Raw genomic sequence first — 72,089 nt, 5'->3', positions numbered from 1 at the left:
GATGACATCATTGAGCAACTTCTAGCGACTTTTAGGACAGACAATAGCTACTTTCCTTGGCAACACTGTCATCATGTGTTCTTCTTCAAACTGAAACACACAGACCTAGACGTTTATTTTAACAGCCAGTCAAAATAACACTGTCTTATAATCTTCACGTGCTGCATCAGCTGATAGTTTATATTCTAACTTTGTTAGCTTAGCTCTGTTTTTAGACAGAAAACAGAACCAGTAAAACCACAAATCACCTTCTTATTTCCTTTTTTTGCCATTTTATACCAAATGTTATCAGGACGTCACAAACTGAGCCTTTAACGGTTTGGAAAATATACCTGTTGATATACTTTTGTGATTTTATGTAGTAATAATATTCCACACTGTCAACCAGAACACACTTAGCACTATCAAAACCACCAACAAATCAATGCTATATATCTACAGATTGTATCAGTCACTGAATAAAGTGTACAACTCATTGTTTTTACACATCAGTATTATCAAGTTTTCTTCTGCAAATTAAAACTCATGGACACTTATTTTAACATTTGGTCAAAATAACACTGTGTCTTATAATCTTCATTTGCTGCATCAGCTGATAGTTTATATTATAGCTCTGTTAGTTTAGCTCTGTTAGCTTAGCTCTGTTTTAGACTGAAAACAGCCACAGTAAAACCACTAATCACCTCTGTTTTCTGTTCGGGTTGTGATGTCAGTAGCTGAACTAAAGATGTGTTTGAATCCAACAAAAAAGGTCAGAACCATCACAGTTTAGTCTGAACCGTGGATCAACAAACGGCAAACTAGCAAAGATAATAACATCCCGTAATAACTTCATACCTTCATAAGCCTCAGAATCAAACCCACCCCTGTAGAGGAAACACTGACATTTGTTTCTAGACTTTATTTAACAGAAATCTGACCTAAACAAATGGCTTTTCATCTGACAAACTCCATAAACTTGTATTTGTTCGTATATAATTGCTAGGGCTGGACATGAGGGTCAATTCACTGAACCTCCTACAGTTTTCCTTTAATGTTGTTGGTTTTTTTTTTTTTTTACTCATGAACTGATATTTCATTCACTCTCTATAAGGATAAAAAGAAGACTTGTTCTTGAAAACCATCGAGGCGTGTAATCGATTTCTTTGTTGCTGTTCTTCTGTGTATGATTAATTCCTCGTTCTGCTTTCCTCAGTGTGAGGGTTTTTCTGCATTTCTTTGTCCTGATTATGAGCTGTTTTGTTGTCAAATCGCCAATTAAATCGATTTGTTGATGAAATGACAGGAATCAGCAATGGGTTTGATAATAAAAGGCTGTTTTGTTATATAGTTCCTGTTATGTGAGGCTGTTTTCATCATTTATCTTGTAAATAGAATATCGTGTGAATGTTGGATCATTAGTTGAAATGGTATTTGTGGTTGTCAATCAATATCTTCAGGTTTGTGACTGTTTTAACATGTTGATGACCACAGATAATCATTTGACAGATGAATCTCTAGGGCTGCAAATGAGAATTATTATTGTTATTGCCAGTTAACTTGTTGATTATTTTCTGTACTAATCATTGTGTTAGTCATTTGGTTTGTAAAAAGTGTCAGTGTTAATGTCCTCAAATGTCTGAAATACTCAGTTTACTGTCGAAGAGAGAAGAAATCAGACAATATTCAACTGTACAAGGTTAGAATCAGTGAATTTAGTTGAATCAGTTATCAAAAATAATGTTAATTGATTTCGTAATGGACAGTTTTGTCTGATTTATTGATTATTGTAGTTCTAGAAATAGCAGATGAATTCTTTGACAGTTTTTCACACATTTTTTCTCAAAACTATTCACATAAAACCCAAAGTTCAGACTAAATTTACGAAATCTGTCACTATTACGGCAAAAGAAAAAACAAAACAACTGCCGTCAAAACTGTTTTACCTCAAAAGCAAACGCTGCTTTTAGATCATATTCTGTAATTAAAACTGTAACTGAAAAGCAGATTACAGGAAAAAAAAACACAAACTGGAATAGTAATGTTTCGTCCTTTCTGTGTTGCGTTCAGGGACACTCTGTTCTTTTGCTCTTGAGGTTCAGCTGTAGAAGAACTGACACTGATGCATCATCTTAAACACCTCCTGCTGTTTGTTGGTATTTGCTGTACTATCATTTGGAACAACTTGTGTCAAACTGATGACGCTGGTACTTTTGCAGCTTGCGTTCACCACTTTGCTCATTTGGTTCACAGCAAAAAATGTGTTTTAGTTAGTGAGAATGCATGTTGACTTTTGCAAAAAAGTATGCTACAGATTTGCAAATGTTGTCCCAAAAGAGTGGCTGATTTGATAAATGTGTTTATGTTTCAGAATAATGAGTTCCGATAATGGCGTCTAGTGTTTTAGGGAATCAGAAAAACTGATGAGAAGGTTCAGAGTTCAATTCCCAGTTGGCTCGTATTTGTGGTGTTTGGATGTTCTCTCATGTCATGCAGGTTTCCTCCAGGTTCTTCAGTTCACTCTCGAAAACATGAAAAGTCAAGGTTTTGGTCAAGGGCACTGACAGGAGAATAAATGTAGCATTCGTGTCCCTGACCAAAGTACAGGCTTAGATCTGGAGGTGTTAGGTTAGATTAGGTTAGGTTAGGTTAAGTTAGGTTAGTTAGGTTAGGTTAGTTAGGTTAGGTTAGATTAGTTAGGTTAGGGTTAGTTAGGTTAGGTTAGTTTGGTTAGGTTAGGTTAGGTTAGGTTAGGTAGTTAGGTTAGGTTGGTTGGTTGGTTTTGGTTAAGTTAGGTTTGGTTAAGTTTGGCTAGGTTGGTTGGTTGGTTTTAGTTAGGTTTGGTGTGGTTTGGTTAGGTTTGGTTTGTTGGTTGAAAAGTCAAGGTTTTGGTCAAGGGCACTGCCAGGAGAATAAACCTAGCATACGTGTCCCTGACCAAAGTACGGGCTTAGATCTGGAGGTGGTTGGTTAGGTTAGGTTAGGTTAGGTTAGGTTGGTTAGTTGGTTTTGGTTAGGTTTGGTTAAGTTTGGTTAGGGTTGGTTGGTTGGTTGGTTATGGAAATATACCATGCATCCTTGTTGATTTTGTGAAATTTCCCTTTTTTTTTTTTTTTTAACTTTTTATTTAGATTTTTGCACAAAACAAAACAAAACATCTGGGATAAGACACACATAAAAAAAAAAAATTACACCACATAGTAGTATTATTGTTGCAGACACTACACTACATCTATAGATACATTGCCAAATATCAAAACATTCATATATTTGTATTCATTTGCACACATCTATATAAATACAAAACACCTCATGTCAGGGCTTATAAGAGCAATTTTCATTAACAACCCAAAAAGTTTAATTATACAAATAGTCTTCAACCATGTGCCATCTCCGCTTAAAAAGATCCATTTCATTTGTAGTGATGCAGTCATTCTTTCCATAGTGTACACTTGTTTCAGTCTTTGTTTCCATTCTATTACCGTTGGTGATCTGACACTCTTCCAATTTACTGTTACTATTTTTTAGCAATCAATAGTAAAATATGTAAAATATATCTCTGCTCTGCATTAAAATCATTGATCGGTATGACTCCAAGTAAATAGAACAAAACATTTGAAGGGACTTCTCTTTTTACAATTCTTTCAATTTCTTTGAAATTTCACTTTTTTGAGGTTATTCGCATAATTTTTGCTAAAGGACAGTTTGTAGACATTCCAGGTTGTTCGTATTTGTTCAGGTTATTCAAATTTTATTGTTAAAAGATAATTTGTTAATGTAATTTTTTCATTTTTCAATTTTTCATTACTTAATGTTATTTTTTGCACAAAAAAAGACAAAAATTTGGAGTTGTCATTATTTATAGCTTGTTATGCTGTTATTTCACTTGAGATGATATTGGTCTGTATGTGGAAATTTGAACTAACATCCTTGACTGTTAATATCTTCAGTGTAATTTTTGCACTTTGCAAATTCTCACAGGCCGGATGTGAATCCTTGGTGGGCCAGTTTTGGCCTCTGGGCCATATCTTTAACACCCCTACCCTAAAAGTTTATAAGTCTGCCCCCCCCCAACAAATAGAACCGATAGAATGTGTGAGATTCTGAAAACTGAGTAAAGAGACACTGATTTGGCTGTGGTTCATCAGAGGTCTGAAGGAGAAGTCAAATGTAGAGGTTGTGTTTCTTAAGGGGTTCATTGGTACGTGGCGTTTGATGAAGTGCCAGGCGTCCACATGGAGCCTCGTGCCCTCAGGTTTCCTTGGAAACGACTCGGGCCTAGCGCCGGCGTTGCGTCGATGCTCTGCCTCGGCTCGGCGTCCTTTCCGTGGACTCCTGCTGCTCGTATCGTGACGCTTCGCCCCAGCGTCTTCTTTCATCCGCCTGCCCTTCACCGATCTGCCAAAACAGGCTGGAGGTCAAAAGCAGATGTGTGTGTCTGTTGTGGGGTGTGTGTGTGTGTGTGTGTGTGTGTTTGGCCCAAACACTGTCTAAAATTAGGCAAAAAAAATACACCACAGTGACTCTGCAGCATGAAGATGAAACAGAATATTAGACTGAGGCATGAAAGGAGGCTGAATGTGATGTAAGACATGATCGACAAATGAAAGATTTACAGATCATTTGTTTTATGTCACGGATCAGGAAATGACACATGAACGCATCGCAGCCCTGCAGTTTTAACTCATGTCTTACAGCAGTGGTTTCCAACCTTTTTTGGCTCGTGACTTCATTCTAACATCACACATTTCTGGCGACCCCAGACATTCAAAATGGATTTTTTTTTTTTTTTGCTAAAATTAATTTGTTTTGATCATGTAATAGTTTGCTATGCTATGTTGAATAAACGCTAATTTTAGATGACATTTAGTCTATAATGTACAGGGTGGGGAAGCAAAATTTATACTATTTTGAGGCAGGGATTGAAAGACAGTGTATGACCAATTAGTTTATTGAAAGTCATGAGAATTTATTTGCCACAAGAAAATGGACATAATAGAAAATGTTTTTATTCTATGTGTCCTCCTTCTTTCTCAATAACTGCCTTCACACGCTTCCTGAAACTTGCGCAAGTGTTCCTCAAATATTGGGGTGACAACTTTCCCATTCTTCTTTAATAGTATCTTCCAGACTTTCTCGTAATAGTTTTGCTCATAGTCATTCTCTTCTTTCCATTATAAACAGTCTTTATGGACACTCCAACTATTTTTGAAATCTCCTTTGGTGTGACGAGTGCATTCAGCAAATCACACACTCTTTGACGTTTGCTTTCCTGATTACTCATATGGCAAAAGTTTCTGAAAAGGTATGGATAATAGTGTTAGGTATGATTATGACATCATATATGTTTGGTTTCAAAACAATTGACGTAGTGCCTGCTGAGAAAAAACAACTAAATGTTCATTGTAAATTTTGCTTCCCCACCCTGTATGTTATTATGGACGGAGGCAGGAAAGCCAGTGTAGATTACTGCACAAAGGGAGAATTTGATTTTCCTTGGTCAGGATATGTACAGTCAGTCCAGCTTGGATTTACAAGGCTGACAATTAATACTGAACAAACAAGAACTCAAACTATGAATTATGAAAGAGCTGCAGCATCTGAAACTGTCCACAATGAACATTTAACAGATAAACAGAACCACAGTGCTGCAGTTTCAGCTTCAGTTTGTCATGTCTTTATGGATTGGGATTGTCTCTGTCAACTCACCATATATTTTTTACTAGTAAGTTTGTTTTGTTTTGCTTTTTTTAAATCAATTTCTAGACATTTCAGGCAACCCCATTTGAATTCCAGGCGATCCCACATGGGGTCCAGACCCCAAAGTTGAAAAACACTGATTTAGGGTATGATGATCTCAAAGGGGTGGTAAAATAATATCCTATAAATGGGATTAAATAAGTTTTTCTTCTCACTCCTTTTCAAGTGTAAATGAATGATTTTGGAATTATTTAACCCTCTGGTATCCAGGTGCGCTTTTTAGGCACACTTTGCACTTCATTTTAAAAAAATTCATATTATTTTCACAATTTAAATAAGGTTAGTATTCAAAAGTTGTTCATTTTTGCATGATCTTTAAAATTCTGGCCACCAACTAAAATTTGCACATTGTAAACAAAAGAAAATTACCAGACTAGCATCTGTCTCCCAAGTGTGCCTAAAACGCACTGTTTCTTCCACTTGATCTGTATGATTAGGGCTGAGCTTGATTTACAAAAATAAAATCAAATTAGAGCAGAAAAATAAATCAATACATAATATTTGATAGTTTAATTTATAGGTGTGCATTTTATACACACTTGGTGACAGATGCTAGTATTTTTGAACATTTGACCTAGCACCAAAAATAACAATGCAAATTAACCAATGTTGGAGTTAATCATTGGCATATGCCAGGATGAAAAAATCATATAATATGTGATCCACTTTTTATGTAGTGTATTGAAAAAAATTTTTTTTTGGTGTTTTTTGCATCCAAAAAAATGGTTCGTTTACATTACAAACACAGCATTTAAAGGGATAAAAAACGTGACAATTATTGAGTATTTGGTATTTTTATTTACGGCCCAAGTTGATGAAATAGAAAAAAGTGTAAAAGAATTAAAAACAAACTGTATGAAAATTTTTTTTGACATTACTCCACAAGTGTGCCAAAAAGGTACACTTGGTGCTTAGTAAGGGCCTTGGTGGACGGGGTACCGGAGGGTTAATTTACATGTATTCTGTAAATGCTCCAAATAACAAATGAATGATGTTAGTATTTTACTGGTCTGACCCACTTGAAAATGAAAAATGGCTGATTGAAAATGAATTTGACACCAGTGTTTGTTAAAATTTCAGTGTAATTTTTGTATTTCGTAACTTAATCCCATGGGCCATATTTGGACCCTTTGATGGGCTGGTTTTGGTCTGCGGGCCACATGTTTAACACATTAATATCAGTTTTTTTCACTACATGCACAGAGATCAACGACCGCCATATTTGAGTTCCAGTTCTAATAGTTTTATTGTTTTTGTTCTCTTGTAAAAGCAGACCCCACCCAAAAGGACAGTCTGTATCATGCACCCACGTTGCTGCAGCTTCTTCTTCTTCTTCTTCTTCTTGTTTTTTTGTGGTTAATTCCGTTAGCAGACTGCGAGGCCTCTGCTTTGACTTTAGTCCCTGCTGAGCTGAGAGCAGGCCTTCACTCAGGCTATTAAAGCTCATTTAACCTGATTATGGCCTGTGTTGTGTGAAGGAGGCCACCGAGTCTTCAGCCCCATGACGTCGGCTCAATCAAATAAAGATGCACTGCTTCACGGGCGCCGTTTTCACCGGAACGCCGTCTGTTAGAAAGTGAAACACTCCAGGGGAAATGGTCAGCGCTGCCACGAACGTACACTGATAGAAGAAGCCTGTGGTTTACTGGTGTCAGAATATTATCAACAAATACTATCTATCTATCTATCTATCTATCTATCTATCTATCTATCTATCTATCTATCTATCTCATCTATCTATCTATCTATCTATCTATCTATATCTCTATCTATATCTATCTATCTATCTATCTATCTATCTATCTTCATTATTTTGTTCTTTTTCATTTTGTTGCTGATTGTTGTATTTTTTGTTCACTTTTTGTTGCCTATTTTCTTAAATTTTATTCATTTTTCACTAATTGTGTTGCTTATTTTGTGCTGATGCTTATGTTTGTCTGTTGTACCAGTGTGTTATCACATACTTTTTTTGTTTTTACCATTTTTAGAATAATCTATTCATGAAGTTGACATATTTTCCATTATTTTGTCCTTTTCTGTTAATTTTATTTATTATTTTGTTCTTATTGTTCATTTTGTTGCTTTTTTGTTATTTTATTTATTTATTTTATTTTTATTTATCTCCCCTGTAAGTCGCTTTGGAAAAAAGCGTCTGCCAAATGCATAAACATAAACATAAACATTTTGTTGCTTATTTGTTTTTTTGTTTATTTTGTTGCTAATTTTTGTTTCTTATTGTTTATTCTATCTATCTATCTATCTATCTATCTATCTATCTATCTATCTATCTATCTATCTATCTGTCTATCTGTCTATCTATCTATCTATCTATCTATCTATCTATCTATCTATCTATCGTGTGTCAAACCATTAAAATACATAATAACCTAGAAATAATGACAACACCAAATTCTGTTTTTGTTTGAGTGTAAAAATAAAAATAAAAAAATGTGGGAAAGTGTTTAAATTTACATACTATCCTTTGACAAAAAATGTGAATAACCTGAACAAATATAAACATCATGAAATGTTTTAAGAGAATTAGATGTGATTTTATCAATATTTTGCCTGTTATTAAATGTTTTGTGTATTTGTAGATCCACTGTGATCTGTCAGTTGTAATGTACATGTGTAAATGATAAACAGAGGCATAATTTGTTAAAATTGCACTTATTTTTCTCAGTCAATTTTAGTGTTTTCATGGTTGTTCATGTTTTTCGTGTTTTTTGTTTTTTTTTAAAGGATAGTTTGTAGATGTAAATGTCTTCATAATCTAATTTTACTTTTTTAACTCAAAAACATTAAAAACATCAAAAACTTTATTCATCTATAATGTTTCGTAACTGCTGAACCACTAATCCTATTAAAACATGTAAATAATTGGTGTAAAATACAGTTTGTCATCTTTTCATGGTCATCAGATATGACCCATCTGGACGTTCAGTGGCTCCGTAGTTACCGTGGAAACACTGTCATCTTCTACAATATTGATTCATCAGTAAAACCCATGGAGTTGAATCAATGACAGTGGATGGAGACACGGGGTTTATGTTCACTTATTGTTCTATTTTGTTGAAAAAGTCACTTTTCTTCAGTTTTCTCTGTTTTTGATAATCACCCTCAACTTTAATCTGAGCTTTTATGAACATCTGCAAGATCAGTGAATTAAATATATAAAAAAAAATAAGATTTACAGTGAAAAATGCAAAATACAGAGGACAATATTATAATAACTGGTGATAAATTACTTAAGAATCATTAAATAGACGTATTTTAAACATAAATAGAATAAATAAATGTGCGTAATAGTAGAAATCAGTCCTTAGTTTGGGCAGTTGTTGTGTCTGTCCTCCCATACAGTCACTAATGTCCTATATGATGGAATCAGGTTTCTCTGATGCCCTTCAGACTCCTGCTGCTGTGAAGAGGTCAGTGTCAGCTGAAACAGACACCTCGAACCTCCCGCAAGTCAGGAAAAGGCAAACAAAGGCATGACTAAAAAAAAAAAAAAAAAACCCTTATATCTAAAAAACTGGTCCTGAAATAGAGGTGTCACATTTCCAGGTTGATTTATATCCAGTGAAAATAAGTGGCTTTAAGTCAGGGTTCATGGAAAAAGGTCTTAAAATAGACGTGTGCAGCGAAATTCAGTCTGGAATAGAAGCCTCCTGTCTCAACACTGTGGACCCATGAGCAAAATGAGTCACTGAAGCAGCTGTAATGAACGGTTATGGTGACGCTATAAAAGCATCGTCGTGGTGACGGGGGGTGTCAAAGTCATTTTAGTTCAGGTTCTACATTCACCCAATGTGATCCCCAGTGAGTCAGACCAGCAAAATAATAACATACTAACCTATAAATAATGACAAGTCCAAATTTTTCTCTTTGTTTTATTGAAAAAAAAAAACCCATTCTGAAAATATATACATTTATAACTGATTGTTTTAACCAAAAAAATGTGAATAACCTGAAAAAATGTAATTTTTAAAAGGAAAATAAGTGCAATTTTTGTAGGTTACAGATTCATCCCATGGGCCGGATCGGACCCCTTGGTGGGCCGGTTTTGGCCCACGGGCCTCATGTTTGTCGACCCTGAGCTGAACCTGTCGGACTTTGTGTAGACTTTTACTGGTCTTTTCCCTGTTATTACATAATGGTCTGACTCAGGGTGGTCTGAAATGACTCTGATCATTCTGCATAATCGTGATAATTGCTTCCATTCACCTGCATGAAAACAACCTGATGAAACAGAAACACAAATGTCATGTCCTTCTCTAATTCCCCATGATTTTCCACCTTTTGAAGTTGAATGTCATCCTGTTTCGTGCCCTTTGTAAACCACTTTCATTTCTCATGCTGACTCATAGTGGAAATAATTGTGTGTTTATGTAATACTGTGTTTTTATTGAGTCCCATCGGGTGTAAATCAGTGACAGTGGTTCAAACTGTGACCTTCTGACTTGTTGTAATGGATCTAGTCTGTTGTTGGCGTACGGACATATGGACAAACAGACGAACAGATGACACTCCCGGTGGCGTCGTCGGAGTTCAGAGCTTATCGTCTGTCGCAGGCTTATGTCCGACCTCAGGGGGTTTCAGAGGATAACTGTTAATAAGTGAGACATGTGCAGACAGCCAGGCAGTCTGGGCCCATGACACTGATCCAAGACCCAGGTGCACTGAGCAAAAATGGATCTTAATGGGAAAACCGTCCAGGAGAGCTTTGTTTGAACATTTTACTGAACACCTGCTTCACTTACCAGGGATGTAACGATATGAAATTTCATATCATGGTTATAGTGACCAAAAATATCACGGTTATCATTATTATCACAGTATTATTGAAATTGTGCTCAAAATGTTTAAGAAGTACTAACACACACACTGAAATTCTTTAACCAAGTTGTATTTAAAAAAAAAAAAGATAGCTGGCACAATGTACCTTCTGTTGGCAGAAACATTCAAGTAAACCCTTAGTGGTCTGAGCCTATTTTGGCTGTTTTTCAGTACCTTTGATTTTGCCTTTATATACTATATAAACAAATGTTCACTATACCCATGTTTGGTATCTTTTTTTTTCAGCACAACTTCATCTATATCATCTGCTTTTTTTTTTTTTTTTTACTTTAATCTACTATATCAATGTAAATGGCCAGAAAACACACAAAAATATAAAAATCCAGTTTGAAAAATGTATATAATTTATTGCATAAATAACACACAGATGCTTAACGAACCTTTTCATAGACTTTAAAAGTGAATATTGGTTCCAAATATTAGGTATATAAAATCAAATTGTAATAAATTACAACTATACTCAAATATTTGACATAAAAGCATAGCTTTACATAGGGTTTTTTCCTCTGAAAGTGCGGCAATCAAAGACGGTTATCATGATAATTAGAATTTAAACGGTAATACTAACCGTCTGTAATTTACAGCGGTTTATCGTTACTATCGTTAATCGTTACATCCCTATTTACAAGGTTATCAGAATCAGAGTTTACTATATTATTCCCTGGAGGAAATGTTTGGTTTGTCACAGTGGCTCCATTTTAGTGCAATAAGAAGCAGCAGGAAAGAAATTATCAATACAACAACAATAAAAATAATAAATACAAATATATATGTACATTTACAGTCGCAGAAAAAATTATTAGACCGCCCTTGTTTTCTTCAATTTCTTGTTCATTTTAATGCCTGGTCCAACTAAAGGTACGTTCCTATGGACAAATATAATGATAACAACAAAATAGCTCATAGTAGTTTAATTTCAGAGCTGATATCTATCCATTTTCCATGTTTTCTTGATAATAACCTAAATCACTTCAGTTCTGACATAAATATCTATGGTAGGGGTGTCAAACTCATCTTAGTTCAGGGGCCACATTCAGCCCAATTTGATGTCAAGCGGGCCAAACCAGTAAAATAATAGGTTTAAATAATAATATAATAATAAGATAAGATAAGGTTTTCTCCAGTTGACAGCAGGAAATACAAAAATAAAGTGCAAAAAAGACAGAAAACCGAAAATATACACTTGTGAAACATAAAATATAGAGAAAAATAGCATTTATATAATTCTGTCATATAAATAAGCGTGCAAAAGTAGTTGTGTTATGTAAAATAATGTGGTTATACAGTAGAATTAAAAAGTGTGAAGGCCACAGGCAGGACTGATTTCCTGTGTTGTTCAGTTTTTATTCAGGAAAGAAATAAGCCGACGCGCTTGTCTGTGTAGATGTTGCGTAACAAGTCGGTGTTGCAGCTGGACTAAAATCATTAAAAACTGGTGTGCGGGGTACTTAGCTGAATTAGCAGCATTAAATCATCTGAAGGACCGAGACTGATCCAATACTATGAACGCAAGTAAGCAGAAATATACAGAGGCGGAGACGTGAAGCATCTGTCCTTCAGTGCACACTCAGGTTGGAAGCGTTTAATCAGCAGAGACACTAAATATCAAACTGACATGTTCGAGAGGATTTAGACTAATCCTCTAAACGCCAACAACACACACACACACACACACACACCACACACACACACACACACACACACTGCAGCGACACTCACCCTTAACTTTAACTTACTATTAGAAGTGACATTATGTACGTGTTTAGGTGAAACTTTAAAGGGCTAAATGATGTAACAGGGATCACAGTAATACAGCAGCAACAGGAAAAACTTCATAAATAATAAAACACCTTCAAATAGTATAAGAACATTTTTCTTCGCTCATCTGAAGTGACAGGAGTGAAATCTGAGTGGAAAAGTGGAAAACCTGTGACAGACCTGATTCATAGACTGTAGATAAAGATGGACACAGTGACGACTCCCCAAAAGTGAAGGCAGAACGTCTCCGTCTCCCCCTGGTGGCTGGATGAAGTACAGGTCATAGATCCCACCTAGATTAAAGTCACAGTCAAAACCAAATGTACCAAATGTCTAAGGACCTGTTTATGTAAATGTACTGTATAATTTAAAATCTATCTATGTAATAATGCACGTTCTGGGTCCGTCCAGGCGTCCGGTGTCCCCGTGTCCGATCGATGTTGCAGCCTGGGAGGGCGTTTTAGCCACGGGTACAGTGCGCTAGTAAAAAAAAACAACAAATAAAATAGAAAAACAAAAACAAATGTATGCACCCAAAACGCAACTCCTGGAAGTTTTTATTCAAATGTTTATTCAGAACAGTCTCAGTATTATAAAAACATCATTCATACAAAGTACACTGTTCTTTTTTTTTTTTTTTTTTAAGAGAAAAAAAAAGGGTGTCAATAATGCTCACTGAAAGGAAGAAAGAGAGAAAAAAAAAAGAAAAAAAAGGAGTATAAGTAAATTAAATGAGTGTATAAAAAAATGGATAGTAATAGTGATATGAACAAGCCTGCACACATAGCCAACTGCACATCTAGGAAATAAGATTAAAAACAAAAAAAAGAAAAAAAAGATGCATAAATACATAATATGTAACTACTGGAAGTTTTGTCTGTCAAATACAAGTATATTTTGTTTATTATATATAACACCTAATGGATATATACAGGTTATAGAGGACATATAGAAGTATGTTGTGTTTATATTTACAACGTACTGGGGCACCGCTAGGAGTTGTTGGCCCCATGAAAGCTAAAAATTGTGGGCCCTTTGTAAAATTCACAGTATCTTGTGGATTTGTTGGGGGGGGGGGGGGGGGGGGGCGGCAGTGGTCTAACTAATGCAACTAACGCTGGTGTGAAGCGAAAGTGAAACTTAACATACTTTCAACGACCGATTCCTGGCGTATATGCCTCTGTCATACAGTGGATCTTACACCACATTTTCACAGCTTCTAACCTGTATCCACTGGACCCCCTCCACTGCTCTATGGGCCCCCCAGAAATGTTGGGCCCCATGAATTTGTCACGTTTACCCCCCCTTTACAGTACCCCAGACAACATACAATGGATATGTACAGGTCATATAGGATATAGAGTAATATATATATCTATATTACCCCAGTATAAGGGGTTTTTTTGGTTTGGTTTGTTTGTTTGTTAACACTTTACCAAATTGGGGTTATAGATCGCCAGTGACCCAGAATAGATGTCATTACATTTTGGAAAAAATAGGTCAAAGTTCTCATTACCTCCACCTGGAGGTATTGTGACCACTTTGCTTTGTGTTTGTGTTAGCAACTTTACAGGAAAACTATTCCAACCATCTTTACCAAATTGTCCCCACAGATAGGCCTAGGCCCTGGGACCAACCCATTACCTTTTGGGACAAGTTGGCCAAAGTTCAAGGTCACAAAATCCCAAATTTTCCTCTCTCTCATCATTGAGCAATTTTTGAAAATTCATTAAAAAAATTCAAAACGCCTCCAGTTAGCCTCCAGTGTGATCCACCTGTTGCTTAGAACAATATCTTGTATCTGGCACAAAATTGTCCACATCCACTGTGGAATCTGGACTCTGTGGACATTTACATTTAACTCTGAAAATCCCATTTACCACACATTTTTCATTATAACTCAACAAATATTGATTGGAATTGAATATAATTTGACATGCACATGACTGGTACCAAGCTTCACCTTGTTCTGCTGTATGGAACAACCTGGAAACTGTTTAATTAAAAAAGAAATAGTCGATCCACACATGCACACTGTTCGGGGTGCTTGGCGGAGGTTTGCGTTCTCTGAACACTTGTTTTTCAAGAATTTTTAAGATCTTTTTTCCCATTTACTTATAATGAGCTAAATTTGTCTATGCTGTCAATGTCTATGATGACATCAACTGGATCGATGCCAAAATAAGCCACAATATGTGTGAGGGGCGGGGTTTGTTGTGCCTGGCATCACTTGTTATTATATAATGTAGGATATATACAACACATATTGGATATATACAGGTAATATAGAATATATACAAGTATACTGTGTTTATATTTACACTAAACACAACCGATGAAAACAGTTTTGTGGGCTCCATCTGTATGTTCTGTCCAAGTCCTGAACAGCCTCAGTTCATCCACACATTTGTAAGGACGTGACACCGAGCGCAGCCCTGAGCTGAAACACAGGAACATGTTTCGTATTCTTTGATCAAACCCAGGACAGGGTTGCTAGGAAACTGAAGTGAGAAGATGTTACAGCGTGAGAATGTCATTGGTGCACAAAGACTGGGAGAGACAAAAATATAATCCAGGCTCTGAAGCTCTTTACAAACAGCCTTGATAAAGCTTCTTCTGTCCAACGCAGAGTCATTGAGTGCAGGTGAAAGAGTCTGAATCCCAGGACGTTCAACCACTTGGTCTGTACTCAGATGAGTGCAACAGGTTCACACTGACCATGAGGACGGCAGCACATTTCAGTTATATAACGAGGGGGGTTTTTTTATGAGGTGCTATACCTCCAAGGCTGAAACGGATAAGTGTTATGGAGTTTATGTGAGAAAGAGATTTAATGACATGTTGTGATCTTATTTTACCTCCTGAATAAAACCAAAGCTGTAACATCAAGTATGTGGACAAAAGTATGTGGACACTTTGATTTCAGGTGTTTTTTCTAACAGGGGTCTGGGATACAAAACAATAATGACTTATGTAATAATATAGTTTTATGATGGCATAAATATCATTGCATTGGTTAGTTTGGTTTAAATTGTTATCTTTGTTTCCCAAATGCCTCACTGATAATTTTTACTTAATTTCTCTCAACATTATTATTATTTTTTTTTTTTTAACTATGACTATGATTTTAAATGTTCTACCTCTAAATTTCTAAAATATTTTCATGCTCCGACTGTAAATAATAATTTTCTTCCACAACTAACCATCTACTTTCTTCACATCTCACTGAGGAAGAGAAATCTCCCTTAAACTTTAAGAAAATGTTGATGTTTTTATCTCAAATCATCATGAACAGGACATCTTACAGCTGTAGACATATATCCATATAGTTTATACACATCAATGTCATTTTATATAATACAATATAATACACATCAAGTAAAGTTTACTTAAAGTTTTTCTACAAACTCTCCTCAAAAAAAGTGAATAAGATTGACAACCTGAAATTTCTTGATTGAAAACGTGCAATTTTAATGATATTGGGCCAGATCTATCAAAGGTCTGCGTGTATTAAAATGTGTGTCTATGACAAAACTCCTCCAACGTCACATTTCCGTGAGTCTGGATCATTCAGTCTCTGTTCCCATTAGTGCTGGTTTATCATTAGTGCTGCTATTTCCCAGAGCAGTTTTTACAGCATATTGTCTCCAGTAGCGCACGCAAAACCCTCATTTAAATAGGGCGGTCTGCAAGACTTTGCACCTGTTATAATTTACACAAGCAATCTGCATAAATCACCCTCAAACCGTGGTCACACCCCACACGCAAAATTCTAGACTGCGCAAGCAAATTGCTACACACAAACTGGGATCTTAGTAGATCCGGCCCATTATGTCTCAACTCAGAAAGGGCATTTAATATGTGATTTATCATCTATTTAGAATTTAGAGCAGGGGTGTCAAACTCATTTTAGTTCAGGTTCCACATTCAGCCCAATATGATCTCAAATGGATCAGACCTGTAAAAATATGTTTATGTTTATGTTTATGTTTATGCATTTGGCAGACGCTTTTTTCCAAAGCGACTTACAGGGGAAAACCAATGAAATCACTCAGTCAATCAAATTTTTTTATATAGAGCCAGATCACAAAAAAGTTATCTCATGACACTTTATATATAGAGTTGGTCAAAACCAGACTCTAAGCCAATTTACAGAAACCCAACAGAATCCTCCAGGAGCAAACACTTGTGACTGGTGACAGTGGAAGGAAAAACTTCCCTTTAACAGCAGAAACCTGGAGCAGACCCAGACTCCAGGAGGATGGCCGTCTGCCTTGACCAGTTGAGGTTAAAGAGAGAGCGATAGAGACGGGGGAGAAGGGGGGAGTAGGGGGAGACACATGGAGGCAGTTGAGGATAAGTGGGTGATGATGATGAGGGCAGGGGAGAGGCAGGACCACCGCAGCAGGTCCAGAGATAATCCTGGGAAAAACCTGGGAAATAATAACATAATAATTTAGAAATAATGTCAAGTCCGGCGTCATCTGTTATTATTATTGGTGCATACTGTATATGTTATATTTTCTATGCAGAGATGGAAATATAAAAGACAGTTAATGCAAACACACCCGCTTGTACTCTTTTATTCTTTCACCCAATGAGAATCAATAAGGAATTGGATCGATAAGCAAAATCGATAATAGAATCGGAATCGTTAATTCTTATCGATTCCCATCCCTGTTTATACACCTGGATTTAGGGATGTAACGATATGAAAATTTCATATCATGGTTATTGTGACCAAAATTATCACGATTATCATTATTACCGCGGTATTAGAAATTGTGCTCAAAATGTTCTAAACGTACTTATACACACACTGAAATAATTTAACCAAGTTGTTTTGAAAAAGATAAATAAATAAAATAATCGGCACAATGTACCTTCTGTTGGCAGAAACATTCAAATATTAACCCTTAGTGGTCTGAGCATATTTGGCTGTTTTTCAGCACTTTTGATTTTGCCTTTATATACTATATAAACAAATGTTTACTATACCCATGTTTTGGATGTTTGTTTTTTTTTTAGTACAACTTCATTTATATCAACTGTGTATTATTTTTTCCACTTTAACCTACTATATCAACATAAAAGGCCAGAAAACACAAAAAAATATAAAATCCGGTTTGAAAAATGTATATAATTTATTGCATAAATAACACAAAGATGTTTAACGAACCTTTTCAAAGACTTTCAAAGGGAATATTAGATCCAAATATTGGGTATAGAAAATTCAAATTGTAATAATTAAAACTATACTCAATATTTGACATAAAAGCAGATCTTTACATAGGTGTTTTCTCCGGAAAAGTGCGGTAATCAAACACGGTTATCATGATCGTTAGAATTTAAACAGTAATACTAACCATCTGCATTTTTACCACAGTTTATCGTTGTACCGGTAATCGTTACATCCCTACTGTATATGTTATATTTTCTGTGCAGAGATGGAAATATAAAAGACGTTAATGCAAACACACCCACTTGTACCCTTTTATTCCTTCACCCAATGAGAATCGATAAGGAACTGGATCGATAAGCAAAATCGATAATAGAATTGTAATCATTAAATTCTTATCGAGTCCCATCCCTATTTATACACCTGGATTAGATGTTTCAGGTGCATCGCACAAACACATAACAGACATGAACAAAATGGAGTGTGACCATAAATGCACAGTTTCTAAAAAATGTACCCTCTGGAAAAAGTTTGGAAGAGAAAATGTGAATGAGAAAAATAGAAACTAGGCAAAAGCTCCTCATTAGTGTGGACAGGGCATCAGCTGGAATCTGTAAACAGCATTAAAAACTGAACACGTCAGTAAAAAATAAGAATATTATAGCAGCTCTGTGGGATCATCTTAAGAAGTCTTAAGGAGCTCAGCATAATAAATATACGCAGAGAGACTTCAAGATGGATTCACCCATACAGACCCAGAAATACTTTTCTCACATGATATTTTCTCTCTATTTAACATTTCTTAAGTGATTTATCACCATTTATTATCATGTTATCCTCTGTATTTTGTGTTTTTCAGTGTAAACCATGTATTTTCTATATTTAATTCACTGATCATGTAGATGTTCATAAAAGCTCAGATTAAAGTTGAGGGTTATTTTACCGGAAAAAGAGAAAACTGAAGAAAAAGTGACTTTTTCAGCAAAATATACCAATAACTGAAGCTAAAAACAAGTGTCTCCACTGTTCTAGTTCACTTTATTGACCACTTTGGCTGTTTTTGTTCATTTTGTTACTTATTTTATTCTTTTTTCCTTCATTTTAGTCAACTTTTTGTTTATTTTTTTCAGGTTATGTTATTTTATAATCTTTTATACATTTTATTTAATACAAACCCAGTGTGTCCATCCACTGTCACTGATCCAGCTCCATGTTTTGTTTTGTTTTTTTGTAACTTATATTTTATTAGTTTTAAAAGAACAACAACAAAAAGAAAACACAACAACATAAATAGGTCTGGGTAGCACAGTCTTATCAATTATTTGCTTATATAATGTCCATTTTTTCCACTTTTTGCTCATTTGTGGTTCTTGTATGCTCAATCTGTGTGTTAGTTTTTCCATTAGAAATATGTCCTCAATCGTAGTTAACCATTGATCCTTTGATGGTACGTTCATCTTACCCCAATTCCTTGTTATGCATTTTTTTGCAGCTATCAACACCACCTTTACCAAATATTTATCGTATTCACGTATAGTGCCATCACCAAAGTTGCATAAATAAAGAATTTCAGGTTTCTTTGGAATTGTATATCCTAATACTTGACATAGGACATTGCAGATCATTTCCCAATATTCCGAAAGTTTTGAACATTTCCAAAAAAACATGAGAATGGTCAACATCCATCTCCCTGCATTCTCTCCAACATTGCTGATGCCTCTGGAACTGTTCACTTTTAAATTTATCAAGGCTTTATATAATGCTGAGATTATCCTGATATTATTGTCTTTATATGCTTTAGTCATGATTTGAACCCCACTGATTCACCAGTAAAACCCATGGAGTTCAAATCAACTCCATGGGTTTTACTGGTGAATCAGTGAGCCTGTTTATATGACCAGAAAAATCCGATAACTGGGAGTAATCCGATAATTGCCACAATCGGATACGATGCTTCAGAAATGCGATAATGGAAAAACCCTGGTTTACATGTTTCAGTCCGTTATTTGATTTCTTTCGGAGTATGTACGTACGTCATGACATAAAACGTACACTTCCTGTTATTTTCAAAACATCCGGTCTGGTTTCGGATATTCTAAAGCACAGGTGTCAAACATGCAGCCCGGGGGCCAAATTCGGCCCACCAAAGGGTTCAGTCCGGCCCCTGGGATGAATTTGTAAAATGTAAAAATTACACTGAAGATATGAACAATCAACAATGTTAAAATCATTTTAGGTCATTTCAGTCTGAAGTGGATCAGACCAGTAAAATACTATCATAACAACCTGTAAATAATGAAAACTGTAAATATGTCTCTTTGTTTTAGTGTAAAAAGTAAAATTACACAAAAATGTTCACATTTAAACACTAGTCTTTTACAAAAAGTCTGAATATCTGAAATGGCTTAAGAGAAGTATGTGGAATTTTAATAATATTTGTCCTGTTATTTAATGTTTTACGTATTTGTAGATCCACTGTGATCTCTAAGTTGTGATTCACTTGTATAAATAATACACTAAGGCATAATATTGTTAACATTGCACTTATTTACTAAAGAATTTTCAAGTTATTAATATTTGTTTATGTTATGTTCAAGTAAAATTCATAGATGTAAAAATTTTCATTACGGAATTTACTTTTTACACTCAAAAGTTCTTATCCTATTATTTATATTATTTTATTGGTCTGGCCCACTTTATATCAATTTAGGCTGGATGTGGCCCCTGAACTAAAATGAGTTTGACACCCCTGTTCTAAAGGACAACTTTTGGAATGTGTTGCAGTTCCTGTATTTGATGTTGACAGTTTCATTTGTTCTGGCATGAAATTTGTTTCCTCTTCACTCCAGAAGTGAGTCTTTACCGTGTTTGTTTACCTTTGTCCTTAGGCTCATGTCGCTGCATAACTTCCATTTATATTGATTTTTTTTTTTTTTTTTTCTTACACATGCGCAGATGTAAAAGAACAAAATAAATCACATTAGCCTGTATACATGCGTGAAGACATCGAAGTATTGGGAGAAATCTAGGTGTGTTAATCCGATTTCTCCTAATCAGATTACTGCCGTTATCGGATAAAGTTTATCAGATTATCCTGTTTACATGATCACTTGAATAACCTGAAAACTCCAGAAATCGGATAATGATCGAGTATTGGTGTGCATGTAAACGGGCTCACTGTTGTAGAAGATAACAGTGTTTCCATGGTAACTACGGAGCCTCTGAACGTCCAAATGGGTCATATCTGATGACCATGAAAAGATGAATAACTGTATTTTACACCAATTATTGACATGTATTAATAGGATAAATGGATCAACAGGTATTAAACAGTTTAGATCAGTAGTTGCTGTTGGTCAACACTGGATGTTTGGGTGAAAATACTGACCTTTACTTATAGAAGCCTTTTAGTTCGTGTGTGTTTTTGTTAATGTGCACATGCTTACCGTATATTAATTTTTTAACTTAATAGAACATGAAAAATGCTGAAAAATACTGCATGTGCATGTAAATGTATGGAATAATGAATATAGGCCCATGACTCTGCAAAAACAGCAGATGACTGCGACTGTGAACAGTTCTGGAAATGAGACGCTGTGGCTGCACATTAATAGAATTACAGCTGTAATTTATCACAACAATGGGAAAAAAAAGAGGCACAGCATCTGTTTTTTTGTAATATCTTAGATTTAGTGGCACTGAGCAGAGTCGTCCTGTGTAAAACAAATAGGAAAGGGACATTTTTGTTGTGTTTCATATAGTTTTATTCTGTACTAGAGCTGCTTTTCTTCATTTGTTTTGCTTTACTGTGTGTTTTAGCGTCAAAATAGGGTGGAATAACAGAAAAAGACAAAGAGAGGTACTGAAGTTTGACAGGTTTTGACTAAATAAGACAGTCAGAATGAGGAGATTTAGGATGTTGAACAAGAACTGTGAACTGGAACCAGAGGTGATTTCTCATCGACTGAAAGGGAAGCTCCCCTAAAGTTACTGAAATTAAATGGTTAAATATGTCGGTTGTGTTGACATTTTATTGACTACAAATGTTTACAACACGTTCATCTCACAGACGAGTTCGTTCAGAATCAGCTTTATCACAAATCAACAGACTGGATGTTGTTCACTTCTCCTCCATTCCCACGTCTCTGTTTTCTCATTCGATCTCTGCTCAGTGCATTTGTCCGTAGACGTCCATGCACTTCAATGGGACTGAGTGGAACAGTTTTTTTCATTGCCTCAAAACTGGACGGTAATTGGATAAATGCCACGGTTTTGTCCCGCCCCGGACGCCCGGCTTCTCTGGGGGTGAATGGAGCTGTGGGGAGCTCGGCCGGGCTGGACGCCAGGCTTCCACATGCTGATTGGAGGATCAGTCGAAAGGCTGAATCCCATTTGATTGACAGCTAGTTTGAGAACTACTCCTTCACTGACACAGTTCAGTTTAATACTGTCGCACATTCTGCTGTGAAACCAGAGAAACCACTACAGAATGACTTGTTCATTTCTTGCACTGTAAATAAAACACACTCATTGTACTTCCTTGTTTCAATTTAACATAATTTCAGCGTTTCTTGTTTCAGTTACATGATTTAATCATTTCTTGTTTGAGTTAATATCGTTTTGTAGATAGTTAAATCAATCATACTGTTGGCTAAGTCGGAGTGAACTGGCAATCTAGTAAGGTGCACACGATGGCAGACAATGCTAATGGAACGGAGGGCCGAATTTATGTTTAAATAACGAATTTAAAAAAAATCTTCAATTAAGTAAAAAAAATCTTCAATTAAGCCAAAAAAAATTCTTCAATTATGTAAAAAAAATTCTTGAATTAAGCAAAAAACAAAAAATCTTCAGTTAAATAAAAAAAATCTTGAATTAAGTAAAAAAACATCTTGAATTAAGCAAAAAAAAAAAATCTTCAATTATGTAAAGAAAAAAATCTTGAATTAAGCCAAAAAATATCTTCAATTAAGCCAAAAAGAATTTAAAAATCTTCAATTAAGCCAAAAAAATCTTCAATTAAGTAAAAATATCTTGAATTAAGCCAAAAAAGGAAAAAAAAAATCTTCAATTAAGTAAAAAAAAAATCTTGAATCAAGCCAAAAAAAAATCTCCAATTAAGCCAAAAAATCTATAATTAACAACTTTTTTTTTCTTTGTTCTAGTGCAAAAAATAACATTAAATTATGAAAATATTTACATTGACAAACTATCCCGTAACACTAAAATGTGAATAACCTGAACAAATATGAACAACCTGAAATGTCTAAAGAAAATTAAGCCCAATTTGAACTATTTTTCTGCCTGTTCTTCAGTGTTTAGTGTCTGTGTAGATCTGGTCCAGAATGCACATGGACAAATGAGAAGTTGCGGAATAATATTGTTAAAATTGCACTAAATTTTCTTGCGTTTTTTAATTTAAATTTCAGTTTTTTCAGGGTTTTTTTTTTTTTTTTTTGGATAGTTTATAAAAGTAAGTATTTAATTGGGGGGGGGGGGGGTGTTACTAAAACAAAGACAAAATTTTGGACTTGTCATTATTTATAGGTTATTCTGTTATTATTTTTCAGGTCTGGCCCACTGCAGATGAAATTTCGCTGAATATGGCCCCTGATCTAAAATGAGTCTGACAGCCCTGGGTTAAAGGGTTAAATCTAAACATGTAGACTCTGGGCTCAGCAGTCGAGGCTCATCCCTCCTGGTTTTACTCTGTCTCTGAGGTCAGATGAGCTTCGTCGGTGCCTCGGTTGAACCTCAGGGAAACAGAGCGTCCATTGTCTCCGTCTGGTCGTAAAAGCTTTGCATAGATTAACTGTGTGTGAATGAACATTAGCATCAGAAAATACAGGACGAAGCACTTTGGAAAGGGTTCATGTGGGTAAATATGTTCTATATGTTCTGACAAATGGGAAAAAAGTGACAGTAGTGGCACCGTGTTTGTTTTAAAACTCTTCTTCACTTGTTGTAACGTCTGTCAACCTGCTTTTTTTTGTACTTGTGAATCTAGTTGCGCAAAAAGGTCTTTCCATCGCTGTTTTGTGTAATGTACCAATTTCACTGCACCTGAAAAACCACCTCTTGCAAGCGCCAAAACTTTCATTGAAAAATGAGAATTGGGCAAAATTGTCGTTTTCCATCAGGCAAAGTTTTATGTCAAGTTATATTTGGACAATTGAGGTTTGTTTATTGTTTGTTTATTTATGTATTTCAAATATTGCAATAAAATCAAACAACAAAAGAATTATATGAAAAGAAAGTAAACCATTCAAAAAGGAGCGGGATGAAGTTTAATTTATAAAAATATTCTGACTATGCACACAACACAAAATGGCTGTACATATCAAGTATAGACTGTCCATTTTGCTGCAGCATTACACATGAAAATAAACTGTGTCCATTTCATAACAATATTACACATATTAAACTAAAAAAACTCTGTCCTTTTCATAACAATACACATGTTAAAAAACTAAAATAACTGTCCATTTCATAACAATAATACACATATCAGAAAAACTAAAATAAACTCTGTCCATTTCATAACAATAATACACATATCAAAAACCAAAAATAAACTCTGTCCATTTCATAACAATAATAACCACATTAAAAAACAAAAATAAACTGTCCATTTCATCACAATAATACACATATTTAAAAACTATAATAAACTCTGTCCATTTCATACAATAATACACATATCAAAAAACTAAAATAAACTCTGTCCTTTTCATAACATTAATACACATTAAAAAACTAAAATAAACTCTGTCCTTTTCATAACAATTACACATTAAAAAACTAAAATAAACTCTGTCCTTTTCATAACAATAATACACAAAAAAAACTAAAAAAACTAAAACTCTGTCCATTTCATAACAATAATCATATTAAAAAACCAAAATAAACTGTCCTTTTCATAACAATAATACACATATTAAAAAACTAAAATAAACTCTGTCCTTTTCATAACAATAATATACATATTAAAAACAAAAACAAACTCTGTCCATTTCATAACAATAATACACATATCAAAAAACTAAAATAAACTCTGTCCATTTCATAACAATAATACACATATCAAAAAACTAAAATAAACTCTGTCCATTTCATCACAAAAATACACATATTAAAAAACTAAAATAAACTTTGTCCTTTTCATAACATTAATACACATTAAAAAACTAAAATAAACTCTGTCCATTTCATAACAAAAATGTGTGGAGCATCGGCATCTCCTTCTCATCCGTCTGTCTTCCTTCCTCTGATCAAACCTCCCATCCTTGACTCGTGCAGTCGAGCGGTGACTCACTCCCCCGATGATGTCACGCCTCCTCGGTTGCTATGGCCGTCGTCATAGCGACCAGCGTCTCTCTGTTTCTGTAGCGTGTTAAGGGGCGACTGACAGGAGAAGCTGAAGGGGTTTCATATCAATAGCTGGGGCCTAATTATGTTCAGAGCGGAGGGCTCAGGTGTCTGAGAAAATACCATCAGAGGTGAAAAGATGCAACAAAACAACAAGTGTGAGCGATTTTCCCACCGGGAAACACCAGTAGAGAACGGAACTGAGCAGAAAGAGGAGAGAACACATTATGACCACAACCTGGTGGGCTTTACTCTGCAGACGCACACTTTTATTATTAGTAGTAGTAGTATAGTTAGTATTAATAATAATAATAATAATAATAATAATAATAATAATAATATTTTATTATTATTATTAGTGGTAGGGGTAGGAGTAGTTATAGTAATTATTTTTTATTTTTATTTATTTATTGCCATGGAGTCAAGTATTAATATTTAGTATGAGAATTTTCTTAATATTCCAACTAATTCCTTAATTTGTTTTGCCCATTTTGTTGATTTAATGCTTATTTCCTTCATTTTATTTTTTATTTTATGATCACTTTTGTTCATTTTTGTCTAAATGTTGTCTTGCTTGATGATATCATTATAAGTTTTTTTCATTTTGTTAATTGAATGCTTATTTCTTCATTTTATTTTTTATTTTTCTTCATTTTCTTGATTATTTTCTTCTTAATTCTCTTGATTAATTCCTTAATTTTTGCTCATTTTGTTGATTTAACACATTTTCTTCATTTTACAATGGCTGTTGTTCATAATTCTGTTTTTTTCTATCTTTCTTGATACTATCCTTTATATTTTTGGTGTTTTGTTGATTTATTGCTTATTTTCTTCTTTTTATTTCTATTTTTATTCATTTTTTGGATTGTTTTCTCTTTATTGTCTTGGTTAATTCCTTAATCTTTTGCTCATTTTGTCAATTTAATGCACATTTTCCTCATTTTATGATTACTTTTGTTATAATTGTCATTTTTTATCTTTGTTGATGAGAGCCATTATATTTTGTTTTGCTCATTTTGTTGATTAAACACACATTTTCTTCATTTTACAATGACTGTTGTTCATAATTTAGAATTTTTCATATCTTTCTTGATGCTACCCATTATATATTTTTTGCATTTTGTTGATTTATTGCTTATTTTCATTTTTCATTTCTTGGTTATTTTTTCTTAATTCTCTTGCTTAATTCCTTAATTTTTGGCTCATTTTGTCAATTTAATGCACATTTTCTTCATTTTAGATTACTTTTGTTCATAATTGTTTTAATATATAATATATATATATATATATATATCTATATATATTATATATAATATATATATTCGATGAGATCTATTATATACATATTTTTTCATTTTCTTGATTTAATGCTTATTTTCTTCATTTTATTTTCATTTTTATTCATTTTCTTGATTATTTTTTCTTAATTCTCTTGATTAATTCTTGAATTTTTTTGCACATTTTGTCGATTCAAGGCTGTTGTAGTATTTAGTGTGACCTCCCTTTGCTCTTAACACGTCTTTAACCCTTTTATTCAGACGATATTAGATTTATTGCAATAATTTTGAGGTTTTACACCAGATTTCATTCAACACAAGTAGTGTGATGGGAGATAAACCTCATTTTCAGATCAGTTTATTCTACAGCTTTACAGTTTCCTTCACCTGTCGACCTACAAACCCACATGGAGCGTCCTTTCCCATCCATGTACTTCCATAAATCAGCCCAGATGACTGCTCTCGGCCTCTGACTGCAAAAAAACAAAAAATAAAATAACAAAAAAGCTGTAGCCGAGTCTTGAGGAAAATGCGACTGACATTTTCCTTGTGTATAATAAAGCTCGTCTGTCATCTCTGACCTTCAGATGTGGGTTTGGAAGAGAACGCCTCGATTTTCTCAGAGTACAGGATCGTTTTTACTGCTGGGTTTTGTAAGAAGCCGTTCCGAACAGGGAGGAAATGTCAGAAAAGAGAGTCAGTGCTTTTGTAACACTGACCGATTTGACATGAAAGTCAGCCCAAAAGGAGTAAATCTCATCATTATCAGTACATGAAACAAACACACTTTTTTTTTTCCTACTTAATGATGGAACTGCAAATTTCCACACTTCCATTCTTATTGCTGTAAATATTAGCATCAAAAATACAGAAGGAAACACTTTGGAAGGGTTTTATGTGGGAAAATAAGGTATTATGTTTTGACAAAGGGGAAAAATTACTCGTTTTTCCATTGACCTCAAATTGCGCGAATATAACTTGCACATAAAAGTTTACCCAATGGAAAAAGGACAATTTTGTGAAAACTCTTCTCAGTTTAATGCACATTTTCTTCATTTTGATTACTTTTGTTCATAATTTAAAAAATTTTTCATTGTTGTTGACGAGATCCATTGTATATACTATATAATTTTTTTTTTTGCAAATTTTGTTGATTTAATGCTTATTTCCTTCATTTTATTTTTAATGTTATGATTACTTATAGTTTTATCTTTCATGATGATATCCATTTTTAAAAATTCATTTGTTAATTTATTTTCTTAATTTTACTTTAATTATTTTTTAATTTTCTTGATTTTTTTTTTTTTTTTTTTTAATTCTCTTGGTTAATTCCTTAATTTTTGGCTCATTTTGTCAATTTAATGCACATTTTCTTTTTTGCACTCTCGTTTTCAATTTAAAGTTTTTGCTGTGGTAAGAGGTGGTTTTTCAGGCATAGTGCAAATGGTGTATCAGGCAAAACTGCAATGAAAGGACCTTTTTCAGCAATTAGTCACATGAATTAAAAAAAACAGATGTTGACACACATCACAACAAGCAAAGAAGAAGAGTTTTAAAAGAAGCGTCACGGTATGTGTGGACACGCCAGGCAACCCAATAATTTTTTAATTTAGTAGGAGATAGAGGGGTAATATAGAATAATAATGAATAGGTCTGTAAATAAACACAATATTTATGTTGGTTGCCATGTTTATGGAATGACTTCTCATGTCATCTCACAATAATAAATAAACAAATCATCACATTATGCACTTCTGTTTTTTCAACATTTAGTAAATCAGTAAAGTTTTGCCCATATCTCCAATGGAAAAGCAACTATTGACTTTGTGTGATGTGTAATTAATATTTGTCTGTTTATGTGGAGCATTTGACAACCTGAAAATCAGCGCTTTAACATTCATTTAAAAAAGAAATATTTAGCTTCTTTGGGACAATGTCTACAAAGTTTGTTCACAGTTTTGAGAAATTTAGATTTTTGAATTTTTGACAAATTTTTGTCATATTAAAAATGTGTCTTTACTTATAATGGTCCAATTTAAGATAAGATATGCCTTTATTAGTCCCACAAGGGGAAATTCCAGAATTAATTATTATTATTATTATATTAATAATAATCCTACTATAAATGCACATGTCGGCCCCGCCCCATGTCCCATCGATATCCGCTCGATCGATGTTGCAGCACGGGAGGTGTACGGATACAGTGCCGCTGTTGCACCACAGGAAGGCGCTATCGTACAATGGCACCGCGGGTACAGTGCGGCTGGTGATATTTACATTATATTTATGCATTTGGCAGATGCTTTTTTCCAAAGTGACTTACAGGGGAAAACCAAAAATTTAAAAAAAATAAAAAATAAAATAAACACAAGAATAGATTAAAGACGTAAAGCAGCTGTACAATTAAATATATAATAATGATATATGTTTTGTCTGTACTTTTAACCTGTGTTTTTAAATTTATTTTATTTGTTGCTTCCTTGTTTGTTTGTTTTAAAATGGACTGCTGAGTCTGGAAATAATGATGATGATGATGATGATAATATATTATTAATATGTTAACCCTTTCATACATACTGGTCACTACAGTGGACAGCTATTCTACAGCTGTTCTCTTGTATATTCCTGGGTTTTTGTTTTAGTTCCATATCAGCCAACACAGCACCATCCCATACACTGCAATTCATACCATTACTGTAACTTTCCTGTTCTTGGTAAACCTGATCTGCACTAACATGTTTGAGTGTAAATCAATTGCTTATTGTTTTTAGACTGTAATTAACAGTTTTCTTAAACAAAAAGTTTGTTTGTTTTTTTTTTGCATATTATCTCCATGAACTGAGTGATAACTAGTATTAGAGTATGATAAAAGATGAGAAAACATCAGATCTGCTGCATTAAAAATGTTTTTATTCCATAGTTTTCACACAGTATATCATTTTCTGATATTACAATTTAAATATGTTTTTGCTTCAAAAATTAAACACATGGTGTCCAAATGAGTGGACTTTTTTTGTAACTCCACAAAAAATTGGTCCATATAAAAGATATTAAATCACATTCTTTTTTTCATGCCTAAAGAGGAATAAAAACACTCTGGAAAAAAATCTTGAGTAAGGTTCTCAAAATTCATGCATGAAAGGGTTAAATATTTTGATGGATTATAACATGTAAATAGTTAAAGATATCAGTATATGTCCTATTGATCACTGATAGGAAGTCGTATACTGACTTTGACTGAATCAGTTGAGTTCTCCTCCAGTGAAAGTCCCGCCCATTTTTATTGGCAGATGGATCTCCTGCATCAGGACCACAGGACTCTAATATAGAGACAGAACCGGACAATATTGCAAATTAAACTTGATATTGATTCTTGATAGAACATGACGCTAAGTTACAGGGACATTGGTTCTATTTCAGTTTTTTTTTTTTTTTTTTTTCAATAATTGCACTGGTTCCTAATTTCAGTGCACACACAATGACAACAAAGACAATTCTGATTTTCTTCTTCTGATAATGACAGAAATGATCATGAATTTAAGATGCAAACATTAACAAGTGCAGCTGAAATGTCCATTTGTTGCGAAAATGTGTCTAAAGACCCCTGAGTCGGTGCAGGTGTTTGACGTAAGTGTTGTTTGTCCGTCTGCAGGGTCTCATCTGTGTCCTCGGAGTTTAGATTGCGCCCGAGCAGGACGTCACTTCTGCCAACAGGGAAGCTCGCACTGCGGCCCCTGTCTCCGCCCACTGGTGGAAAACTCCCACGGACGCTGCGTGATCAAGAGGAGACACCTTTCCCACTCCACTCAGTCCGCTAAAGGTGGGTCACCAAGTCCGAAACACACCTAGGAGGAAATGTCTTTTTTTTTTATTCAAATTTTTATTCAGAACAGTCTCATAAGACATTGTACAGGACACCAATAGTAAAAAGTACACTGTTTTGGGTTTTTTTTTTTTTGTTTTTTTTTTTGGAAAGAAAAAAAGAATATCAATAATGCTCACTGCAAGGAAGAAAAGGAACGTGCAAAATAAATAAATAAATGAAAAGAATAAATAAAGTAAATAAGTAAAAAAATGGATAATAATGATATTAACAAGTTTGTGCACATAGCCAATCACACTTTTAGGACATAAGACAAAGAAAATTATGCATAAATAGATATATATATGTCTACGCACAAAGTATTATTTATAGTCATAGTTCAAAGAGATAGAAAGAAAGAAAAAAGTAAATGAGTAAAAAAGGAAATAATAATAATAATAATAAATAATAATAATAATAATGATATTAACAAGTTTGTACACATAGCCAACTACACATTTAGGACATAAGACAAGCAAAATTCTGCAAATATATATATATAATATATATATTATATATATATATATATATATATATATTTATGTATGCACACACACAGTATTATTTATATTTATAGTCAAATAAGTACAAAAAAATGGATATTAATAATGATATTAACAAGTTTGTACACATAGTGAATCACACTTTTAGGACATAAGACAAACCAAATTATGCATAAATAGATATGTATACGTATGGGTTTTTTTGTTGGGTTTTTTTTGTGGATCAAACCAAAAACTAATAGAGTTATAGCCGATTAATAATGACAATTCCAAACTTTTCTCTGTTCTAATGTGAAAAATGTAAAATTACACGATGTAAATGTTTACATATACAAACTATCGTTTCACAAAAAATATGAAGAATGTAAACATTCATGAACAACCTGGCATTTCTTAAGAAAAAAGTGGAATTTTAACAATATTATGATTGTTACTAAATATTTTGCACCTTTGTAAATCCACTGTGATCATGTCGAAATTGTTGATCCATAATTTTGTTAATATAGGACTAAAACAAAGGCAAAATTTGGAGGTTATTATTATAGGTACTTATGTTATTTAAGTTATATTATTTTATCGCTCCAACCTGCTTGAAATCTTTTTTTTTTTGAAGATGCAATGTCTTAAAGGCACAGGTTTGTAACTGTAATCTTCACACCTCTGAGCCTCTGTGCTTGGCCTGGATTTTTCCTTTTTTTTCTTTTTTTCAGTGCTTTTAGTACATTTATGGACATTGAGGTTGTACCTGCAGCCAATAACAGCATCACACAGTGTTTATTTATTTATTTAACCTTTATTTAACCAGGTTAATTGATAACTGATTCGCATTTACAATAACAACCTGGCCAAGAGACAATATAACTGCATACAGGTGGATATTATGTAGAGCTGAAGCCCCGCCCCTTCTTGTTACCTCCAGTGGCATGCATTACAGTCAATGATGAAAGACAAGTCCATTTTTGATCCCATTTGATTCCATTATTTACACATAGGTTTTTCAGTTTAACCCCCAAAGACCCAAACATCCACCATCGAACAAAATCATCTACTGATCTAAACTGTTTAACTCCTGTTGATCCACTAATCCTATCAATACATGGAAATAATTGCTGTAAAATACAGTTTTATCTCAATTATTCATAGGATAAAATGTACAAAAACTTGTAAAATGACAATAAAAGGAGCAAAATACTTGAAAAATACAGAAAAAATTAACCAAAAAACTTAAAATATGGTATAAAAGAGAACAAATCCTTCTAAAGTGAGGAGAAAATGAGTAGAGTTCATCGTTTTCTAACATCTTGAACCCTGTATTTATTCTGTTAACCCTCAAAAACTAAAACCATCTACTGATCTAAACTGTTTAATACCTGCTGATCCACTAATCCTGTCAATACATGGAAATAATTGGTGTAAAATACACTTCTTCATCTTTTCATGCTCATCAGATATGACTCATTTGGATGTTCAGAGGCTCGGTAGTTACCGTGGAAACACCGTCATCTTCTACAACATTGATTCACCAGTAAAACCCATGGACATCCACAGTAAAAGCACATGTGTCCAGTTGTGAGGCGTGTGTGTGTGTGTGTGTGTGTGGTGTGGTGTGTTGGTGTGCGTGGTGTGTGTGTGTGTGTGTGTGGTGTGTGGTGTGTGTTCAGAGCAGACTCCTTCAGCTTCCATTTCCCTCAGTGCAGATCAGATCAGATCCAGACTGGACTCAGCTGTCAATCACAGTCCAAACTAGTGCAGAATGGACTCAGTCTGAATCTGAAGGACTCATGGATCTAACGGGAGTCACTGATGGTCTGGACAGGGTGGACTTCATCACACTGCTCCTCCCTTCTCCTCCTTCTCCACCACCTTCTCCTCCTCCTTCCCCGCCTCGTCCTTCTTATCGCTCTTCTTCCTTCTTCCCCCTCCCTTTCATCACCCGCCTCCTCCTTCTCACTCCTCCTCCATCTCCTCCTCATTCTTCTTCTCCTCCTTCAATCCATCACCCTCACTCCTCCTCCTCCATCTCTCCTCATTCCTTCTTCTCCTCCGTCATGCAACCCTCCTCCTCCTCCTCCATCTCCTCGCTCAGTCGTCGTCCTCCTCCTTCATCTTCCTTCTCCCTCCTTGTCTGCCTCCTTCCTTGTCGTCTTCCTCCTCCTCCTCCTTCACCATCTCCTCCTCCTCTTCCTCCTCCTCCTCCTTCACCCCTCTCCTCCTCCTCCTCTTCCTCCTCTTCCTCCTCTTCCTCCTCCTCCTCCTCCTCCTCTGTCTCCTGTCCCTCCTTCCTCCTCCTCTTCCTCTTCCTCCTCATTCTTCTCCTCCTCCTTCATCACCCTCCTCCTCCTCTTCCTCCTCTTCCTCCTCCTCCTCCTCCTCCTCCTCTGTCTCCTGTCCCTCCTTCCTCCTCCTCTTCCTCTTCCTCCTCATTCTTCTCCTCCTCCTTCATCACCCTCCTCCTCCTCCTCCATTCTCCTCCTCTTCTCCTCCTCTTTTTCCTCCTCCTTCATCTACCTCTCCTCCTCGTCTTCCTCCTTCCTCATCCTCCTCCTTCATCACCCTTCTTGTCTTCCTCCTTCCTTGTCGTCTTCCTCCTCCTCCCCTTCCTCCTCCTCTTCCTCCTTCCTCCTCCATCGTCCTCCTCCTCCACCTCCTCTGTCTCCTGTTCCTCCTTCCTCCTCCTCTTCCTCTTCTTCTTCTCTTCCTCTTCCTCCTCCTTCTTCTCCTCCTTCACCCCCTCTTCCTCCTCCTTTATCTCCTCCTCTTTCTCCCCCTCCTTCATCTTCCTTCTCCTCTTCGTCTTCCTCCTTCCTTGTCGTCTTCCTCCTCCTCCTCCTTCACCATCCCCTCCTCCTCTTCCTCCTCATTCTTCTCCTCCTCCTTCATCACCCTCCTCCTCCATTTCATCCTCCTCCGTCTCTTCCTCTTTTTCCTCCTCCTTCATCTACCTTCTCCTCCACGTCTTCCTCCTTCCTCATCTTCCTCCTCCTCCTTCATCACCCTTCTTGTCTTCCTCCTTCCTCGTCGTCTTCCTCCTCTCCTCCTTTTCCCCGCCTCCTCTGTCTCCTGTTCCTCTTTCCTCCTCTCTTCCTCCTCCTCTTCCTCCTCCTTCACCCCCCCCCCCCCCCAATCACAGACTGAACTGTGTGTGACTTCTCTTATATTCAAACACATCAGTGATGAATCCACTGAAGTGTGTGGATTCATCACCATGAACTCAAACACTGTCGTTTATTCTGACTCAGCCGGAAACACTCACTACTAGAGCTGTCACGACCAGGACGTTTGAACTACTCATTAATAGTAGAAGTCCACCAGTTTTGGTTTATTTTTAGCTCATCTGTTGTGAAGGTGCTGTGTCTGATGTCACGGATGTCATGAATTAGAAGGTACTAGAATCAAGCAGTAATAATAAAAATAGTCATAAATGAATAATTATGTTATAATATGCAATAGATAGCTAGATAGATAGATATATAGATAGATATAGATAGATAGATATAGATAGATAGATAGATAGATAGATAGATAGATAGATAGATAGATAGATGATAATTATTAATTAATTACAGGATAAAAGTTTAATAAAGTGATAGTAATCATAATAGTAGTCATAACAACAATATATAAGTAGTATACTATGTAAATAATAGTAATAATAAGCAATAAGAAAAAAAAATTACATCAATAAACAACATTGCACAACATAAACTACACAGTCCCACTGGTGGAGCAATAATATAATGTGATTTCTGTAGAAAACTTCCCCATTAGGTAAATCATCTTGGTTTTCAGACAGTAAACAGGGTTAACCCTCCGGTATCTGGGTGCGCTTTTTAAGCATACTTTGCACTTCGTGTTTAAAAAACTTCATATTATTTTTCACAATTTAAATAAGGTTGAATTCAAAAGTCGTTCATTTGTTCATTTGTAAACAAAAGAAAATTACAAGACTAGCATCTGTCTCCCAAGTGTGCTAAAAACACACTATTTCTTCCATGATAACCACTGTTTTTGATCTGAAAGCCATTAAGGCCTAAATCCTGCTTTTACTGATATCTGGGCTTCATTTGAGAGGTGAGGGTCTAAATTAATTTATTAACATTGTTAATGTTGCTTTTCATCATTGACATATGCCAGGCAGCAAAAATCAAATGATATGTAATCCAATTTTTAAGTAGTATTTTGAAAAAAAAAAAGACATTTTGTGTTTTTTGCATCAAAAAATGTAGTGACATCATGATGAAAAGAGATTGTTTAAAGAGTTTTTAAAAAATCTAAAATGAATGATTATTTGACATGTATTAGGGCTGACCTTGATTTCAAAAATAAAATCAAATTAGAGCAGAAAAATAAATCAATATATATTTAATAGTTTGATTTATAGGTGTGCATTTTTGGCACACTCGGTGACAGATGCTAGTATTTTTGAACATTTGACCTAGCACCAAAAATAATGCAAATTAACCGATGTTGGAGTTAATCATTGACATATGCCAGGATGAAAAAATCAAATAGTATGTGATCCACTTTTTATGTAGAATACTGAAAAAAAATAGTTTTTTGTGTTTTTTGCATCCAAAAAAATGGTTTGTTTACATTACAAACACAGCATTTAAAGGTTTAAAAAATGTGACCGTTATTGAATATTTGGTATTTTTATTCATGGCTCAAGTTGATGAAAAAAAGTGTAAAAGAATTAAAAATGGATGGGATACTGGAGGGTTAAATCTGTGATTGACAGCTGTACCTACCAGTCACTGATCAGATTCAGAGCAGACGTGGACATGACTCTGCTTCCCCACTACTGGCTTCACTTTTCTCAGATTTACATTCAAACCAGTCACTGAACTCCACCGTGACAACCCTGCAGTTCTTCATCCTCCTCCTCAACACAGAAATCCCTGACTCTCCTTTCCCTCCTTCTCTTCCTCTCTTTCCTCCTTGTTGCCATGGTGACAGTTTTCATTCATGCTTCTCGGGAAGGCCTGCTCCACTGTCAGGGTTGTGTTTGGTTTTTTCTTTTGTTTTTTTTTTTTCCCTCTGTCCGCCCACACTGTGATCAGGGGACAGTAGAGCAGTGGGCCACCCACCCACACTCAGCGATACACACCGAGTACTACTATAATAAATGAAAGTACACACATACCCATACAGTGTTTACCCAAACACACACACACACACACTGCGTCACTCTGTCTGTGTGGCTTCACCCACTCGTCACTGATGTAAACTCCCTCTGCAGCATACAGGAGGTGGAGGCAGCACCAGGAAAACACACTGGATGCAGTTGTTTTTGACACCACACAGAGGCGGTGTTATCATCAGCCCTCTGCACATTCCACACTTTTAATTCCAACAGTCAGCAGAGGGTTTATCTGTGGAAATTTCCACTGGAAAAACAACAATACAGTGATTTAACCCAGAAAACTGAATTAAAGAAAAAATTACAACAGACTGATAATAATACACAACCATACAAGAAAAACTATATGTAAATATAAAGAAGAATATATATAATTTATTATAATATATATTTTATATACCAAATATATCACAGGTGTCAAACATGCGGCCCGGGGGCCAAATCTGGCCCGCCAAAGGTTCCATTCTGGCCTGCAGGGTGAAAGTGCAAAAACAGTCCAGGTTGTCCAAATCCTTTTGGTTCAGGTTCCACATACAGACCAGTGTGATCTCAAATAAAAATAACAACAATAACCCATAAATAATTACAACTACAAATTTCCTTTGTGAAAAATTATGTGGAAAAAATGTAAGTGGAAAAAAATAACATTATACTGTGAATATATGTACATTTGCAAAACTATTCTTTCACAATAAAATGCAAATAAATACGGAAATAAAAACAAAGATGAACAACCCCAGATGTGCAATTTGAACAATATTCTGCCTGTTACTAAATGTTTTGTGCATTTATGGATCCACTGTGATCTGTAGTTGTGTTAATATAAGATCTAATATTGTGGAAATTGTTCAAATTTTAGTTCCAAAATCCAGAATTTTAACAATATTCTGCCTGTTACCAAATGTTTATGTAAAACTGTGTGTAAATGTACATGTATAATAAGTCGAGGCATAATATTGTTAAAATTGCACTAATTTTCAAATGAAATTTCGTTTTTTTCAGGTTATTCACATATTTTTTGTAAAATATAAATATTTCATCATTTAATCGGGGGTTTTTTGTACTAAAAGAAAAGAAAAACTTGGATTTGTCATTATTTATAGGTTATTAAGTCATTATTTTACTGGTCTGGCCCACTTGAGATCAAATTGGGCTAAATATGGCCCCTGAACCAAAATGAGTTTGACAGCCCTGAAATATACATTTAACCACTTTATTAAACACAGTTAGAACAGCAACTTCTATAGTATGTACTAGACAATGTATTTCAATATGATAGTTAAAGAATATACATAAATAAGTGTGCAAATATTGTCTGTAAGTAGAATAGAATAGAATAGAATAGAATAGAATAGAATAGAACAAAATGACAATTTTCCAGTCTGTACAGGTAATATAAATAAGTATAAAAGTTACATAGTAATATAAAAAGAGTACCATCATAGTAAAGGTAAAAAATAAAATAAGAAATACATTACATATATTTTACATCAGGTGCTACGTATGAATGTTTTTTATTTGATAGAAAACCAAAGCAGACAGGCTGAAAATCCCAAAAAAACAGTACAAGTATTGCATAAAGGTTTTCATACTTGGAAAGATTTCTAACCAGTTAATTGTAAATAAGTGTAGTTTAAACACATTTAGTGAAAAATGATGTGTTTGTGAAGCACAAATAATGTGAACAGATGCATGTTTTCTGTGCGAACCACACGTTATAAAAGCGAACCTCCTCCTGCACTGAATTACAAGTAGATGTGTAAATATTCACCAGCGTCACGGTTCAGTTTATTGAATTTCATGCATTCAGTTTGTTTATTATTCAAATTCCACTTAATAAGGAATACTGTTGGGAGCCACCTGCTCTGCTTCTGGTAAAATAATGTTGAAAAGCGCTGTTTGTAATAATGTACATAAAATGTTTATAGCTAAAATAATAACACCTGCTTATATACACAACATATGGGAACCCTTTGATAGATAGTATGTGATAGATTTTTCAGGGGTAGTTTGTTTCCTGGATTAGATCAACAAACAGCAATTTAACAAGATCATAACATCCCATAATAATTTAATAGCTTTACAGGCCTCATAATCAAACTCACTCATGTAGAAGAAACGCTGTCATTTCAGTGTCAGACTGCCTGCAGACACTGACTCACTACTCCCTCTGTTGGTCACATACATGTAATCTAATGATAAATTTAGGTCATTTTTGATGTTTTATGCTACAAATACTGCATTTAACACACTTTTTTTTCAGGGGTGGTTTTGTTTCTGGATTAGATTTGTGGTGTGTGTGATCATGTGTGGTATAAGATGAACACATTGTCTGGTCTGTAGATGTTGTGTCAGTGATGATGTGTGTGTTTTTGTGTTCCTCCAGGTAAGATAAGCCCTTACCCTGAACTGGACGAGGAGCTCGACATCCTGTCGGCCATCATCAGTGAACAGAGGACTGAGACCAGACTGCCAGGTACGACTGTCACACACCTGTCACATACTGAGTGTACACTGAGGCTGTAAAGGTGGAATACAATATTTCTACTTCCCCTCATGAAATGACTGTGACAGTGTGATATGTTGTTAATAGATATGTTAGTTTTATATTAGTTGTTTATTTTTACTTTTGTTTTTTAGTTGAGTTGTACAGGCTATAAGTCTATATTTATTTTATTACAGATCTGTTTAAAACGTATTGTTATAAATCTGCTCTATCTTGGTGATGCCAGTGTTGTTTATATCATTTATTGTCTATCCCAGTTAGGGATGGGAATCGAGAACCGGTTCTTTTTTTAGAACGGATCCCAGTAGCTCGATTCCTTGGAATCGAGCTACTGGGATCCTGCCTGCCTGCCTGCCTGCTTAACGATTCTGCTTATCGATTCCACCTTTGTTGTGCATGACGTCACACGTATGCTACATGTTGTGGTCAGAACGTAGTCAACATGGCGTCTGAGGCAGAAATGGTCCAAACAGACGACACCAGGTCCACTGGAACCACTGTCCAAAGCTTCCATTTCTTCAAAAGGGTGTGGATTCCCTCCAATATGGTCAAGCATTTGTCCACAGCTTGTGCTTCATTTGATTCACTACTTAGCTGCGCCTTGTGAATGTAGCAGTAGACTGAACACCAGGCCATCATTCGGACCCAGTTTCCGGTTCCGGTGCGGGCAACAACGTCGTACCCCCTCAAATTACAAGTTTCCAAAGGTAGGGGAAAGGAAATGAGGTGCACAACAACGGGAGACGGGCAGAGTCGAACCGGATTCCACGTAGTGGAAATGTGGCAATAGAGGAATTAGTAAAGCATCTTTAGTTTCACTGTCACTGGCCATGCCCACCCCCCCAACCGGTAGCGGCGTCATATGTTGTTATTATTTGTGCATACTGTATTTGTTATATTTTCTGTGCAGAGATGGAAATATAAAGACAAACACATTCTTTTGTACTCTTTTATTCCCTCACCCAATGAGAATCGATAAGGAATCAGATCGATAAGCAAATCGATAATGGAATCGGAATCGTTTAAATTCTTATCAATTCCCATCCCTAATCCACATACTGTACATACTGTGCATATTATAATATGACAGAATTACTTTTTAATTATTATTATTATTAGTAGTACTTTGTTATTTATTATGTATTTCCACTAGTACTTTCTAATGAGCAATTGCCTGTTATTTGGGGGGGGGGGGGTCACTGCTATTTTTTATAGCTATTGTTATTACTATTTTCTTTGCTTTTTGTTTTGTTTTATTTCTTATATGCATAAATTCAGTGTTGTGCTGCTTCTGGAACCCTAATTTCCTGAGGGCTCTGCCCAAGGGATTAATTAGTTCCATCTAATCTAATCTAATCTAAATCACATTAAAGGTGGAAACTACTAAACTAGGCCTACATGAAATAAACTGACTTTCACTTTCTCAACCTGCAAAATTGTTCAACTATCTTTTTAATTCCAAACATTATAAATTAATAGCAATATTTATATGCTTATTTAACCCCCAGTAGTTGAGACCAAATATGTCCATTGCTGTAAACAAACTGTTGAATCCCTAATCGTATCAATGTGGAGTTTATCTGTTTTTTTGTTGTTGTTGTTTTTTTAATTAAGATTCTCATAATTTATGCTAACATATATGTTTTGCTGTTGCTCATAAAGTCAGACTAAATTATTTTTATTTCTTCTGATGAAATGATTGTGACAATGTCATTTATTGAATATTGAACTCCATTCTTTACATTTTACAGCTGTGTCAGTGGAGAACACCCTTTTATTAACACTAATAATTTGGTCTTTTTTACTAGCACAAAAATGGACCAATTAACTGCAGGACATTACTCATAATATTTCATAAAAGAGCTGAATATTTATCTTTTTTTAGACAAATATCAGGTTTATGTAGAGTTCAAAGACAGGGTTTTTTATGGTCTTTAAGTAGTGAAGACAACATGGAAATGCAGCTGAATTGGGTAAATGTAAAGGACGATCTTTCACCCAATGTGGGGCTCGAACCCACGACCCTGAGATAAAGAGTCTCACGCTCTACCGACCTGAGCTAACCAGGCTGGATTTTACAGAAAAATAGTTGAAATTTCCATCCTGATTAACACGTTTTCTGAACATTAAACAACTTCTCTTTCTTACCAGCATGAATATCTACAAGAACTTTTCCCCAATGTTTAGAAAAAGACCAGAAACTTAAGGTATTTCGGAAACGTTACCACCTCCACCTCAAATAATCAAACTTAGACGAAACGCTGCCATTTAAAGGATCAAACGGTTGCAGACAGTGACTCACTACTCCCTCTAGTGGTCACACATGTAATCAATAAATAATTTTAGGTATTTTTTGATACTTTAAACTACAAATACAACATTTAACACCTTTAATACTCACATCCTCCCTCCTCGTCTTAGCTCCTCCCTCTCAGGATGTCCCCAAACCCAAATCGAAGGAACTCAGCGAGCCTGGCCCCGCCCACACGGCGTCCGCCACAGAGCAGCCAACGAGCACCAGCGCCGCCAGCGTCTTACCTGTCAGCTTGACTCCGCCTCCCATCGCCACAAACCACACCCCCGCTCTGCTCAGGGGCCCCGTCATCGTCCCGCACCCGTCCAACGACACGTCTTCATCAGTAAGTTAAGGTTTAGCATCGACATAATTCTGAAACAATAGTTTTTATGATATATGATAATGGGGTTATATACAAATTTCAGATATTAAAAAAGTTATTAAAGCATTTGAAGACATTTGAACAAGTAAAGTTAAATTGTAAAAATCTTTCCATGCACATACCAGTGTTTCCTGTTGTTCTATAATCTGTCAATATTCTCAAATGTGTATACTTCGATAATTTTGTGGTACTTTTACAAACTCCGAATCCAGTAAAACACATATTTGAGCGCTTAAAGGCAAACACTGTCTTATTATAACCTGACAAAGTATTCAAGACATTAATTTAGACAATAGAGAGAGAAAATAATGAAGCAAACACAATGGGTCTAATGTGAGAATCACTCATATCGTCACATTTATTCTGTTTTTTTTTTTCACATTATGAAGCTTCTTTCAAGTGTGAATGTATTTTATTTCAGACCTCTTGAACAAATTACATGTAATGAGTTTGCTGTGATTCTAGTGGAAGTGCCTATTAATAATTATATGTAGCATTTCAAGCGGGGGGGCTGGATTCAGGAGGGGAAAAGTAAATGTGCGATTATATCATTGCAATTTGAGACTAAATAGCTTGGTGATCAAGGAAAAATGCACGACAGACTAAAATGAGCAAAAGCACTAGAAAACACTAACTCAAGGATAAGGTAACAGCTATAAAGAATTCCGGTCATTAAATCCGAAATACCACCATAAAGCACAGACTCGTTTAATTTATTTCATTTTCCTACATTTAAATGTCCCTAAATCCATTGACATTCACATTGCAGCATCCTTTCCAATCTATGCACAGCTGGAATGTGAATTGTGCACCCGCACTTGGAAGCAGTTTGGAGCTTTTAAGGACCTCAGTTCCAAAATGAAGCTAGTATCATAAAGGTGTAATACCACTGACTGCCACTAGATGCTGCTCTATAAAACTGTGGCTTCAGTAGACTGACTTTCAACTTTTCTCTTAAGATACTAGTCACTAATATTTTTCCAGGAGTCATTCTGCTCTCATTTGTTGTATTTGGACCCTCTAGTAAGTGTTCTGGTCCATCTTTAAATTAATTTTCTTTTATAAGATCTCAAGTCACGTAAAAGCTTTAATGTCTGCTGTTTCCGATTTTGACTGAAATATGTATTTGTGTGGTTAACCGGTTCCACTAACAAGACTGGAAAATTACTTTATTGCACAATACTTAATGAACTTTACTATTTTTATGGCATCAGCAAGCTAATGTTTAGCATTAGCTTACTTCTGATCCCTTGTGCTCATGTTGTCCCACCCCTTTTGTCTAAATGTGGTCACTTCTGGCTCCAAAAAGCAAACATGGCCATGACTTAATCACAAACTACTGCTTTAAACAGCAGTTCAGAAACCAGTGGGTGACATTATGGTTTCTTCATCTAATATTCAGAATTCCTGACATTCTGCTTTACACAACTGGTTGCACATGATGCGTTCTTCATTTTCATGCAGAATTCTCCTGTCGGTGCACCTGACCATGGTGCTGATAAAGATCTGGAGTTGGTTCCCGGAATGCTTTCAATGGCAGCTCACTGCTCCTAATGCTAATGCTAATGCTAAAGCTAGGTGCTGTGTGTGTTAGAACAGGAGAAATCCACAGACTGACTTTCCTTACTGGATGACAAAGCAAGTTAGCCTTTTAACCTTTAACCTTTAATAGTATAATTGGTCATATTTAGTGGAGTTGGTCCCTGAGCACCTTCAATGGGAGCTCACAGCTTTTAATGTGTGCTATGTGCCAATGCTAATTGCTAATGCTAGGTACTTTGTGTTATTGATATGGTAAATATCTGAGACTGAATTTCCCTACAGGGATAATAAAGTGAGTTAACCTTTAACCTTTTAATAAGTATAATTGGTCATATTTAGTGGAGTTTTTCCCTGAGCACCTTCAATGGGAGCTCACAGCTTTTAATGCGTTCTATGTGCTAATGCTAATTGCTAATGCTAGCTACTGTGTTTTTTTTATCTGGGTAATATCTAGAGACTGAATTTCCATACAGGGATAATTAAGTGAGTTAACCTTTAACCTTTTAATAAGCATAACTGGTCACATTTAGTGTAGTTGGCCCCTCAGTACCTTCAGTGGCAGCTCACAGCTTTTAATGCACGCTATGTGCTAATGCTAATGCTAATGCTAGGTACTTTGTGTTTGCTGACATGGGTAATATCTAGAGACTGAGGTTTCCCCCACAGGTATAACAAAGCAAGTTACCTTTAACCTTTTAATAAGTATAATTGGTCATATTTAGTGGAGCTGGTCCCTGAGTACCTTCAATGGGAGTTCACAGCTTTTAATTTGTGCTATGTGCCAATGCTAATTGCTAATGCTAGGTACTGTGTGTTTATTGATCTGGGTAATATCTAGAGACTGAATTTCCCAACTGGATGACAAAGCAAGTTAGCCTTTAACCTTTAACCTTTTAATCAACCATAATTGGTCATATTTAGTGTAGTTGGTCCCTGAGCACCTTTAATGGGAGCTCACAGCTTTTAATGCACGCTATGTGCTAATGCTAATTGCTAATGCTAGGTACTGTGAGTTTTTTGAGACTGAATTTCCCTGCAGGGATAATAAAGCACGTTAGCCTTTTAATAAGCATAGTTGGTCATATTTAGTAATTCCTAATAATAATAATTGCTAATGCTAGATACTTAATTTACACAGTTTGCGGAAGTTATTAGTGTCTAGAATCTGTTGCAGCATCTCTTAAGAATCCTACTATACTGAACGTTCTGTGTCCGGCGTCCGGTACAGGGTCCGATCGATGTTGCAGCACGGGAGTGTGCTATCGTACAATGGCACGACGGGTATAATGCCGCTTGTCCCACTATACTAGAAAAGTTTGGATACATAAACGTTCTTTCATGTGGCAAATGTGTGTTCAACCTAATAACCACACACACAGTCCTGACATGTCGTAACTGAACACATGCATTAAATTTTTATCACCGTTGGACAAAGTCTCTTATAAATTTCCGACCCTGTTTTGGTTGTGATAACCTCACATAGACTCTTTCTATTTGTTCAGGAGGTTTGAATCACTATTGTGAGAACTAGAATCATCTCATCTGAAAACAAACAGAAGTCACAATCTCGTACCAGCACAAGGAGTGAGGTTTATAAAAAAAAACCCACAAAAACAAGTTCTGGGAATTCAAGCATTTTGCCGCCTTTGAGGTGGACAACTCAGGAGTTGAACCAAAGAGAATCATTTAATCCTTTACCCAACGCGGAAAAACCACAGGAACAAAAAGACCATCTATATACAACATTTAAAGACACTACAGTATGAATCGTTACGTTTTGAATGTAATGAACAGTCACACTTTGTAATCCACACCATGAATGCAGTAGGTGATGAATTTACCTGCATTTTGTTTTATATTATTACATACTGCGGTGGTTATAACAAAATGCACTGTTGCACTTTTGTATGATAAAATCTATTGGTGCAGTTATTAAAAAACCAACCAAATGTGTGCGCTCAGTTATAAAAATTGTCAGACTTTCATGTAATTCTAGTTTAAGGCGTTGTACAGCGGTTGTGGTTGGGAAATTTTCTGTCAATTGACAGGATATTTGAGGTTTTATTTTCACATGTTTTAGTTTAAAGCATAAAGTGTGTAGACCCATTTACATAACCAGGGAGTTTGGAGTTTATTGCAAGGAAATGTACATTTTTTTTAATGAAACGTGGTTAATTTCACATCACTTTAGATCACAGGTGTCAAAACCAGCCCGCCGAAGGGTCCAATCTGGCCCCTGGGATGAATTTGTGAAATACAAAAATTACACTGAAGATATTACAATCAAGGATGTTAAAATCATTTTAGGTCAGTTCAATCTAAAGTGGGTCAGAACCAGTAAAATACTATAATAATAAACTATACATAATGAAAACTACAAATTTGTCTCTTTGTTGTAGTGTAAAAAAAGTAAAATTACACAAAAATGTTTACATTTACAGACTAGCCTTTTGCAAAAAATGTGAATAACCTGAAATTTCTTCAAAGAAGTATGTGGAATTGTACCAATATTCTGCCTCTTACTAAATGTTTTGTGTATTTGTAGATCCACTGTGATCTGTAAGTTGTGATGCACATGTATAAATGATAAACTAAGGCGTAATATTGTTAAAATTGCACTTATTTTACTAAAGAATTTTCAGGTTGTTCATATTTGTTCATGTTATGTTCAAGTACGGTTCATAGGTGTAAACATTTTCATAAAGGAATTTTGCTTTTTTCACTCAAAAACATAGAGAGAAACTTTGGAGTTGACATTATTTATAAGTTTCTTTACCTATTATTTGTATCATTTTACTGGTCCGGCCCACTTTAGATCATATTAGACTGTATGTAGCCCCTGAAATGAATGAGTTTGACACCCCTGCTTTAGATAATATTTTACCATAATAACCTTCTCTGTGTACAAAAATTGGAAAAAGCCAGAACAGATAATAAATAATAGAAAGCTTAAAAACAAAACCCCAACTTCTACATCTAAGAAAATGCTTTGAGACAATGTTGATACTTAATGCACTGATTCACTGCAAGAAAATGTACAATTTTTCACTTAAAAGTGTATGGATTTCACATTACTTTAGATAATTACTTTACCATAATGACCTTCTCTGTGTACAAGAAATTGGAAAAGCTAGAACAGATAATAAATAAATACACAGCTTAAAACAAAACCTCCAACTTCTACATGTAAGAAAATACTTTGAGATCATTTTCATACTTCATGTATTGATTCACTGTAAGAAAATGTACAATTTTTCACTTAAAAGTGTATAATTTCACATTACATTAGATCATTATTTTTGCCTTAATGACCTTCTCTGTGTAGAAAACAGCTGGAAACTATAGAGCAGGGGTGTCAAACATGCAGCCCGGGGGCCAAATGCGGCCCCCCAAAGGGTCCAGTTCGGCCCCAGGGATGTTTTTGCCAAGTGCAAAATTCTACAGTCTGAATTGAATTAAGCAAAAAAAGAAACATTGGCTTGAATTAAGGAAAAATCTTGAATTAAGCCAAAAAAAAAAACAAACTTCAATTAAGTTAAAAAAAAAAAATCTTCAATTAAGCCAAAAAAAAAAATCTTCAATTAAGCAAAAAAAAAAAAAATCTCAAATTTAGCTATATATCTTCAATTAAGCCAAAAATCTCAAATTTAGCAAAAAATCTTGAATTAAGCCAAAAAAATCTTCAATTAAGTAAAAAAAAATCTTGAATAAGCCAAAAAAAAAAAAAAATTCAATTAAGTAAAAAAATAAAATTCTTGAATTAAGCCAAAAAAAAAAACTCTTTAATTAAGTAAAAAAATCTTCAATTAAGCCAAAAAAATCTCAAGTCTAGCAAAAAATCTTCAATTAAGCAAAAGAAATCTTCAATTAAGTAAAAAAAAATCTTGAATTAAGCAAAAAAAAAAATCTTCAATTAAGTTTTAAAAATCTTCAATTAAGCAAAAAAAATCTTCAATTAAGTAAAAAAAAAATTTAATTAAGCCAAAATAATCTTCAATTAAGCAAAAAAAAATCTCAAATGTAGCAAAAAATCTTGAAATAAGCAAAAAAAAAACTTCAGTTAAGTAAAAAAAATCTTGAATCAAGCCAAAAAAATTCTTCAATTAAGGTAAAAAAAAATCTTGAATTAAGCCAAAAAAAAAAATTCAATTAAATAAAAAATCTTGAATTAAGCCAAAAAAAATCTAGAATTAACAACTTATTTTTTTTCTTTGTTTTAGTGCAAAAAATAACATTAAATTATGAAAATATTTACATTTACAAACTATCCTGTAACAATAAAATGTGCAATAATCTGAACAAATATGAACAACCTGAAATGTCTAAAGAAAATTAAGCACAATTTTAATAATTTTTCTGCCTGTTCCTCAGTGTTTAGTGTCTTTGTAGATCTGATCCAGAATGCACATGGACAAATGAGAAGTTGAGGAATAATATTGTTAAAACTGCACTAAATTTTTGTATGTTTTTTATTTAAATTTCAGTTTTTTCAGGGTTTGTTTTTTTTTTTTTTGGATAGTTTATAAAAGTAAGTATTTTCATAATTTAATGGGGGTTTTTTACACTAAAACAAAGACAAAAATTTGGAGTTGTCATTATTTATAGGTTATTCTGTTATTTTTTCTGGTCGGGCCCAGTTCAGATCAAATTTAGCCAAATATGACCCCTGAACTAAAATGAGTTTGACACCCCTGCACTAGAGCTTAAAGCTTAAAAAAAAACACTCCAACTTCCACACCTAAGAGATCATTAGATAATTTTGATACTTTATACATTAATTTACAGTATTTTGGTTTTATCTGTGGCCAAATTGGCTTATAACAGAAGGGAAAATCCTGGAAATCCACCACTGATATGTCATGGATAATGTACAATGTAGTGATGCATGACTGATGCGGATAATTTGTTTTTAATTTCGTTGTAATTATTTCCAAAACGCCTTAAAATGAATGAATTTTCAAGTGCGATAACTGAGAGGGCCCTGTTTTACATTTTTTCCACTGGTCTTAAACTCCTCTTAAACTGACGTCATTTACACCAGTGGAATAAACAGATCCTACAAACAGGACTTGACTTCTAATTTGCTCCGGATCTGTTTTCTTGGTCCCGTCAAACCGAGAACTAGACCACAGAACATGTGGACGACTTCAGGAAAATGGTTCCTTTGTCTGAATCGATGTTGGTACAGATTGTTTGTAAATGTCAGGACTGGCCTCAGATTTACTCCATTAGTCGTGCCTGGCTTCCATGACCGCCTCCACAGTTATTTTCAGCGTCGCTTCTCCAGACCCGTACGTGCTTCGGACTCGTCTGAGCTCAGTCGCCATCATGTCTTCGGCGTCTAACGTCCCCAGACCCGCCGACCGTCCCTTCGTGCTCACTCTCTGTATGTATTTCTTCTCAGTTCTCAGCAGCGTCTTCGTCGTGGGGGGGTCGGTGGCCCTGATCATCGCTGGAACCTGTTGGGTCAGGTAGGACGTCCAAAAAAAAATTATAAAATATACTGTATGTGGATGGAATTGACCTTTTTACAGCAGATATTTGGACTCATTATGGTGAAAACATACAGATGTCTTAAAAAATGGTTGCATCTTTTGTAGGTGTCAGTGTAGTTTGTTGTTTTGATGCTGATTCATTAAAATTGTTAAATAATAATAATAATAATAAAATACAACAAACCACCATTAAACCATAAAGACCCAGTGCTAGTTTTGTGCCAGTTCCCGAATGAATTTTTCTCTATTTCTACCTTTCTTAACTGATTTATCACCAGTTTTTAATATACACAACAAACAAAAAGTTAAGGATATTTCTTTTTTTTTTTTTTTTGTCATTTTTGCCATTTGTAAATAAAACTATGTCTGGTCATTGAAAAAAATTGTTTCAATTCACACACAAAAAAGTAAAAAAAAAAAAAAAAAAAGTGCTGTGCAAGAATCCCAACTGAAAAAAATTGCCCCAAAATTTTTAAAATATCCTTAACTTTTTGTTTGCAGTGTATGTAGGTGTCAGTGTAGTTTGTTGTTTTGATGCTGATTCATTAGAATTATAAAAAATAAATAAATAAATAAATAACAAAATACAACAAACCACCATTAAGCCATTAAGACCCAGTGCTACTTTTGATGAATTTTTCTCTTTTTCTACCTTTCTTAACTGATTTATCACCAATTTTTTAATATACACTACAAACAAAAAGTTAAGGATTTTTTTTTTTTTTTTTTTTCATTTTTTTGGCATTTTTACTGTTTGTAAATAAAACTATGTGTGGTTAATGCAGTTCACACAAAAAAGTAAAAAGCGCTGTGCAAGAATCCCAACTGAAAAAAATTGCCCAAAAATTAGAAATATCCTTAACTTTTTGTTTGCAGTGTATGTAGGTGTCAGTGTAGTTTGTTGTTTTGATGCTGATTCATTAGAATTGTTAAAAAAAAAAAAACAACAAACCACCATTAAACCATAAAGACCCAGTGCTACTTTTGTGGCAGTGCCCAAATGAATTTTTCTCTAGTTCTACCTTTCTTAACTGATTTATCACCATTTTTTTAATATACACTTCAACAAAAAGTTAAGGATATTTCTCTTTTTTTGTCATTTTTGCCATTTGTAAATAAAACTATGTTTGATTAATACAATTCACACAAAAAAGTAAAAAGCGCTGTGCAAGAATCCCAACTGAAAAAAATTGGCCAAAAATTAGAAATATCCTTAACTTTTTGTTTGCAGTGTATGTAGGTGTCAGTGTAGTTTGTTGTTTTGATGCTGATTCATTGAAATTGTTAAAAAAAAAAAAAAAAAAATACAACAAACCACCATTAAACCATAAAGACCCAGTGCTACTTTTGTGCCAGTTCCCAATGAATTTTTCTCTAGTTCTACCTTTTTTAACTGATTTATCACCAATTTTTTAATATATACAGTATATATATATATATATATATATATATATATATATATATATATATATATATATAATATTATCCTCTGTATTTTGCATTTTTTGGTATAAATCATATATTTTCCTATATTTAATTCAGACAGCATGTTGATTTTCATGAAAGCTCTGAGTAAATTCAAAGTTAATTATATAAAATGAAGAAAAAGGTACTTTTTCAGCAAAGTTATTGCTAACTGACTGTAAAAACAAGCGTCTCCATCCACTGTCATTGATCCAACTGTGAGCTCTGGAAACCGAAATAAAAACATTCCCATATTTTCTAGTATTGTTTCACTATCAACAGCAAAAGTATGTAAATTTATGTCAAGCATTTCATACATACACATTCAATAATTCAATAATGATTCAATAATATAATAAAAACAAACCAGTAAGACCATATTTCCTGAAACAGATAAAGATTAAGAAATGATAAGAAATAATCTCCTGCCGGATAAAAATACTCTTACTAGGAAATTAAAATTGCACGAGACGGCGATGGAAATTGGTTCCATCTGAATATTTATATGGATGAAAAATATTTGCTTCACGAGATAAACGCTTTAATTCCAGTGTGTCACACAACACTGACCTCATTTTACTCTCACGAGTCGATCACTGTGTTGTAAAGAAAAGACACCCCCCCCCCCCCTACTTTTTCTGTTTCTTTTGTAAATAAGTGACAGGTCGATGGATACTACTGTGAGTTCTGTCTTAAAAATGAATATGATATTTAGAAATATACTTAAAAATTACTACAAAGTGGAAATAACCTTCTTCATAGTTTAGTTATTTTCATGTTTGGATTCATGTGTACTCATTTATTTTAATTAATTAATAATGATCAAATTTAGCTGCCATGTTTTCTCAAATAGTGACCAGGCTTTTATTTTTCTCAGCTTGACGTTTTGCTATCTGTTCTATGTATGCAGCACGTCTTTTCTGGTTTCAAAATAAGAGCCCTCTAGTGTTTTATTGAACTGAAAACATTCTTTGCAGGACAGAGTTTTTATTTTGTAAAATGTCTTCACTGAAAAAGAAAGACACACACCTGCAGTGACCGAGATCCGGCAGTAAGACTTCAGATGTACAAGTGTTGAAAACAGACAGATTATATTATTGAATGTATTAGATTAAACATGAAAATAACAATTGTTTAACTGGCAACACATTATATGACAGACACTGGAGTTTTAGACATATTTTTTTATATTTTTACTTTTTTTTTTTTTTTTTACATGAGGAAATTGTATTTACTTGTGTCACCTTCAACACTAGCTAATATTAGAGACAAGTTTTGTAATTAACCACTTTTTATTTGAGGAAATACTGTAAAAATATGACAAATTGCCCCTTTAAATAGATGTTTTTACATGCTGCGTATGAAAGGAACGCTGCACTTGTTTTTGTTCTGATGTTTGTTTAAGACTTGGATAAATATTATAAAAATACAGCAAAATGCTCTTTTCCACAGAAGCATTTGAAATACATTTGATTTCATTGTGGCATTTATATCCCTTGAATTAAATTAATCTCTATTCTGGTAAATGTCATTAGAACTGAAGTGAAAATAACTGTTTTTACAGGTTGCAGAAAAGTGTTCGTCTAACCCAGAAGGTGGACTACCCCGCATATGGACTGATGAGAGCCCAGACCTTTGATAATGTGGTGAGTGGAAACTAAGATAATGGAGGAAATATTACAAAAATTACACCAAAGTTGTTAAAATCCTTTTAGTTCTGGTTCCACATACACACCAATGTGATCTCAAGTGGGTCAGACCAGTAAAATAATAACATAATAACCTATAAATGATGACAAATCCAAATTTTTGGTAATTTGAGATTTTTTTTTTTTTTTTTTGCTTAATTGAAGTTTTTTTTTTTTTACTTAATTGAAGATTTTTTTTGGCTTAATGGAATTTTTTTTTTTTTTTTACTTAATTTAACTTTTTTTTTTTTTTGCTTAATTCAAGATTTGTTTTAACTTAATTGAAGATATTTTTGGCTTAATTCAAGATTTTTTTAAACTTAATTCAAGATTTCTTTTGGCTTAATTCAAGATTTTTTTTTACTTAATTGAAGATTTTGTTTTGTCTTAATTCAAGATTTTTTTTTTACTTAATTGTAGATTTTTTTTTGGCTTGTTCAAGACTTTTTTACTCAATTGAACTTCTTTTTTGTTTTTTTGCTTCATTCAAGATTTTTTGCTAAATTTGAGATTTTTGGGGGGGCTTTATTGAAGATTTTTTTACTTCATTGAAGATTTTTTTGGTTGTTTTTTTTTTTTGTTTTTTGGATTTCTTGGCTCAAGATTTTCTTCTTAAGATAATGGAGGAAACATTACAAAAATTATACCAAAGTTATCAAAATCCTTTTAGCTCAGGTTCCACATACATACCAGTGTGATCTCAAGTGGGTCAGACCAGTAAAATAATAGCATAATAACCTATAAATGATGACAAATCCAAATGTTTCTCTTGTAACAACACAATTAAAATATTTACATTTACAAACTATAATTTCACAAAAAATGTGAATAGTAAAAACAACCATGAACAACTGGAAATTTCTTAAGAAAAATAAGTGGAATATTGTGCCTGTTACTAAACGTTTTGTGTATTTGTAGATCTATAATCCATAGATCTGTAAGTCGTGTAAATGATAAACTGAGACATAATATTGTTAAAATTGTACTTATTTTTATAAAGATGTTTATGGTTGTTCATGTTACTCATATTTTTAAAGGACAGTTTGTAGATGTAAACGTTTTCATCATGTAATTTCACTTTTTCACTCCTAAACATAGAGAAAAGCTATCTATCTATCTATCTATCTATCTATCTATCTATCTATCTATCTATCTATCTATCTATCTATCTATCTATCTATCTATCTATCTATCTATCTATCTATCTATCTATCTATCTATCTATATTATTTTGTTCTTTTTCATTTTGTTGCTGATTTGTTTATTTTTTGTTCATTTTATTTGTTGCCTATTTTCTTAAATTTTATTCATTTTTCACTAATTTTGTTGCTTATTTTGCGCTGATGCTTATGTTTGTCTGTTGTATCAGTGTGTTATCACGTACTTTTTTTATTTTATTTTTTTTTATCATTTTTAGAATGATCTGTTTATCAAGCTGATTATTTTGTCTATTTCTACTAACATTATTTATAATTTTGTTCTTATTGTTCATTTTGTTGCTTTTTTTGTTTATTTTGTTGCTTATTTGTTTATTTTTTGTTTATTTTGTTGCTTATTGTTTATTTTATCTATCTATCTTTCTGTCTGTCTGTCTGTCTATCTATCTTCATTATTTTGTTCTTTTTCATTTTGTTGCTTATTTGTTTTGTTTTTTTGTTGCTGATTTTTTTTTATTTTGTTGCTGATTTGTTTGTTTTTTGTTCATTTTGTTGCTGATTTCTGTTCATTTTCTTGTTTATTTTTTGTTCATTTTGTTTATTGCCTATTTTCTTAAATTTTATTCATTTTTCACTGATTTTGTTGCTTATTTTGTACTGATGCTTATGTTTGTCTGTTGTACCAGTGTGTTATCATGTACTTTTTTTTTTAATTACCATTTTTAAAATGATCTATTTATCAAGCTGAAAGATTTTCCATGATTTTCTCCTTATTGTTAATTTTGTTGCTTATTTTTTGTTTATTTTGTTGCTTATTTGTTTATTTTTTATTTATTTTGTTGCTTGTTGTTTATTTTGTTATCTATCTATTCATCTCATCATTATTCTGATAGTATTTTACTGGTTTGACCCATTTGAGATCATACTGCACTAAATGTGGAACCTGAACTAAAGAGAATTTCACACCCCTGATATAGAGCGTACATTAATAAAGTATGACTCTACATCATTAAGTTGAGCTGTTTTCACTCATAAAACCCTTTGTTTTTTTCACATATTTGTTGGATATCATGTGTATTGTTCCCAGTGTCGGTACATGTCTTTACAACTGTGTCATATGATTCCGTATGATGTCAAACGCTTCCATTCTTGAACACGTGCAGTCCGGACACATGCTGTGCAGTCAGTGTCATCAGCAGACGTGACTGAGTGCAAACTAAAGCCTTTGTCATGTCCACTCTTACCCCTCACTGTGTTCCAGCCCGGGGATAAGAAGCTGGCCCACAGTGCCCAGATGTACCACTACCAGCACCAGAAGCAGCAGATGCTGTCCCTGGAGAAGTGAGTCACCCCCCCACCCCCCCATCTGCCCGTCAATCTACGCAGTCGCCTGGAATATCTAACCCATAAACACCCAGTGCTACTTTTTTTTTTAAACCTTTCTTAAGTCATTTATTTCCATTTTTTATAATATTACTTTCTGTATTTTTCATTTTTTCAGTGAAAATCATGTATTTTCCGATATTTAATTCACTGATGATGTAGATGTTCATAAAAGCGCAGATTAAAGTTCAGGGTTATTATATCAGAAATGGCGAAAACTGAAGAAAAAGTGACTTTTTTTAACAAAACATAACAAAAAGTGATCATAAACCCAGTGTGTCCATCCACTGTCACTGATCCAACTCCATGGGTTTTACTGGTGAATCAATGTTGTAGAAGATGACAGTGTTTCCATGGTAACTACAGAGCCTCTGAATGTCCATATGGGTCATATCTGATGACCATGAAAAGATGAAAAACTGTATTTTACACCAATTATTTCCATGTATTGATAGGATTAGTGGATCAGCAGGTATTAAACAGTTTAGATCAGTAGATGGTTTTGTCACCAGCGGCTGTTCGGGTGTTTCAGGGTTCATGCCTCTGTGTTTGTGTTTGACCTTTGACCTGCAGACACAGGGAAGGACCCAAAGTCCCCGACTCTGGAGCGTCGACCGATGAGGAGAACGAGGACGGAGATTTCACAGTGTATGAGTGTCCTGGACTGGCACCTGTGAGTAACCTCTGTTCTATTCTATTCTATTCTATTCTATTCTATTCTATTCTATTCTGTTCTATTCCATTCTGTTCTATTCTATTCTATTCTATTCTCTTGTGTTCTATTCTATTCTGTCCTTTTTTATCCTGTTCTGTTCTATTGTATAATATTCTATTCTATTTTGTTCTGTTCTATTCTGTTCTGTTGTGTTCTATTCTATTCTATTCTATTATGTTCTATGCTATTCTGTTGTGTTCTATTCTATTCTATTCTATTCTGTTCTATGCTATTCTGTTGTGTTCTATTCTATTCTATTCTATTCTATTCTGTTCTATGCTATTCTGTTGTGTTCTATTCTGTTCTATTCTGTTCTATTCTATTTTGTTCTGTTCTATTCTGTTCTATTCTATTCTGTCCTTTTTTATCCTGTTCCGTTCTATTCTATTCTGTTCTGTTCTATAATATTCTATTCTATTTTGTTCTGTTCTGTTCTATTCTATTCTATTCTATTCTATTCTATTCTGTTCTGTTCTGTTCTATTCTGTTCTATTCTGTTGGTTGGTGTTACTTAAATTCATTCTTTCACTTTGAACTCTGAACTCTGAACTACATTACCCAGACTCCTTTGTGCTTGCTCATCTTCAGACAGGGGAGATGGAGGTGAAGAACCCGCTGTTCGACGACTCCACCCTCTACTTCCAGAGGTTCCACAAGTAAAACCCGGACATTCACCGACTGACCCTGAACGCATCACCTGTGTGAGCGGCAGAGTCGACTGTACGGTGAACACGTGGGTCCAAACCCTTTACCTTCGCTCACCACGGAGAGTTTAAGGCTCACGGAGGAGCGAGGAGGAGGAGCGAGGAGGACGAGGAGGAGCGAGGAGGAGGAGCGAGGCCTTCATGGACGTCACGAGGCCGGGACTGAATCTGGGACCAACGTCTCCCGTTACCACCGCCTTCTGTTCTGTTTTTTTGACGCCGTCGTTCTTGTGTTTTTATTTGTTTTATGAGCTGGAAATGACTCCTGTCAGGTAGCACACGCCCATAAATATCTCTATCAGTTCATTGATAGATACGTCCACGGTTATTTTATCGGTAAATACTTACTCATGTGTGGGGTTTTTTTTCACTGAACTTTGCTTTTATGAGTGTTTTTTTAACAGACGTTTGACTGTGCCACTAACAGCACCATCATGTGTACCAGTATGTCCTGTCGCCATGGTGTTCTCAGTCTAGTTCCTCTATGCATGAAGTGATGACGCTGTGGGCTCACACCGACAGTCCAGGGTTTTCCTCTGCAGTTTTTCTTTTATTTTTACTGGAGATTTATCATGTTAACCCTCCAGTATCCGGATGCGCCTTTTAGGCACACTTTGCACTTTGTGTTAAAAAACTTCATATTATTTTTCACAATTTAAATAAGGTGAGAATTCAAAAGTTGTTCATTTGTGCATGATCTTTAAAATTCTGGCCACCAACTAAAATGTGCACATTCTAAACAAAAGAAAATTACAAGACTAGCATCTGTCCCAAGTGTGCCTAAAACACACTATTTCTCCCATTTGATATGTATGATTAGGGCTGACCTGGATTTACAAAAATAAAATCAAATTAGAGCAGAAAAATAAATCAATATATAATATTTAATAGTTTAATATTTAATAGCCCATTGGACCCGAAGGTCCGATGGACTGTTTTTTCAAGAATTTTTCAAGAATCTTCTCGGAAACCATCAGAACAGTCCGAATGACTTGAAATTTGATGTGGAACATCTTTGGGGTGAAGTCCACCCAGTATGCTCAAAGAATTCAGAAATATTGATTTTTGAATTTTTATGAATTTTTAAAATTTGGTTTATAATGGGACGCATTTCAAAGTGCTATAACTTGAAAACAGTTGAAGATATTGATATAATAACTATTGGCAATAGATAGGAAGTCACATATAGGCTTTCATTTGGTGCCATAACCTTTGACCTTGAGTGATCTTGAAAAGTCAAATGAATGTTAATTAGTGTTTTTAAATGTGCCGTTGGACTACAGAACCCTTGGTCCTAGTTCTAAAAATGCAGAGGCCATGAACTAATGCCACGTTTCCACTGCATGGTACCGGCTCGACTCGACTCAGCTCAGCCTTTTTGCATTTCCATTACGAAAAAGGACCTGGAATCTGGTACCCGGTACTAGTTTTTTGGTATCACCTCTGCTGAGGTACTAAACCGTGACGTATAACACTGCAGACCACTGACTGGTCAGACAGTTTGTCTCTGTGACCCGCCGTTTTACAAAAAACAGATGTGGAAGTGGACAGTAAATATAGCGGTACATTAATCCACATAACAGCCCAAAACTACACCATGGTCGGTCCAGGAGATTCAGTCTTTGGTGGCCGAGGTAAAAATTCAGACGAGACAACACGCAACGAGCGAGTTTATCAGCAACTCTCTGAGCAGACGACACGGAAATAACGCACCACATCGCTATGACGTCCAGGTACTGAAAAGTCAGTGGTATCCTGTAATGGAAATGGTCTCCAGGAATACCGAGTCGAATCGAATGGAGTCGAGTCGAGCTGGTTCCACTTAGCGGAAACGTGGCAAAAATCACACAGGAAGTGGTCGTGCTCATAGAAGCTGAAAAAAAAAAAACAAAAAAACAGCAACTACTAGAAAAGCACTCAGAGAGCGCAGACCTCTGCCAAGGCAGATCAGTGCCCCCCCCCAATCCCCACCAAAATGGAATCATTTGTTCCTTGTGCCAGTATCAACATTTCCCGAAATTTTCATCCAAATACATCCATAATTTTTTGAGTTATCTTGCACACACACACACACACACACACACACACAGACAGACAGACAGACAGACGCCGGCAAAAACAGAACCTCCTTGGTGGAGGTAACAAACATATTATGACTGTATATCAACAGCTGAAAGGTATATTTGGCGTACAACCTAACAGAAACCTTTGGTGATAAGTGAACATGATAAATCTCCAGTAAAGGTAAAAAAAAATACTGAGAAAAACCCCAGGACTTTTGGTTTGTGCCGTGGCTGTGTTCTAAAACCTGGGAGTCAATATGCATTTACAGTTCAAACAAGTTTCTTGTGCAAACTTGCTGATGATTCTTGAATGATTTCAAAGGATTTTGAAACTTCTTACCGTAGAGCTCTGAACCAGAGAGTCCATCCTGTAAATACACCGTATCTGACTAACATGGCTTGTCCCCATGGTTTTGTGATCTGTAAATAGCTGCTAACGTGTACAGGAAACGCGACTTTACCTCTCATGTACCGAGTGTGTGTACACCTGTTCCTTTAGAGTCCCGAGTGCTGTGTCCAGTATTGATCTGTTCCTTTGATTCCCTGTCGTTGACTGTCGTCGCAGGGTTCCTACACACGATGAAAGGCTGGAAGATGTGACATTCAGTTATTCAAACTCCTTTTGTCAAATAGCAGACAAAAAAAGGGTTTTATTAACCCATTAGGCGCTGGAGTTTTTTACAAAAAATATTCAATTTTGATATCACGATTTCAAAAAGCTGTAGCATGGAAATGGTTCAGTAGAGATAAAGGCATACTGTAAATGACAGAAATACTAGGTCTGACCCAAATTTTATTTATGTCTTTGTTTTACCTTTATTTATTCAGGAAAAAAAATGCATTGACTTTAAAAACCTCTTTTAAAACAGCAGCAAATACAACACACAGTTACAAGATTACACAGTTAAAACACAAATTATACACACTTTTATATAATCCTACTACTGTGTCTGACATGTGTCCAATCGATGTCCCGATGTTGCAACACGGGAGGGCGTAAGGGTGCAATGCCGCTGTTGCACCACAGGAGGGCACTATTCTACAATGGCACCACAGGTACAATGCCGCTAGTGCATATAATTAGTGAAATAGTTAGAAAAAAAAATAACATTTACGAGCAGATTCTCAGTGAAATTGACCCAGTTCTGCACAGACGGGGGGGGGGGGGGGGGGGTCAGTAAATATCACAGATTGAACCTTTAAAGTCTTTGATTTGACCACTTTCCTTTTCCCACTAAAACATCTTAACGGTAGAAAACATACTTACCACAATCTGTTTCTGTTAAACTGTTCAAAGAAAAATGTTTAAATCAGTGTAAAGTACACGATGCATATGTGGACAAAAGTATTGGGACACCTTGAATTCAGGTGTTTCTTTTCTAACAGGGGTCTGGTGATGTTTAGAAACTATATGGACAAAAGTATTGGGACACATTATGTCTACAGCTGTAACATGTCCTGTTCATGATGATGGAGGAACTTCAGGGAATGCAAATATAGCCTTAGAACTGCTCTATAATGCATATGTTTATAGTGAAAAAGCATAGATACATGCACTATATGGACAAAAGTATTCAGACACGTTGAATTCAGGTGTTTGTTTTCTGAATGGGAAAGGAAATATTGATGATTTTTTCTCAAATCCTCATGAACAGTATATTTTACAGCTGTAGACATGATGTGTCCCAATATTTATGAGTGTGTGTAGGAACCCTGGGCGTAAACGTGGCCTCTTCGCTGTCGTCTCTCAGGAAAGCTGCTAATCTGTGGCTCCTCTTCTTCAGCCTGACCACCCCCCCCCCCCCCCCGGCGCCCCCTCCCCTGGCCGAGGAGGAGCGCCATAAACTGTACTTGACCTGCACATATTTACATTAGTGTCACAATCCAAACACACACTATGTGGACAAAAGTATGTGGACACGTTGAATTCAGGTGTTTTTTTTCTAACAGGGGTCTGGGATGCAAAACAATAACCACTAATGTCAGAATATAGTTTTATATTGAGATACATGTCATTACATTGGTTAGTTTTGTTTAAATTGTTATCTTTGTTTCCAAAATGCCTCAGATGGTTTTTACTTAATTTCTCTCAACATTGATTTTTTTTTTTTTTTAAATCCATGACTATGATTTTAAAAGTTCTTCCTCTAAATTTCTAAAATATTTTTCCTGCTGACTGTAAATAATACTTTTCTATCCCAACTAACCATCTACTTTCTTCAAATCTCCCATTTAACTGTAAGAAAACATTGATGTTTATAAACAATATGGACAAAAATATTGGGACACATCATGTCTACAGCTGTAAAATGTCCTGTTCATGATGATTTAAGATAAAAACATCAATATTTCCTTAAAGTTTAATGGGAGATTTTTCTTCCTCAGTGAGATGTGAAGAAAGTAGATGGTTAGTTGTGGTAGAAAATTATTATTTATAGTCAGAGCACGAAAAATATTTTAGAAATTTAGATGTAGAACATTTAAAATCATAGTGATCGATAAAAAAAACAAAAAATCAGTGTTGAGAGACATTACATTACACAAACATCAATATATATGATGTTTGTTTAACGCAGAATCATGTATTTAATAAGAATTATTCACAATAGATGATACATGTGTCTACCTTCAGATCAGACTTTAACCAGACTGTTTTTGTAGCAATTTAATTTTTTTCAATATTTAACCTTAAGTAGTTGTTTTATCCACATCTATTATAATTTTATCCTCTGCATTTTGTATTTTTCATTGGAAATCAGGTGTTTTCCTATATTTAATTTACTGATCATGCAGATGTTCGTAAAAGCTTCAAAGGTTATTATATCAAAACAGAAAAATGTGAATAAAAAGGGACTCTTTCAGCAAAATATTCACTATATAGACAAAATATTGGGACACGTCAAGTCAACACTTGTAAGATGTCCTGTTTATGCTGATCTGAGATAAAGACATCAATATATGTGATGTTCATTTAACACAGAATCATGTGTTTATTAAGAATTGTTCACAACAGATGATACATGTCTACTTTCAGACCAGACTTTAACCTGACTGTTTTTGTAGCAATTTAATTTTTTTCAATTTTTAACCTTTAGTAGTTGTTTTATCAGCATTATTATAATGTTATCCTCTGCATTTTGTATTTTTCATTGGAAATCAGGTGTTTCCCTATGTTTAATTTACTGATCATGCAGATGTTCATAAAAGCGTCAAAGGTTATTATATCAAAACAAAACAACGTGGAGAAAAAGTGACTTTTTCAGCAAAATATTCACTATATAGACAGAAATATTGGGACACGTCATGTCTACATCTGTAAGATGTCCTGTTCATACTGATTTGAGATAAAAACATCAATATTTCCTTAAAGTTTAATGGGAGATTTGTCTTCTTAAGTGAGATATGAAGAAAGTAGATGGTTTTGGATTATGGAAGACATGATGTGTCCCATTGTTTTTATCCATATAGTTTATAAACATCAATATTCCTTAAATTTAAATGAGAGATTTTTCTTCTTAAGTGACTTGTGGCGAAAGTAGACGGTTAGAAAATGTGGTAAAAAAAATTATTTAAAGTCAGAGCACAAAAAATATTTTAGAAATTCAGAGGCAGAGCATTTAAAATCATAGTCATGGATAAAAAAGCAAAAGAAATGTTGAGAGAAATTAAGTAAAAACCATTGCTGAGGCATTTTTGAAACAAAGATAACAATTTAAACCAAACTAACCACTACAAAGATATTTATCCGGTGTATATAAAACTATATTCTAACATTAGTGGTTATTGTTTTGTATCCCCGACCCCTGTTGGAAAAGAAACACCTGAATTCAACGTGTCCACATACTTTTGTCCACATAGTCTACATATTCTGTACATACAGGGAGATCTTTAACTGTGTTGTAAAGACTGTTGTTTTTTTCAATCCCACTGAGCTCGTAGATCAAACTGACAGACGGTTCATGGGTGGCAGTGTTGAGGAAACTCCAGACGTGGTCATGTTGTTATTTGCCTTTTTCTAAATGTTCACTGCTCTGCTTTCCCTTCGGGGGGGGGGTTCAACACACAGCAGGACGGTGGTTGTTTCTGATGAATGTGTGTTGTGAAGGAACTGTCGAAGCGGTAAACTACCTAGATCAGCTCCCTTTGATACAGACTGTTTTCAGACTCCATCTGCTGGGTTATATACACTAAAGAGCAGAAGTCTACCACCATGTTTAGCATGCACGTGGATATACCAGAGCTGAAATGACCCAAATAAATATTTATATTATCTCAAATTCAACTGTGTCACAGAGTCTTTCATTAGTGAAAAGAACCACCAGGTGGATTTTTTTTCATCAAACAGATACAGATGCAACAAATGAACATAAGGAATCCGTGTATCATTCGTTCATTTGTTTTTCAATTTAAAACTAAAAACAAAAAAAAACACTCGTTTTTTGGTTTTACATTTTCAAAACCAAAATGAAAAACGGATAACGGTTCATTTTTCTATTTCCTGATTTTGTGCTCAAATGAAAAATGGAAAAAACGGATAACGACCGTTTCATCCGATTTTGCTATTTTCGATATAGTTAAGTTGTCTGACCTGGAAGTAGTCATTACTAGGGAAAAAATAAACAAAGTTTAGTTGAGGAATAATATTGTTAAAATTGCACTAAATTTTCTTATGTTTTTTAATTTAAATTTCAGTTTTTTCAGGGTTTTTTTTTGGGGGGGGGGGGGGGGCGTAGTTTATAAAAGTAAGTATTTTCATAATTTAATGTTTTTTGGTTTTTTTTACACTAAAACAAAGACAAAAATTGGGAGTTGTCGTTATTTATAGGTTATTATGTTATTATTTTTCTGGTCCAGCCCACTGCAGATCAAATTTAGCTGAATATGTCCCCTGAATTAAAATGAGTTTGACACCCCTGTTATAATGGATGGTGCTTGTATGAAAACAGTACTACAGTGACCTCTAGTGGAAGAAAATGGAAAAACAGGTAGGATTGTTATAAAATCACCTAAACTACGTGTATTTGTTTACTAATAAAAACAGTAAATCACCGCAAAGACAAATAAACCTGGGGAGTGTTTTTGCTTCATTTAAACAAAAATATACAAATGTACAGTTTGTTTTTTGAAAAACAGATAGTGTTAAGTGCCACAGGATGTTTAGAGGGTTTTTTCCCTCTTAAACATCATACAGGCGTTGGACAAAATAATGGAAACACCTTCACCTCCAGATGATAATGCCCCAATCCATACAGCTAGAATTGTTAAAGAATGGCATGAGGAACATTCTAATGAAGTTGAGCATCTCGTATGGCCGGCACAGTCCCCAGACCTCAACATTATTGAGCATTTATGGTCAGTTTTAGAGATTCAAGTAAGACGTCGATTTCCACCGCCATCGTCTCTAAAAGAGTTGGAGGGTATTCTAACTGAAGAATGGCTTAAAATTCCTTTGGAAACAATTCATAAGTTGTATGAATCAATACCTCGGAGAATTGAGGCTGTAATTGCTGCAAAAGGCGGACCTACACCATATTAAATTATATTTTGTTGATTTTTTAAGGTGTTTCCATTATTTTGTCCAACCCCTGTATATTTCCTGTATATCCTCTGTTTAGCTTAATACAGTGCTGAAGCCCCGCCCCTTCCACTGTGCCCAATGGGATGTAACTTCAGAAAAATAGTAACTCACAAAGACCCAAACATCCACCACCGACCAAATGTATATCCTGATGTAAAGTGTTAAATACCTGTTGATCCATTAATCCTATCAATACTTGTCAATAATTGGTGTAAAATGCAGTTCTTCATTTTTTCATGGTCATCAGATGTGACCCATTTGGACGTTCAGAGGCTCCGTAGTTACCGTGGAAAAAGCAGAAGTGAGTAATGTCAGTTTTTCCATTAAATCACAAATGAGATGATTTGTTTATTTATTATCGTGTTACGCCCCGGCCTAGGGGTTTACCTAGGCTTGTTCATATTTTCAAAAGTAAACTTAAAACTTATCTTTTTAGTCTAGCTTTTAATTAAACCCTTACTCTAAACTTTACTTTGTTGCTTGTATTTTTATTTGCAACCGCGGGACGGTGGGGGGTTTTGTTGTGAAGCACTTTGTGCTACATGTAACATGTATGAAAAGTGCTATAGAAATAAAGTTTGATTGATTGATTGATCCACCAGGGCGAACATCATATGCTCACTTTGTCCCCTCCCAGCTCCCAAGCACACACGTCAGTCACAAACTAAAATTCACAAGGTTTATTATCACTACTTTTTTTTCAAACAACTAAAGAAGGGTTAGGGGAGGGTGCGGCTAAAACAACAAACAAAATATCTTCTTTACAGTTTAAACTAAATCACCTACTCCAAAATAAATGCACGAAATAAAATACAGCAAACTTGCCTAAACTTCCTAATCAAAAAACAGGAGAAAAGGTGAAACAAAAAGAGCCGACCTCCCCTACCAGAAAAAGGATCGAGTTTCCAAAAACATCAATTTACAATTATATACAATCGAATTGTTACACGAGGACACGAAGACTGACGGTCACACACAGAACACAGAGCTGGCAGGAGGCAAGAGAGAGAGGGACGGAAGCACCAGGGCCAGTTTTAAAGGGGCCGGGCAATCATGCTCCACCAATCAGCAACCTGCAACACAAACAGACACAAAAGGACACAGCACACCTACAGGACGGGGAGAACACACACACTGAACAGAAAACATATGTACAGGGTGGGGAAGCAAAATGTACAATATTTTTGAGGCAGGGATTGAAAGACAGTGTATGACCAATTAGTTTATTGAAAGTCATGAGAATTTATTTGCCACAAGAAAATGGACATAATAGAAAATGTTTTTATTCTATGTGTCCTCCTTCTTTCTCAATAACTGCCTTCACACGCTTCCTGAAACTTGCGCAAGTGTTCCTCAAATATTGGGGTGACAACTTCTCCCATTCTTCTTTAATAGTATCTTCCAGACTTTCTGGTAATAGTTTTGCTCATAGTCATTCTCTTCTTTCCATTCTAAACAGTCTTTATGGACACTCCAACTATTTTTGAAATCTCCTTTGGTGTGACGAGTGCATTCAGCAAATCACACACTCTTTGACGTTTGCTTTCCTGATTACTCATATGGGCAAAAGTTTGTGAAAAGGTATGGATAATAGTGTTAGGTATGATTATGACATCAATATATGTTTGGTTTCAAAACAAGTGACGTAGTGCCTGCTGAGAAAAAACAACTAAATGTTCATTGTAAATTTGCTTCCCCACCTTGTACATATACATATGAATAGACAAATTATGACCCAGGGTCATAACAATCGCGAGATGACACGAGAAGTCGTTCCATAAACATGGTGACCAGCGTAAATATGGTGTTGATTTACAGATATATTCATTATTATTATTATATATTACCCCTCTATCTCGTACTAAATTAAAAAATGATCGGGTTTCCTGGTGTGTCCACACATACCGCAGCATGTTTCTTCTTCTTTGCATGTTGTAGCATCAGTCAACATCTGTTTTTTTTTTTGTTTGTTTGTTTTTTTAATCATGTGACTCCAGTTGCAGAAAAAAGTCTTTCCATTGCAGTTTGCGTGATATACCATTTGCGCTACACCCAAAAAACCACCTCTTGCCAGCGCAAAAAACTTTTAATTGAAAAATGAGACTTTTGGCAAAATTGTTGTTTTTTCCATTATGTAAAATTTTATGCGCATGTTATATTTGCGCAATTTGAGGGTCAATGGAAAAGCGACTTGTGACTCAGTTTCAGTCTCAACTCTTATTTTTACCCCACCATCCGAAAGGGAGACAAGGGGTACTGTTTTGTTTTGGTTTAGTTTGTTTGTTTCTAGCAAATCTATTGGTTGAATTCAGACCAAAGTTGTTTTATAAACTGCTAATGACCCAGAATAGATGTGATGTTACATTTTGGGAACAGTAGGTCAAAGTTCACATTTTTTATGAATTTTTCAAATCTTTTTTTTTTCTCCCATTGAATTATAATGGACGACATATCACATGTCAGTAAAAACATCAACTTTGTTTCAATTTACTTGAAACTTGGCACATATATAGAGGCAACTGGTATGATGACATCAGCACACGCATAGACATGATGTCATCAGCTGGATCGATGACAAAATAAGCTACAATACGTGCGAGAGGCGGAGTTTGTTGTACTTGGCACCACTTGTTTGTTTGTTTGTTTGTTTGTTTGGTTGGTTGGTTGGTTGGTTGGCGGTTTTTTTGTTTGTTTTTTTTTGTTTGTTTGTTTGGTTGGTTGGTTGGTTGGTTGGCGGGTTTTTTTGTTTCGTTTTTTTTGTTTGTTTGGTTGTTTGTTTTTTTGTTTGGTTGGTTGGTTGGTTGGCATTTTTTGGGGGGGGGGCGGGGTTTGGTTTGTTTGGTTGGTTGCTTGCTTGCTTGCTTGGCGTGTTTTTTGGGGGGTTTGTTTGTTAATCGGTTGGTTGGTTGGTTGGTTGGTTGGCGTTTTTTGGGGGGAGGGGTTTGACTTGTTTGTTTGGTTGCTTGCTTGCTTGGCGTGTTTTTTGGGGGGTTTGTTGGTTGGTTGGTTGGTTGGTTGGTTGGTTGGTTGGTTGGTTGGTTGGCGGTTTTTTTGGGTTTTTTTTTACAAATTTTTCTAAAGTTGGTGAAAAAATTGAAAGTTAAGACACATAATGAATCCCTACCAAGGTATCAGGGAAGGAGGTGCGACAGGGTTGGAGTTTACTGAGCTCCGCCTACTTTTCCACTTGTTATAAAGACATTTTGATCATGGTCATTGTAAATAATGTTTTTTCCATTTACCAAATAAAAATGGTCTGTCAGACTGTTCTTGCAAATTTTAGTTTAATTGAGGATTTCCAGCAATGTCAATACAGAGAAGATAGCCAATAATGCTAACTGATGACATTTAGTCAAAGCTAGCAACATACCTCAGAGTTCAGTGGTGGATGCAGATGCAGATGGTACCGTGCAAAACTGCTGCAACATTTCCATCGCCTCTAAGCCACACCCACTGATGTATCACCACAGACGACATCAGCTTATAATGACACCGAAACAGCGTAGACATCAGTGGTTAACGTACGATGCTTAGCCACATCGACAATGCAAATATGCTAGCCTCAAAAATACAACCCAACAGGATTTGAAACGTTGTGGTGCAGATATAAATACCAGACGGGCACTTTCACATCGCACCACCCAACGCATCTGGCAGTTTAACACTTACACACCCATGTTAAACATACGCCCAAGGCAAGATGTGATAGCGACGCATGGATAAGCTGGTGGTTATCGCAACCTAACACAGGCAGATGCTGCTTAATGCCATGCAAAAACAAAGGGTTTTCTTCCATGTTCATGCAGGACTAGTCCAACCTGAAGACCCCTAGTGTTTGGAAATTAACCTTCACGTGTTTTTTACTCAAATTTACCGACATTATTCCTCAGTTTTGACATCAAGGGCGGGTTTAACATTGTTTAGCATCAGAGACCTTCATTTCCTGGAGGACTAAGAAGAACGTCCTTTCTTTGCCGTAGCATAAGCCTCCTGAATTTCCACTTCAGACACTGTTAAAACTTTGATTTGGAATTATCACCAGCGCTGCCTTTGTCGTCCTTGACCAGGAAATAGGATGAAAAACCCAGAGAGCACAGGTGTTAAACATGCTAAACAGGGGGCCAAAAGTCAGAATTCTGAGGGGAAAAAGTCAATAAAGTTGGAATTCTGACTTTTTTATTATTATTCTGAGAGAAAAGTCAATAAAGTCTGACTTTATTGACTTTTCTCTCAGAATAATAATAAAAGTCAGAATTCTGACTATTGACTTTTTTCTCAGAATAATATTAAAAGTCAGAATTCTGACTTTATTGACTTTTCTCCCAGAATAATAATAATAGAAGTCAGAATTCTGACTTTATTGACTTTTCTCTCAGAATAATAATAAAAGAGTCAGAATTCTGACTTTATTGACTTTTCTCTCAGATTAATAATAAAAAAAGTCAGAATTCTGACTTTATTGACTTTTCTCTCAGAATAATAATAAAAAAGTCAAAATTCTGACTTTATTGACTTTTCTCTCAGAATAATAATAAAAAAGTCAAAATTCTGACTTTATTGACTTTTTTCTCAGAATATTAATAAAAAAAAGTCAGAATTCTAATTTTATTGACTTTTCTCTCAGAATAATAATAGAAGTCAGAATTCTGACTTTACTGACTTTTCTCTCAATAATAATAAAAAAGTCAGAATTCTGACTTTATTGACTTATTTCTCAGAATAATAATAAAAAAGTCAGAATTCTGACTTTAGTCTCAGAACAATAATAAAAAAGGAAAACAGTCAGAATTCTGACTTTATTGACTTTTTTCACAGAATAATAATAATAATAATAAAAATATATTGGACCTTAATTTTTTTTTTTTTCCAGTGACCCTAATTCTCTTCCCTAAATTTTACATTAAGACAAATAAGAAGTTGTAGTTGTCATTGTTTATAGGTTATTCAACAGGGGTCAAACATGTGGCCGGGGCCCAAACCGACCCGCCAAAGTGTCCAATCCGGTCCCTAGGATGAATTCGTGAAATGCAGAAATTACACTGAAGATATTAACAATCAAGGATGTTAATATGATTTTAGGTCAATTCAATCTAAAGTGGGTCAGACCAGTAAAATACTATCATAATAACTTATAAATAAAAAAAAAAAAAAGCAAGTTTTCATCTTTAAGTGTAAAACAAATATGAACATCCTGAAATGTCTTAAGAGAATTATGTGGAACTGTACCATTAGATCCTGTTCTGATTAAATAAAAATGTGTTTAGTATTTGTGCATATTTCTGGTGTAATTGAATTTTTCCAGGAAATAATCTTAAAAAAAACCAAACAGAAACAAAACCAAACAGTATCGTGATCTTTCGTGATATATCGTATCGTGATCCTGGTATTGTGATTAGAATCGTATCACCAAATTCTTGCCAATACACAGCCCTAGTCACTATCGATTGTACGTTTTTGTATTATGTGTTTATTATGTCTTGTTTTGTCACAAACTGTGTGTTATGCTGCTTTTCTTGGCCAGGTCACTCTGGAAAATTACATTTACAATCTGAATGAGACTTTTTTTAACCTGGTTAAATAAAGGATATATATGATGCTTCGATAAGGTAACATCCTGGGTTTTCAGTGTCAAGAATGTTGTTTACTCGCTTCCAAACTCAAACGAGATGCATCAAAATGTATAAACTCGCCACCTACTGACCATGAATTGCAAATCTAATAATCTACCTGTGACAAAACAACAAAAAGCAGTTAAATATATCATGTAAAATGGTCTGATGAAAGCACTAAAGCCTTGGATTTGTCCACCTGATGCTATTGGACGATCAGCCTGGCTTCTGCTTAGAAGTCTGTTTTTATTTTCTCCTTTATTTGGTAACGACCGTTTAACAGCGTCGGGTTTGAGCTGAAAAAAATAACACCCGAATTGTCATTAAATATTGATAAGAAAATTATCTCAGAGGTTCACATTTGTCAGTTCGTTACAGCTTTCCTTCCTGGTTCTTCCTGTTGTCGTTGCTTTTAAGCCTGTATTTTATTTATAAGATGCTCGTGTCTGTTCGGTCGTCGTTTTGGAAATATGTGGCTGTAGATGTGTTGAGGTTTGAAGACGTTAGAGTCGATAACTGTCTTGGTGAGGCGACTTAGCAGCGGCGGTGAACAGTCGCTTTGGTCAAAATGACAACAGAAGGAAATCCTGGATCTGGTGAATTTAGTGATGCAGAAAGTTGATGCACGTCTGATATGATTTGGATTTTGTTTTTTTTTTGTCTAAGCAGCGAACAGTGGTGTTTTTTGGAGGTGTCTGGTGCACTGTCGCCCCCTACTGTTGTTAGATGGAGATACTTTTTAGCAAAAACTGAATAATCTCCATATATATTAGTCATTATTACTTACTATTATCACTTTATTATAACTTTTATCCTGTGATTATTAACCCTTTCATGCATAGTGGACAGTTCTTCTCCAGCTGTTCTCTTATATATTCATGGGTTTTGTTGTTTTAGTTCCATATCAGCCAACACAGCGCCATCCCATACACTGCAATCCATACCATTACTGTGACTTTGCTGTTCTTGGGTAACCTGATCTGCACTAACATGTTTGCGTGTAATCAATTGCTAATTGTTTTTAGATTGTAATTAACAGTTTTCTTAAACAAAAAGTTTTGTTTTGTTTTTTTTTTTTTGCATATTATCTCCATGAACTGAGTGATAACTAGTATTAGAGTATGATAAAAGGTGAGAAAACACCAGATTAGTGGCATTAAAAAGGTTTTTATTCCATAGTTTTCACATAGTATATTAGAGCTGCAACCGATTAATCGACTCAAAGTGATCAAAAAAAAATCATTCAACCACAATTTCTCCTGAATCAAAGCTTTGTTTCCTTCATTTCTCTGCTGTTAAATGTTGGTTCCACTGTTGTGTTTCACACAGACGCTTATTGTGACGCACAAAGAAGCTTCAATTCAGGAAAACTGCAATAGAATATCTCCCTTCAATCAATTCGAGTCGATTAATCGAATCGTGAATTTTTGCATTGGCTTCAAGCACCTGATCGATTAATCGATTACAGCTCTAGAGTATATCACTTTCTGATATTGCAATTTAAATATGTTTCTTTGCTTCAAAAATTAAACACATGGCGTCCAAATGAGTGGACATTTTTGTAACTCCACAAAAAATAGGTCCATCCATCCATCCATTATCTTCCGCTTTATCCGGGGCCGGGTCGCGGGGGTAACAGTCTAAGCAGGGATACCCAGACTTCCCTCTCCCCAGACACCTCCTCCAAAAAATAGGTCCATTAAAAGATATGAAATTGCATTCTTTTTTTCATGCCTAAAAAGTAATAAAAACACTCAGGAACAAAATCTTGAGTAAGGTTCTCATAATTCATGCATGAAAGGGTTAAACTACACATACATGCAATTGCCGTTGTTTTATTTTTCCACTATTGTTTTCATAGTTATTGCTATTGCTGTTGTTAGTTGGAGAAAGTTTTTAGTAAAACTGAATAAATCAAATCTTCCTGTGTAAAAGCTTTCAGACAGATGTAGTGGAGTAGAAACATAAAGACAGCATACGTGGAAATGCTGAAGTAACTCGCAAATATAAAATTAATCTTAAGTTGTACAAATTGTCCTATTTATTTTTCTTATTCCTTCTTGTTGTTATTAGTATTATTATTGCTATTATTTCCATACTTATATTACGTATTACTTGTTACTATTATCACTTTATTATAACTTTTATCCTGTGATTATTAAACTATACATACATGAAATTGCTGTTTTCTTTTTTCACTACTGTTTTTATAGTTATTACTATTACTGTTGTAATAGCAATAACTGTGTACAATTTTTAGTAACAACTGAATAAATCAAATCTTCCTGTGTTAAAGCTGTCAGACAGATGTAGTGGAGTAGAAATATATAGACAGCATACATGGAAATACTGAAGTAACTCACAAATGCAAAATTATACTTAAGTTGAACAAATTGTACTATTTATTTTTCTTATTGCTTCTTGTTGTTATTATTATTGTTGTTATTATTTACATACTTAGATTACTTATCCATCCATCCATCCATCCATCCATCCTTTATCTTCCACTTCTTCCGGGGCCAGGTCAAAATGCTTTAATTACAGTGCACTTGAATGATTTCAGTTTTATGACATTATTATAAAATGTTCAGTATATTCTACTCATTTGTAGACATAGTCAAAAGTACGAAAAAGTTTAAGTTGAAGGGTTTGAATCACTAAGTTTTAGTCATGACCACACCTTTTTATCTTCGCATTGCATTGTGGGTATTGGGCATGTTGTTGAAAATGTGTTCTTTTTCTGTGCAGGGGTTCAGCGGGGTTGTGGTGTTAGTGTTAATTTGGATTTAATGTGTGTGTGTCAGTGTTTATTGGCCTTTTTGTGTTTGTTTTTGTATTTTTGTAGAGCTGCACCATGAGTCAGAGCCAGAGGAAGAACTATGGCTTTACTGTTCATCTACTATTAGTTTGTTGAAAATAAATCTAATAGTCTTACCATACAAAAAGCCACTTTTATACTGGAAAACTACAATGAATGAACTACCAGCCTAACTTCTATCTACATTATAACATAAAAAGTTGAATAAATCAATGGAGCCACTTATATTGCAAAATATATTAATTTAAATCAACTTGGAATTGAGTCAAATTAATGAACTGATGATATGACGTCTAATGATTATACAAAGCAACGGACATTGCAACAAATTTTAAGTTAAATTAACTTTGCATTTAGTGTGTTGTACTTAAAATAGCAATTCCATGCAAACCAAGCATTTAAGTTTAATACACTCAAGTTGTCATTACTCATTACTTACATATTTTAAGGCAACGGGTTACCTCAGATTGTTTATCCCTCTGGTATCCTGTCCACCAAGGCCCGTACTAAGCACCAAGTGGGCCTTTTTGGCACACTTGTGGAATAATGTCAAAAAAAATTTCATACAGTTTGTTTTTAATTCTTTTGCACTTTTTTCTATTTCATCAACTTGAGCCGTAAATAAAAATACCAAATACTCAATAAATGTTACATTTTTTAACCCTTTAAATGCTGTGTTTGTAATGTAAACAAACCATTTTTTTTGGAGGCAAAAAACAAAAAATAATATTTTTTTTCAATATACTACATAAAAAGTGGATCACATATTATTTGATTTTTTTCATCCTGGCATATGTCAATGATTAACTCCAACACTGGTTAATTTGCATTATTATTTTTTGGCGCTAGGTCAAATGTTCAAAAATACTAACATCTGTCACCAAGTGTGTGAAAAATGCACACCTATAAATCAAACTATTAAATATTATATATTGATTTATTTTTCTGCTCTAATTTGATTTTATTTTTGTGAATCAAGGTCAGCCCTAATCATACATATCAAATA

General features: G+C 34.7%; 1 protein-coding gene and 1 non-coding gene across 2 annotated transcripts; one reads left to right on the top strand and one right to left on the bottom strand.

Annotated features, from left to right (window-relative positions):
- The first annotated feature begins 28,309 nt into the window (after positions 1–28,309).
- LOC115425579 (neural proliferation differentiation and control protein 1-like) lies at positions 28,310–55,127 on the top strand. The gene is made up of 9 exons (XM_030143208.1): positions 28,310–28,430; positions 29,831–29,998; positions 38,070–38,159; positions 40,611–40,828; positions 47,642–47,880; positions 50,933–51,014; positions 53,475–53,554; positions 54,170–54,269; positions 54,900–55,127. Exons 1-9 carry the CDS (start codon positions 28,310–28,312, stop codon positions 54,969–54,971), a joined length of 1,170 nt encoding a protein of 389 aa, XP_029999068.1. The 3' UTR covers positions 54,972–55,127.
- On the bottom strand, positions 40,185–40,258 carry trnak-cuu (transfer RNA lysine (anticodon CUU)). The gene has a single exon. It is a non-coding gene; the product is annotated as a tRNA-Lys (tRNA).
- Positions 55,128–72,089: the final 16,962 nt, after the last annotated feature.

This window comes from Sphaeramia orbicularis, chromosome 9, assembly GCF_902148855.1.
Source record: "Sphaeramia orbicularis chromosome 9, fSphaOr1.1, whole genome shotgun sequence".
NCBI classification, from domain to species: domain Eukaryota; kingdom Metazoa; phylum Chordata; class Actinopteri; order Kurtiformes; family Apogonidae; genus Sphaeramia; species Sphaeramia orbicularis.
Note: the sequence above shows the minus strand (reverse complement) of the source record. Positions and strands in the feature narration are given on the sequence as shown.

What these genes read in the sequence shown, in the direction of transcription:
- LOC115425579 (XM_030143208.1), top strand. Translation starts at nt 28,310, where the DNA reads ATGTCGGCCCCGCCCCATGTCCCATCGATATCCGCTCGATCGATGTTG. An exon ending in CAGATGCTGTCCCTGGAGAA is followed by an intron (nt 53,555 to 54,169) that starts GTGAGTCACCCC and finishes TTTGACCTGCAG; the next exon opens with ACACAGGGAAGGACCCAAAG. An exon ending in AGTGTCCTGGACTGGCACCT is followed by an intron (nt 54,270 to 54,899) that starts GTGAGTAACCTC and finishes GCTCATCTTCAG; the next exon opens with ACAGGGGAGATGGAGGTGAA.